General features: G+C 43.3%; 3 protein-coding genes across 11 annotated transcripts; all 3 read right to left on the bottom strand.

Annotated features, from left to right (window-relative positions):
• Positions 1-251: 251 nt before the first annotated feature.
• On the bottom strand, positions 252-1,944 carry LOC109868509 (14 kDa phosphohistidine phosphatase). The gene is made up of 3 exons (XM_020458118.2): positions 1,619-1,944; positions 1,144-1,271; positions 252-941 (listed from the first exon to the last, which is right to left on the bottom strand). The coding sequence occupies exons 1-3, from the start codon at positions 1,782-1,784 to the stop codon at positions 849-851; spliced, it is 387 nt and encodes a 128-aa protein (XP_020313707.1). The 5' UTR covers positions 1,785-1,944; the 3' UTR covers positions 252-848.
• A 2-nt stretch (positions 1,945-1,946) lies between these two features.
• On the bottom strand, positions 1,947-22,417 carry LOC109868510 (ectonucleoside triphosphate diphosphohydrolase 2). The gene is made up of 9 exons (XM_031802277.1): positions 22,169-22,417; positions 16,004-16,121; positions 14,971-15,121; positions 8,819-8,978; positions 6,008-6,235; positions 5,342-5,614; positions 3,978-4,097; positions 3,511-3,645; positions 1,947-2,650 (listed from the first exon to the last, which is right to left on the bottom strand). The coding sequence occupies exons 1-9, from the start codon at positions 22,283-22,285 to the stop codon at positions 2,435-2,437; spliced, it is 1,518 nt and encodes a 505-aa protein (XP_031658137.1). The 5' UTR covers positions 22,286-22,417; the 3' UTR covers positions 1,947-2,434.
• Positions 22,418-31,146: 8,729 nt separating this feature from the next.
• On the bottom strand, positions 31,147-66,902 carry LOC109868635 (glutamate receptor ionotropic, NMDA 1). 9 transcript variants are annotated; one of them, XM_031802268.1, is made up of 23 exons: positions 64,953-66,902; positions 62,013-62,147; positions 61,465-61,641; positions 58,439-58,501; positions 57,626-57,723; positions 57,202-57,323; positions 53,983-54,157; positions 53,703-53,847; positions 53,378-53,464; positions 51,785-51,923; positions 51,195-51,322; positions 50,403-50,567; positions 50,139-50,257; positions 49,713-49,825; positions 45,435-45,583; positions 45,012-45,169; positions 44,344-44,505; positions 43,963-44,072; positions 42,920-43,065; positions 42,560-42,616; positions 38,424-38,450; positions 37,480-37,593; positions 31,147-34,028 (listed from the first exon to the last, which is right to left on the bottom strand). In XM_031802268.1, exons 1-23 carry the CDS (start codon positions 65,199-65,201, stop codon positions 33,960-33,962), a joined length of 2,907 nt encoding a protein of 968 aa, XP_031658128.1. In that variant the 5' UTR covers positions 65,202-66,902; the 3' UTR covers positions 31,147-33,959. The 9 variants fall into 9 exon arrangements, with proteins under 9 accessions (XP_031658128.1, XP_031658132.1, XP_031658129.1 ...); XM_031802272.1 differs by lacking the exon at positions 37,480-37,593; XM_031802269.1 differs by lacking the exon at positions 42,560-42,616.
• Positions 66,903-72,089: the final 5,187 nt, after the last annotated feature.

Genomic DNA, 72,089 nt, shown 5'->3' with positions numbered 1-72,089 from the left:
CAAATTGGCCGATTAATCAGCATTGGCCTTTTTTGGTCCTCCAATAATCGGTATTGGCGTGAAAATAATAATCGGTCGACCTCTTATGTGGTAGTGTGACAGCTCTTACATGCCTAACATTGTTTGGCACAGCTGCATGGTAGCTGTATGGCAACATCGGAGGTTAATGCATTTCAGATCACAGAGTTCACCTGACCTTATTTGATACCCACATTACCCACGTAGCGGTTGATCAGTAGTTTAAAGTTAACTGGCTGACAAAACAACATGAACTTTATTTAGACAGACGCACAGTGCGATAAAGTAGACAAAAGTAATGACAGAGGAGTTTTTCTGTTCTGAAACCAGAGGAAATTATTTTTGAAAGATGGAGTGCGTTACTTCCCCTGTCTTTTGAAATCAACATTGCTCAACATGATTATAGTTTTATGATTCCATGACCGGGGATGGAATTTCATACTTGATCTTTTTCAGGTACCGGTATTGTATGATGTAAATGTCCTTAGCTACATGACTTCATGTTAATAAAGCATACATTACCATTTATTAAATCAACGCAAGCATTTATTCATTTTATGTTTAAACATAAAATGACTTCTGTTAAGTAATATGTTTTCCATCTATTGTTTCACTGAAACAAAATAGAAAATCAAGCACTGTTGTTCTGGCTATATTAGTCAGCAACTAGGTACTGTGTCAGTCTTAGTCCCAGTTTCAGCTTTGTACTGACAGGTTTGTCTTCAGATCTCACATAATGTGATGCCACTGAGGTTCTGCTGTGTACTATTGGCCCACACTTATTGACACAGAAAGGAGATAGGCCTGAACCAAGACGGGTCCAGTGTAGGTCAATATCCCTCATCAGCCCAGGTGATCTCGTATTTAGGGTAGCGCACCTTCAGTTTCTCTGTGGAAACAGCGTGATTTGCTTTTCCGAAGCCCTGCAAAGAACAAGAAGGGAATTGAGATGATAACATGACTGCTAGTAAATAACAAAACTTAAGAGATGCAATATCAGTCTTACAATATTAGAAAATGTATCAAAATGTTGGATGAATTGTTATGGTCACAAATGTACTAGAAGACCCAATCAATGGGTGTACATGAGTTCCACTGAAATAACATTATTTTGCATTCTCTTACCATGGAGTAGCCATAGACGTGGATCTTCTTTGACTGGCAGTCATGCTTAATCCTTCCTCCTCCAATACATTCACAGTCCAGGTGCCCTCCTTTCTCAAGCTCCTCTGCTACCTTGTCATAGATATCAGCTGCAGTGACAAAAACACAAGATCGGTACTGTACTCAAAGTTTAAGAACAATGGTCTTGAAAATACTCTCAAAATACAACATATTTCAAAAGCACTGTGACGTGCATAGAAAACTAGTCACATGGTGTAAATATTTTTGCTGTACAGTGGAGGCCAAACCAATACTGACCGACTGCTCTGGCATTTTTCAGTGACAAAGGCCCCACCTACTGGCTCGTAGGTATCAGTACAGTATGAGTAGCTACTAGGCTATGTAGAATTGGACAGTAACATGGACATGAATCATACAGCAGTTAGCTAGCTAGCCAACTCTGAAATACAAAAACATGACGATATTGGACTCTTACCATGATATTCGGCCCAGGCATATCCACGTACAATATCTACGCTCGAGTCGTCGCCGTCTTCTTTACTGTGTACTCGAATGAGAACGTATTTGAACACACCAGTCGGGTCGATTTCTGCCTCTGGAATGTTCGCAATGAGAGCAGCAGCCTTCGTTTGAGTACACATTTTTTCACGAAAATACTTTCACGAAATTGAACGTAGAGTTCTATCTCGCACAGCTGATAATTCTTCAATTTGAAATAGTAGATAATTCTTTCTGCGATGATCAATGTGGACAGTTATGGTAAATGGTCTGTAACACACTTCCGGAAATAAAAAGGGGGGTGGTATGATGGTACTTATAGTTTTAGTCAGTTGTAGTCAATATGACGTATGATTCACATGAATACTAACATATCTTCTGAAAAGGCCACTCCATGTACAAAACATAGTTGATTTTTTGTTATCAGAATACAAAATACAGAATGAATATAAAGCACAAACAAATTATACTTAAATGTTGGGTAACATGTTGTGAGAGTGATGTTGAACATTAATTATAGCCTACAATGCATACTTGTACATAAACAAACCTGTTTGTTAAAGTATACATAAAAAAAGGATATCTTAAATGTGTTAACAGCCGGGGAGAACTCACTTGTTATATCTCAGTGTAAAGATGATCAACACTTTATACAACATTATATCTTCTTCATGATACAGTTATCTACGCACTCTTGGGTCCAGGATTGTACCACCAGCACCCTTACAAAGAGTTTGCCATCTTTCCTCCAAACAAAGTGAAAGCAGGTGTCAATGGAAGTCCCTTATGATGATTAGCTGGCAGTGTCACTGCTTCCTTTCTTCTTCCTGCGGCAGGCTTGGAGGGAAACATACATCAGGGCGGTGGCGGGGAGAAGGACTAAGAGGAAGAGCAGGGCAGCCCAGGCTCCAGGTTTCAGGGCCTTCCTCAGGCCCACACTCTCCCCCGGCAGCAGACTGCTCAGACTGAGCATGTAGCCCAGGGCCCAGCCCACAGAGGCATCCCCTGCCTGGTGACACCACAAACACACATCTCAGTCAGCTTGGGTACACTCAGAGCATTCTGATACGCACCTGGTGCACTAGTTAAGGACATTCAGAGGTTAAAGCTTCAATGGAGAGGCTGCAGCCTCAAAAACGATGCAACATTGTGAGATTTCTGGGAACTCTTGCGAAACAGACCAAGTGGACCAGGTCGAGGGTCTGGTGTTTGAGAACTCAATTAGAGATGTGAAAATGTCTTAAATTGACATTTTCTCAAAATCTAAAGGCACTACCTAGATTCAAGCCAATGTCTTTTTTATTTCACCTTTTTTTAACTAGGCAAGTCAGTTAAGAACAAATTCTTATTTACAATGACAGCCTAGGAACAGTCGGTTAACTGCCTTGTTCCGGGGTAGAACGACAGATATTTACCTTGTCAGCTCAGGGATTCGATCTAGCAACCTTTCGGTTACTGTCCCAAAGCTCTAACAACAAGGCTACCTGCTGTCCCTAAGTGGCTACCTGCCGCCCCGTCTTAAGTGGTTTAATATTTTATTACTCCAACCTTGTGAAAGTGACAAACTGACACATTTTCATTTTCGTAAAAAACAACTTTATATTGAAGGAGTGCCTTTGATTTGACGGCCTGCACATGCGCAGTTTGGTGGGAGACAACCGTTAGACCTGTTCCTGTGCATGAGCTTAGCTAGCCAATATCGCCTACAAGTGTGATCGGGCATTTCTATTGGAGAAGCAGTTTCTGCCTATCTTCATACAGTAATGTCTTTACTGATAGGACTTTGTGTAATGTAAAGGATTATGCTGATATCTGGAGTAAAAGAAGGAGATAGAGAAGAAAAAAAACATTCCCAACAAGCAAGCTCACCTTTTTCTGGAAGGAAATGTGGGGAAATGAGATCTCATCAAAGCCATAGCCTCTCGTGAAGAGCACCTTGGTGAACACAGAGGCAGCACAGAAGTCCTGCAGACGAGGCTCCTGATCTGGGGCCAGCACCAACATCTGAAACAGGATATAAAAATGGGGATGACATAGCCATGAAATACATGACACGCATACAAAACCATCATCCATTGAGACACATGCAAACAGAGACACTTTCTCTCACATGCATGGATGCTCACAGACAGACAGACAGACAGACAGACAGACAGACAGACAGACAGACAGACAGACAGACAGACAGACAGACAGACAGACAGACAGACAGACAGACAGACAGACAGACAGACAGACAGACAGACAGACAGACAGACAGACAGACAGACAGACAGACAGACAGACAGACAGACAGACAGACAGACAGACAAACAAACAGACAGAAGGCTGCTAACCTCATTGATGCTCATGTTACAGATAGAATGGGCTGCCTCTTCCAGTTGCGCAGGGGTGGTGACAGGGATTCCTGTAGTAGTCTGTAGGAACTGGTGAATGTAGAAGAAGGCAGAGAACGCCTGATGGACAAATGGACAGAGAGAGAAAAAAAAAGATGAGTTATGATTAGGGTCGGAGCTGGAGTTAGGGTTGGGGTTAAGGTTGGAGCTGGAGCTAGGGTTGGGGTTAAAGTTGGTGCTGGAGATAGGGTTGGGGTTAAGATTGGAGCTGGAGCTAGGGTTAAAGTTGGTTCTGGAGCTAGGGTTGGGGTTAAGGTTGGAGCTGGAGTTAGGGTTAGGGTTAAAGTTGGTGCTGGAGCTAGGGTTGGGGTTAAGGTTGGAGCTGGAGCTAGGGTTGGGGATAAAGTTGGTGCTGGAGATAGGGTTGGGGTTAAGATTGGAGCTAGGGTTGGGGTTAAGGTTGGAGCTGGAGCTAGGGTTAGGGTTAAAGTTGGTGCTGGAGCTAGGGTTGGGGTTAAGATTGGAGCTGGAGCTAGGGTTAGGGTTAAAGCTAGCGTTGGAGTTAAGGTTGGAGCTGGAGCTAGGGTTGGGGTTAAGATTGGAGCTGGAGATAGGGTTGGGGTTAAGGTTGGAGCTGGAGATAGGGTTGGGGTTAAGGTTGGAGCTGAAGATAGGGTGGGGTTAAGGTTGGAGCTGGAGCTGGAGCTAGGGTTGGGGTTAAGGTTGGAGCTGGAGATAGGGTTGGGGTTAAGGTTGGTGCTGGAGCTAGGTTTGGGGTTAAGGTTGGAGCTGGAGATAGGGTTGGGGTTAAGGTTGAAGCTGGAGATAGGGTTGTGGTTAAGGTTGGTGCTGGAGCTAGGTTTGGGGTTAAAGTTGGAGCTGGAGATAGGGTTGGGGTTAAGGTTGATGCTGGAGCTAGGTTTGGGGTTAAGGTTGGAGCTGGAGCTAGGGTTAAGGTTGGAGCTGGAGCTAGGGTTGGGGTTAAGGTTGGAGCTGGAGATAGGGTTGGGGTTAAGGTTGGAGCTGGAGCTAGGGTTGGGGTTAAGGTTGGAGCTGGAGATAGGGTTGGGGTTAAGGTTGGAGCTGGAGCTGGAGCTAGGGTTGGGGTTAAGGTTGGAGCTGGAGATAGGGTTGGGTTAAGGTTGGAGCTGGAGCTGGAGGTAGGGTTGGGGCCGGAGCTAGTATTAGAGCTAGGGTTAGGTTTGTGGTTGAGGCTAGGATTAGGGTTAAACCGGGATGTGGGCATGAAGCTATGGTTGGGGTAAAGGTTAGGTTTGTGGTTGAAGGTAGGATTAAGGTTGAACCCAGATGTGGACATGAAGCTAGGGTTAGGGTTGATTTAACCACTGTAAACTGTCTCTCACCATGAAGCTGCCACTGACATTGGGCTGGAACACCTTATCAAAGGAGCACTGGGAGAAGGGGCAGCTGTGGAAGGAAAATATCTCAGTAATGTTGCCCAGGCAGTGATCATATTTGCCAGTGCCCTTCACAGACAGGGCTGCCTGGGGATTGTAACTGTAGCTGGGTGTCTGGGCCACCGTGCAGGGAGAGTCAAACAATGTCCCCAGCTTCATGGTGATGATGTAGCCTGCAGGGAAGCACGGATGGGCCACTGTCCCTGTGTGACCCTGAGTCTGAGAGAGAGAGAGGGATTGAGTGAGTGTGTGAAATTGTTACAGTAACTTGACACATCAAGTAGAGAGCAAGCTACAGGCATGGAGTACTATGGTACTGAGTGCCAACATCTATTGTTGCAATTGTGCTGGGATGACTTTCAAATACACACAGTGAATTAAATATGTGGTAGAAAACAATTCTATAAAACCAGTCATGGGTGGGTGGGTTTCCAATCATTAATAACAAAGTTTCTTTATTTCAATGGTCCTGGTTTACACTATGATAGTATCTTGTAACATGAACCAAGAGCTTTTCCTGAACATGTGACATGACTGGGAAAGACTTTGGGCCCTTGCTGTACTGTATAAGGTTGTTGTTATGTTGTTGTGGACAAACAGAATGTTTCCTACCGTCACCAGGTGAGCCAGTAGGCGTTTGAGGACCTGGTCTCGTCCGTAGCACAGGAAGCTGTGTGTGTATAGGGAGTAGTCATGGCCATACAGACGTAGCTTCATCCTGTCACTCTCATCTTCCACCTCATCCTTGGTCACAAAGGTGATCTGGGTCGACGCCCCACCAAAGTCCAGCGCCCCCACCGTCTGTCTGCCCGGGCTCAGCCAACGGCCCACAAAGCCATACTACAGTGGGCACACAGGGACAAACAAAGTAACAGGAGGTGTGTGTGGGTAGTTTGTCTACACAGCAGATGCAGTCATCTATGTACAGTGCCTTCGGAAAGTATTCAGACACCTTGACTTTTTCCACATTTTGTTAGATTACAGCCTTATTATAAAATGTATTAAATAATCCCCCCCCCCTCACCAATATACACACAACTACCCCATAATGACAAAGCAAAATCAGGTTTTTAGAATATTTGCTAATTTATAAAAATAAAAAAAATAAAAATATCACATTTACTGTACATAGGTATTCAGACTCATTACTCAGTACTTTGTTGAAGCACCTTTGGCAGCGATTACAGCCTTGAGACTTCTTGGTATGACACTACAAGCTTGGCACACCTGTATTTGGGGAGTTTCTCCCATTGTTCTCTGTAGATCATCTCATGCTCTGTCAGGTTGGCTGCACAGCTATTTTTAGGTCTCTCCAGAGATGTTAGATCTGGTTCAAGTACAGGCTCTGGCTGGGCCACTCAAGGAAATTCAGAGACTTGTCCCGAAGCCACTCCCGTGTTGTCTTGGCTGCGTGCTTAGGGTATGTGGAAATGTATCAGAAATGTATCCTGTTGGAAGATTAACCTTCGCCCCAGTCGGAGGTCCTGAGCACTCTGGAGCAGGATTTCATCAAGGGTCTCTCTGTACTTTGCTCCGTTCATCTTTGCCTCGATCCTGACTAGTCTCTCAGTCCCTGCCGTTGAAAAACATCCCCACAGCATGATGCTGCCACCACCATGCTTCACCGTAGGGATGGTACCAGGTTTTCTCCAGACGTGACGCTTGGCATTCAGGCCAAAGAGTTCGATCTTTATTTCATCAGACCAGAGAATTTTGTTTCTCATTGTCTGAGAGTCTTTAGGTGCCTTTTGGCAAACTCCAAGTTGGCTGTCATGTGCCTTTTACTGAGGAGTAGCTTCTGTCTGACCACACTTCCATAAACGCCTGATTAGTGGAGTGCTTTATTACGATTTCTTCAACAAATCTGATTAGTGGAGTGCTCTATTACGATTTCTTCAACAAATCTTATCTTTATCTTATCTTAAACAAAATATATTAACATTTCTTTAACACTTTTTGGGTTACTACCTGATTTCATATGTGTTATTTTATAGTTTTGATATCTTCACTATTATTCTACAATGTACAAAAAAAAAAATATTGAATGTGTAGGTGTGTCCAATCTTTTGACTGGTACTGTACATTTTCAAAGAATGCCTACAAAAGCTTGGAATGAAACTAACACAGGATACTTACGTGTTTAAGTGCTTATGGTTGTGTATAAAGAAATGAATAAGACAGGGATCGATTACAACCACCATAGATAGCAATGCTAATGCAGAATCTTTATATTCAAACAGCCGTATACACTAGGGGTTCCCAAACTGTTTTGGCCTGCAACCTCATTTTAATTAAAAAAAGTTTGCCCCCTCCATGTAAAAAAAGGGTGATGTAATCAACGGCCAATGTTTACTTTTTAAAAATTGGGGCTATGACAATCTATTACAAATCAGTCTGACAGTACTTCAATATAAAGGAATTATCGTTAGAAGTGACTGAAATGCATCAGAAATGTATTTTGAAATTCAGAAGATCATTAGTCAATAATTTCATCTTCTGCGTAGAAAAGAACATAGTCACTAATCAGGTTTCCATCCAACCTTTCTAAGTCAGTAAAGAACATGTTGGATAAAAAATGTAATGACAGGCTTGATGGAGAAAAACAATTTGTTGGTAAACTTTCTATATGTGGACAAAACAAAATACGCTAGACAAGGTGGGATCTTTTTGTGTCGGTAAAATTAATTGTGCAAGAAATGTCGGTGGAAACTCTTTTATGGGCAAATATTGATGTAACAACCATCATATCGAAGTAAATTTGGAGTCAGGTGCTGACATGTTGCGACAACTCGTCAGGAAAGCATGCAGTTTACTAGCCTACAGATTAAATAAATGATTAACTTTACAGGGTGGTGAAAGTGCAAGGTGATGAGCTTGATGCTCCTTTCCAAAAAATATTGAGGGTCTTATTCTGGTGACATGCTCATCAATGCTAGGCTGCCGTTATCACTACGTCATCACCCACAACCTTTTATAACCAACAAGTCAATTAGATGGAAAAACATCTCTGGTGGGAAAATGCACATTTTGTTTTCATGCAGATTTTTGAATATTCACATGAAAATCTATCGCCAATTGGATGGAAACCTAGCTAATGATTGTTATTTTTCCCCCAGTCTATTTTAGTGCCTGGTCTTGTCCACTCAGTTCTAATGAGTCCTGCGTTGCTTGTGGGTATTCCTGAGATGTATCTTTCAGTGAAGGGGTGCAATTTATCTTGTTGCTTAAACCATTCAAAAGATACACATTTGTAGGAAGAAAACAGAAACCGCACAGTTTATTACAACCGCATCTAGCGGCTACCAGAGGTTACTGATGTAACCCCGGTTATATGAACTGAGAGCAATGTTTATCTCTTTATTTAAGTGTTTCTCGTGACCCCATTTTCTAATCAGGTGAAAGGTGAAAGCTGGGCCATGGTACCTTGATGAAGTTCTCCAAGAGATAGTTGACAGTGACCCAGCCGTATGCTCCCTCCTCCTGGCCACTTAAGATGGCTGCCCCCTGGTAGTTAAATGGATAGGACTGGATTTTATGACCCACTTCCTGTAAAACCTGGGCTGACTGGACAGGGCTGGAGATACTGTTGACAAAGTGAAATGTACTACTTCAGATATTGTAGATTCAGGATCAACGTGGGGAATGGAATGAAAAACATTACTCAGCATGACAACAATACCCTATCTACCAGACAAACGCTACATTTCTCAAGCTTGTTGTGGACTTATTTCCTATTAGATATCTCAGAACCACAACGACTCACATTTGACCCTGATAACACAAAGATGCAGAAATGTCCATATTTGCATGTTTTAGAAACTCTTACTGTCATTTGTGTGTATGTGTTTCTTTGACCTACATTCTGTTAACATTGCATATGTCTGAAACAGGTGTGAACAAGAGCACGAAACATGTCTATGTGTACGTCTGCATGGATATGGGGGTCTTAGTATAACTTAGTGTGAACATGTGTCTTTAAAACAGACTGTAGGAATAAGACCGTGTGTCTGAAACAGGTATGATTGTGTTTCTAGGAGCTTGGCAGCTTAAAGGTGGGGGCCTGTTTTTGCCAGTCTGCCCTGGAGCGGGAAATCCTTACCAGTGGTGGAAAAAGTACTCAATTGTGATACACAAGTACAAGTATAGATACCTTAATAGAAAGTTATTCAAGTAAAAGTTAGTAACCCAGTAAAATACTACTTGAATAAAAGTATTTGGTTCTAAATATACTTAAGTATCAAAAGTAAATGTAATTTCTAAAATATACATTAGTATCAAAGTATAAATAATTTCAAGTTCCTTATATTAAGCAAAGCAGAAGGTATAAGGGCACAAGGCGAGACCCAAATGCAGACACAGGAGGCAGATGGTTGAGCTCCGATATTTATTATGACAAAAGGGGTAGGCAAAAAGCAGGTCAGGTACAGGCGAGAGTTCATAAACCAGATCAGAGTCCAAACGGTACAAGACGATAGGCAGGCTCGAGGTCAAGCAGGCAGGCTCTGAGTCAGGACAGGCAAGGGTCAAAACCGTGAGGGTGAGAAAATACTGGGAAAGCAGGAGCTGAGAAACAAAAACGATGGTTGCCTTGACAAACAAGATGAACTGGCACAGAGAGACAGGAAACACAGGGATAAATACACCGGGGAAAATAAGCGACACCTGGAGGGGGTGGAGACAAGCGAAACAGATCAGGTGGTGACAGTACCCCCACCCTCTAGGGGTGCCACCTGGCATCCTACCTGGGCGCATATCTGGTTGACCGGGGTGTCGCCGATGGAAGTCGGTGATGAGGGCTGGATCCAGGATGTCTCTAGCGGGAACCCAGCACCTCTTCTCCGGGCTGCAACCTTCCCAGTCAACCAGGTACTGGAACCCCCCCCCCCCCCCCCTCCTGTGGTCGAACACCCAGAAGGTGTTTCACCGTGTAAGGCCATCGATGACACGGGGAGGAGGGGTGGGCCTGGAGACAGAAGACAAAGGGCTGTGACACACGGGCTTAATCCTAGACACATGGAAAGTAGGGTGAATACGGAGGGTACGGGGTAACAAGAGATGGACAGTAGTGGAACTAAGGGCTGTAGAGATGGGAAAACGACCAATGAAATGGGAGGACAGTTTGCGGGACTCCACCTGAAGAGGCAGGTCCCGTGTGGAAAGCCATAAACTCTGCCCAATGCGGTAGCGGGAAGCTGGAGTCCGGTGATCCGCTTCTTGACGATACCTGGAGTTGGTCTTGAGAAGTGTTACCCGCGCTCTTCTCCAGGTACGTCGACAGCGGCAGACGAACATCTGGGTTGAGAGTACGCGGACCTCCTGCTCAGGGAAGAGTAGAGGCTGATTCCCCTTTTGAGTGCTCCATGGGGTGAGTCCAGTGCCTGAACAGGGAACGGTGTTCCGAGCATACTCCACCCAGAACAGTTACCGGCTCCAGGTAGTGAGGTTGGTTGAGACCAGGCATCATAGGGTGGTTTCCAGGTCCTGGTTAGCTCGCTCCGACTGGCCGTTGGATTGGGTATGGAATCCGCAGGATAGGCTGGCCGACGACCCAATAAGAGTGCAGAACGCCTTCCAGAACTGAGACGAGAACCCCGGTCAGAGATGATGTCCACCAGGAGTCCATGGATCCGGAAGACGTGGCTCACCATGAACTGAGCCGTCTCCTTGCCAGAGGGTAGTTTGGGGAGAGGGATGAAATGGGTGGCCTTGGAGAACCGATCCACTCCCGTCAGAATGACGGTGTTGCGCACCAGGCGGATGGAGCCCAGTGACAAAGTCCAGAGATATGAGACCAGTGATGATGAGGAACCGGTAGTGGCTGTAGGAGGCCAGAAGGAGCTTGCCATGGGGTCTTGTTCTGAGCGGTGACGAAGGCAGAAACGTCGGGAACCATTGTAGGCCACCAGAAACATAGTCAGAGGAAGGCTAGGGTTCGATGAGAACCTGGATGACAGGTCAGCCTGGAGGAATGAGCCCATTCCAGGATCGGACTGAGTTTGGGACAAACAACCGGTCAGCAAGGTCCCCTTCAGGTTCAGGCTGGGAACGTTGTGCCTTGCGAACCAGGGTTTCAATACCCCAACCCACTGAAGCCGCAAGGCATGGTTTTGGAGACCGAGGGTCTGGCAGAGGAACTGTATAGGCGGGAGAGGATTCAGGATTCAAATTTTTTTGGACCCTGCGTGGTAGGAAATGGTGAAGTTGAATCTTGTAAATAACAAAGCCCACCACCTGCCTGGAGTTAAGGCATTTGGCTGTATGGAGATATTCCACATTTTTATGGTCAGTCAAAACCAAAAATGGCTGTTCTGCTCCTTCCAGCCTGTGCCTCCACTCTTCCAGCGCCATCTTGACTGCCAGAAGTTCTCGGTTGCCTACGTCGTAGTTCCTTTCTGCCAGATTGAGACGATTGGACAGGAAGGCACAGGGATGGAGGTTTTGGTCCTGGACAAATCGCTGGGACAGGATGGCCCCCACTCCAACATCAGAAGCATCAACCTACCACAAATTGACGAGACGGGTCTGGATGGATGAGGATGGATGCTGTGGTGAACTGATGCTTCAGGTCCACAATGGCTCTGTCAACAGCTGGAGACCATGTGAACGGTACTTTGGTAGAGGCGATGGCAGAGAGGGAGGCCGTCAGGGTGCTGTAGCCCCGAATGAAACGGCGGTAGAAGTTAGCGAACCCTAGGAAACGTTGTAAATGCACCCTGGACGTAGGTTGAGGCCAATCTACCACTGCTTTCACCTCTTCAGGATCCATTTGGACATTTCCATCAGCGATGACATATCCTAGAAAGGAGATTGTAGAGCGGTGGAACTCACACTTCTTGCCTTTCACAAACGACTTGTTCTCCAGGAGGCTCTGAAGGACTTGTCTGAAATGGAGAACGTGTTCTTGGGCAGACCGGGGAAAAAAACAAAAACAGGATGTCGTCAAGGTAGACGAACACAAAATGATTTAGCATGTCCCGGAGCACATTGTTTACCAGGGCTTGGAAGACAGCGGGGGGCGTTGGTGAGTCCAGACGGCATGACCTGGTACTCATAATGTCTGCTGGCTGTGTTAAATGCTGTCTTCCACTCATCTCCTTTGCTATTTCGAACCAGGTGGTTGGCATTCCGAAGGTCCAGCTTGGGAAAAAGATTGTGGCCCCCTGGAGAGGTTCGAAAGCTGAGGAGAGATAGGGGGCAACGAATCTTGATCGTTATATCATTAAGACTCCGGTAGTCAATGCACGGACACGGGGTATTGTCCTTCGCCGGCAGGAGATGCAGACGGACAGATGCCTCCAGTAGCCAGAGATTCCTCAATGTACTCTTCCATGGCCTTGGTCTCTGGGCCGGATAGAGAATATAGCCAACCATGAGGTGGTGTGGTGCCGGGGAGAAGATCAATGGCACAATCATAAGGACGGTGCGGGGGAAGAAAAGTAGGCCGTGCCTTACTGAATACATCCAGGAGGTCATGGTACTTATTGGAAATGGCAGAGGCATCTGAGGCTTTGCTTACGCCCCTAGGATGACGCCTCAGGGGACGGCTGTGCCACTTTAAAGCAGTGGGTATGACAAAACGGGCTCCAACACAGGATGGAGCTCGTGGTCCAGTCAATAACAGAGTTGTGTTTTTGGAGCCACGAAAATCCCAGATCAGGAACATGGGGTGAATCGATGAGGTGGAACTGTATGGTCTCACTGTGGTTTCCTGAAACCCGTATCTGAACAGGCACTGTGCTATGTGTGACTCTTCCGATTGAGTGGCCGTCCAGTGCTCTTGCATCCATGGGGACAGAGCGGTTCAGTGGGAATACCTAATTCAGAAACCATGGTAGCATCCATAACTTTCATCAGCCCCAGAGTCAATGAGCACCTGGAGACACTTAGACTGGTCTCCCCACAGCAGAATCACAAAAAAAGGTGTACAGGTGATGTGAATTAGGGAACTCCCAGCCTGGTGAGCCAGAGTACTTGTACCCACTAAAGAAAATGGTTTCTTGACAGGGCAGGTAGCTATATAATGTCCCACACCTTCACAGTACAGACAGTTTGAACTCAACCTACGTGAGCATTCCCCAACCGATAATCTAGCTCTTCCCAGTTGCATGGGCTCTGGAATATCCAACTCACCCATGGCCGATGATTCTTGTTGGGTGTTTTCAGGCTCTCTTCGGAAATACACACGTCTAGGATTTTCGGATTCCTTAGGGCGTGCACCAACATCAACAAATGAACGAGTGTTCTCGAGGCCCGACCTCATCTCAGTGCCGAACAGAACCTCAGTGTCGAACAGAACCTCCGGATTCCAGGAACTCTCGGCGGCCAATGTTTGAAAATCTACTGCGAAGTCTGCCACACTACGGGAGTTATGATGTACTTGCAGTAGTTTGAGCCGCCTCCATCCAAGGCGTTCCGTCAGGGAACGAAGCCCTTCCAAAAGGTCCCGAAGTAGTGCCTCATGCCTCCCAATGATGGCTCCCTGCAAGGAGACAACGTGACGGAGCTGACGATAGGCAGGCTCGAGGTTAGGGGCAGGCAGAGTGGTCAGGCAGGCGGGCTCAGAGTCAGGACAGGCAAGGGTCAAAACCAGGAGGGCGCTGAGAAACAAAAATGCTGGTTGACTTGACAAACAAGACGAACTAGCGCAGAACTAGCACAGGGAAAATAAGCGACACTTGGAGGGGGTAGAGACAAGCAGGTGAAACAGATCAGAGCGTGACAGACAGCACCATTTTCTTGTTTACATTTGTTACAGATATCCAGGGCCACACTCCAACACTCAGACATCATTTACAAATGATGCATTTGTGTTTAGTGAGTTTGCCAAATCAGAGGCACTAGGGATGACCACGCATTCTCTTGATAAGTGCGTGAATTAGACCATTTTCTTGTCCTGTCAGGGAAAATGTATGGAGTAAAAAGTACATTATTTTCTTTAGGAATGTAGTGAAGTAAAAGTAAAAGTTGTCAAAACAATTAATAGTAAAGTAAAGTATAGACACCTGCAAAAAATACTTAAGTAGTACTTTTAAGTATTTTTATTTAAGTACTTTACACCACTGATCCTTACCCACTGATTATTTGCATACAAAGATATTCGTACGCACACACACCCACACACAGCCTGTCACACCCTGATCTGTTTCACCTGTTCCTGCTATTGTCTCCACCCCCTCCAGGTGTCGCTTATTTTCCCCAGTGTATTTATCCCTGTGTTTCCTGTCTCTCTGTGCCAGTTCGTCTTGTATGTTTCCAAGTCATCCAGCGGTTTTCCCGTTCTCCTGCTTTTTGCATTCTCCTTTTTCTAGTCCTCCTGGTTTTGACCCTTGCCTGTTTCTGGACTTCGTACCCGCCTGCCTGACCATTCTGCCTGCCTGGACCACGAGCCTGTCTGCCACTTTGTACATCCTGGACTCTGATCTGGTTTGGACCTTTTTACCTGTCTACGACCATTCTCTTGCCTACCCTTTGGATTAATAAACATTGTAAGACTCCAACCATCTGCCTCCCGTGCCTTGTGCCTTGATATAGCCACATGCTTGTGCACTCACACTCATTAACACACTATAACTCACTTGAGGAGCCTCATGCCAGCGGTGGCTCCGAGGTAGACAGGTGTGAGGTGGTGCCTGGCTCTGGGGATATCCTGCATGGCTTGGTCCAGGCAAACTTGGAGGCTTCTCCCTGCTGCTCCCTGCTGTCCCACATAGCTAGAGATTCCTCCACCTGCATGGCGGGAACATGATACATTACGGTATGTAATATAGTCCGACCACACATTATCACAATTTTACTAATTCCATCCACTTATTTGGTTGTCTAGTCATCTGAGTTTATGGAAATAACTCCTCTCCCTAGACAGAGCTGTAGAAGTATATTTTTTAACTATATTCCATTTAACATTGATCAAATCGACTAGTAATAGAAAACGATGGTGGGGAGACATGCATGCACACATGCAGTAGCTACTGTACATAAAAAGAGAGCACTTGGAGATTGAGTCTTACTACCTGGAAAGTGTTGTTGACATGAACTTCAGGAAAGCTGGTGTATTTGCAAATACTTCACATTAATGAAAGCAGCCAACAACTGTGATCTATATGAACACGCAAGTCATGTATGCAGGACAGGACTTGAAAAGCACACAGCACACTGAGTCACTGCACAACTACTGACAAATCCACCGTTGCTAGGCATCCATGTTTTTCTGCTTCTTTATGTCTAGCCTTGTGTAACGAGTTACCCGAAAGGCGCCCACACAGCACACAAAGGGAACTGTTCTTTGCCAACTGGAGTGCCAAAAAACTTCCACACCATTTAACTAAAACAGTGTTTCTTTCCTTCTCAGAGTACCCAACAAAAGTAGAATTGAGATTTTAGGGTGTAAGGCTTTGAGTAACACACTATTTTACTATAATTTTGTATCTGCCTGAAATTTACATTTAAAATAAAATGTAAATCTGTACTTTCTGGTGATTTCTTCAAATAATTGGTTACTAACAAATGGTAATATTGCTTGTTTTAATAAGTTTAAAGTAATTGATATGTAAACACTAGGTAAATAGCAGACAAACACCTGGAACAATCCTTCTATTGGGACACTCTTACCCTTTGGATGGCATTCACTGTGCTGAGTGACCACACCTGTGCCGTTCTGCTTGTCTGCTGGCCACTTGTAGATGTACATAGCTGTGTGGGAGGAACCTGCGTCCAAGACTATCCCATACTGGGGAAAGGGTTGGAGAGAACAGAGGAGAGGGAGGTTAAAGACAGAGGGAAAAATATTGACAAAAATGGCTGATTAAGAATAATGTCAAAGGAAAGACAACCTAATTGGGTCTACTCTACTCCAAACAATAAAAGGCTACAAATGATCAGGTGTTTGAAATCCATCTATGCAAAGACATTTAATAGGGATAGAGGCATCTGGAAGACATTTAACTTGATTGACTATAAACCTCTTCTTTCAAATGGTGGCCTCTGTCTTTTATGACATGTGTATATATTTTGGCAGCAAGAATGTTGGTTGCATGTTTACTTCAAGATAAGATAGATGGAAAGTTGTGGAGCAAGTGAGAGAGGATGAGAACAATCCATGTTTGCAGATCATGAACGCTTTGTAGTGTGTAAACTCCAATCCTGATTGTGCTATGAATCATCAACTCTAAACATCCACTTTTGGACATCATTCAATTTGAATTGCTCTCTTTTTCTGACAAGGCTGTTGAAACTTGTTTAATTCGCTGACTGTGTTTGGCAAGTTATTGTTTCCTTTCTCATTTGAACATTTACACACAATTCACCATGTTTAGAGTTGACGATTCATAGCACAATCAGGATTGGAGCTTAGACACTCCAAACAGCTCCTTCATGATCTGCAAACATGGGTTGTTCTCAGACCAGACAAACATGGATTTCAGACCAGAAGCCTCCTGTTTTTGTGACAGCGTGCACACACACACACACACACACACACACACACACACACACACACACACACACACACACACACACACACACACACACACACACACACACACACACACACACACACACACACACACACACTACCCATATGACTAGAATAATTTAACTTAATCTACATTCTTTCCACTTCAATCAACCTTTCCCGTCTCTGTATGTTCCTCATGCTAAATGTGTGTTTACATGGTAATATACAGTCTTTACCATAATTATTGGCACCCTTGATAAAGCCGAATAAAAAAGACTGTATAAAATAAAAAATACAAAATACTGAGTTACAGTGAGGTCCAAAAGTAGTGACAGATTTTGTTTTTGTTTTGGCTCTGTACTCCGGCACTTTAATGTGAGGGTATTTTCATCCATATCGGGTGAACGGTTTAGAAATCACAGCACTTGTTGTACATAGTCCCCCCATTTTAGGGAACCAAAAGTATTTGAACATATTCACTTATATGTGTATTAAAGTAGTCAAAACTTTAGTATTTGGTCCCATATTCCAAACACCCAATGATTACATCAAGCTTGTGACTCCACAAACTTCTTGAATGATTTAGCAGTTTATTTTGGTTGTGTTTCAGATTATTTTGTACCAAATATAAATGAATGATAAATAATGTAGTGCGTCATTTTAGAGTCACTTTTATTGTAAATAAGAATATAATATTTCTAAACACTATTATTACAACATCCATCAAATGTAAATGCCTGGAGTTTGCTAAACGTCATTGACACTTGGATTGGAACTGTTGCTCTGGTCAGATTACATGAAAATAGAGCTCTTTGGCCACACACACCAGTCGTAGGTTTCGCATCAAAAGAAAGATGCATATGCAGAAAAGAACCCCATACCTACTTTAAAATATGGTGGTGGATCTTCAATGTTATAGATAGGTTAGCTGACAACGTGTTGTTGCGATTCTGGATGGCCAGATAGCTAGCAACAATGACAAGAATATGTCGTGGGAAATCGTAGGTGGCTCGTTTCAGCTAATTTTATCTTGTTCTTGATACCATGTTTTGTTTTGAGGTGTTTTAACTGATGTCATGTCTATGCTAATATGGATAAAATTCCCTACCTAGCTAACCAACAACTGTAACGATGTATTTGAGAGACAATGAGTGCTCATTGTGCAAATGTATTTATGTTTTCAATAAACATTGGAGACTAAATATAGTTTACATGTTGTCAACAATCTAAGCCAACCTGGTCTGTTATGCTCCATAGTTGCGCATGTGTCGGTTTTGTTGCTATGTGGCTATTTGGTTCTGTTAAGTATCAGGAACTTTACCCAGTATCAGGACATTTTAGTCAAAAACCTGGTTGCTTCTGCGATGCGGCTGAAACTTGGCTGCAAATGGATCCCCGAGACAATAACCTCAAGCAGACATCAGCATCCCCAAAGAAATGATTAATTGACCCCAAAATTAACATTTTGCAATGGCCATCTCAGTCTCTAGGCTGTTTTAATTAAAGAGGGAGGGTCCATAAGCACAGACGAAGGATGTCAATGATCTGGAAAGATTCTACATGGAGGATTGGTCTAGAAGAATGGTCTAAGATTACTCCCAATGTGTTCTCCAATCACACACATATATATATACACAGTGGGGCAAAAAAGTATTTAGTCAGCCACCAATTGTGCATGTTCTCCCACTTAAAAAGATGAGAGAGGCCTGTAATTTTCATCATAGGTACACTTCAACAATGACAGACAAAATGAGAAGAAAAAAAATCCAGAAAATCACATTGTAGGATTTTTAATGAATTCATTTGCAAATGATGGTGGAAAATAAGTATTTGGCCAATAACAAAAGTTTATCTCAATACTTTGTTATATACCCTTTGTTGGCAATGACAGAGGTCAAACGTTTTCTATAAGTCTTCACAAGGTAAGTCTTCACAAAGTATTGAGATAAACTTTTAACTGTTATCAAGAAATTATTTGATATCGAGTTATAAACGACTGCATTGGACCTTTAAAATGGTAAGAAAATTAAATTAAAATAGCTTCATAGCAAAGAGCAATTTCTCAAGCAAGAATTTAGCTGTCTTGGAGTGGTATGAGTGGGAAGGGGAAAATAGAACATTTGCTATTTTGTCAGAGATGTTTGGAACTCTTTTTTATTGGTCTATTAACTAATTTACAGAAGTCACCATGGAATGGCCAAAACTCCATCCACCAAAACAGGCTGAAATTTCAAGCAGTGTTTTCAAACAGCTCTTACACTAAAAGTGCATTATCATAATATTCACAATTTCACAATATTATTCCAACCTCATAGTGTCGAAATATATAGAAAACACAGGAAATCCCAGTTTTGACTGCACTGGGCCTTTTGCTGTGTTCAAAACAACTGGGAACTGAAAAATTATGACAAAGTGATCTTCAGGTCAGAGCTCTAGAAAGAGGCCCGTTTTTTTTCTGAGTTCCCAGTTGTTTCGAAAGCACAGGAGTCTGAGATTTCCGAGCTCCCAGATGTTTTGAACACTGAATTTAATACAGAATTCCAAGCATACTCGATCATCGGGTACGACTCTGCTGGGGATTGAATTCCCAACTTCCCAATATCAGGGTGGACACTCTAACCACAAGGCCACAGAGTTTGTCTACACAGCTGACATTAATAACTCAAGTGCGGTGACAATCTATCTGGCATTAAGTATAACTATCTGTATCTACTAAATGGCGAACCAGCTGATTGGCATGGCCTGTATGTTTCACCCGAGGAATACATCTTCCTGTTTTGACCTCCTAATAACCCCCGCAAAAACTCTTCTGCTGAAAACGAGCTCATCCACTGATATGATTGATGGGGCAGTGGGATGGAAACAGGATAAGACCTTCAAACTTTTTCTAAACAGACTGACGGTTAACAATTTCACCAGCTAACAGGGGTGTGTGGTTGACGGCTTTGGTATGGGAAAATAATAAGAGATAGGCGATAGGGGCTACACAAAGACGACCTGTAGTAATCTCCAGCTGTGATGATATAGGGGACTTCAGATTTGTTTATTCGGTACATGAAAACTTGAGTGAAAAAGTACATTTTGTGTGCACTACGACATCACACACTGATTTTTATCTGCAACAAGTCAGTATGGTGGAAACACACCACTGGTGGGAAAATGTGCACATTTTCTTTATGCAGTTTTTAGAATATTTGCATGAAAATCTTTCACCAATTTAATGGAAACCTGGCTAATGGGAGGTTAGAGGGAGAGTCTTCCAAAAACAGAACAACATGGAAATGCACCAAAAAGAAACATAATGGATATACACCACTGGCAAAATATGCACTAGTAGTCATTCCCACGGTTCTAGGTTGTTAACGGACAGAACATCTGCAGGCCAGTCCTCCACAAAGAGCTGCTTTCCGTTCCCCCCCCCCTTTTTTTTGTTGAAACACAATGTATGGTATTCATACAACTTGAAGGGTATTAATAAGATTTATATGAGAATCAGTAGAGGTTTGATTCATATGCTTTACCTAAACAGACTGTCAGTAACACATGTAAGAAGTACTAGTTATCATCTTTTATGGTTCAAGCTGCATTAAACTACTCTTCTCTTTGAGATTTTTTGAATTCACCCAAACATACAGGGGGGTTGAGCCATTGACAATGTCTATTCAAGCGAGTGGAGGCTTCTTTCTACTTTCTGCACAAAGACCCAGGCATGCATGAGGGTATGTGACATCACACCAGACCACGTCAGACTACACCACAACCAGCACACTTACACATCAAGTTGCTCACAATTGTGTTGTTAGTTTACATGCCATCCATGTAAAAAGCATTCTGAAGAAGTCCAGGGGGCTGCTCCATGAGCAGTGAAGAGAGTGCACGCACGCACACACACACACACACACACACACACACACGCACACACGCACACACACACAGAGAGACATTGTGAGAGACACACACACACAGATAAAGAGGTGTGGGGGAGGGGGGAGTTCCAAGGACCCTGTCTGCAATGTAATGCAGATGTCAGGAGAAGCCCCTCGCCAACAATGTCTCATGGACTTGATGCTCTCGAACACAGTCATTGTCGGCAGGTTGCTTTGGACACCACAATGTAGTGTTACAGATAGAACAATGAGTCAGACATTTTACAGGATGTACAAATGTAAAGTCTTCAGTTGGCATTTCCACTCAATACCAAATATGGTGATGAGAGGATGCCCAGTGGCCCGCAGTGGGAGAAGATGGATTTTGGCCAACATCCTGCAAATTTTCATACAGTTTTCTGTTTTCAAAACTAGACTTCAGCCGTTGCCAAAGTTTCCCAAAAATTGCGTTGTTTAGAAAAAGTGCAAGGGAAAAGTGAATTATAGCACAAGCGCACTTCACAGAGTACGCGTTCCCTAATGTAAATCTGCAAATAAATGCTAGAACGCGCGAATAGGATCTCATTAGCTAGTGCTTGGTTCTGCCCAAATCCTTGCTTGTTCTGCCCACTATGCTTAATTTGCTCCCATTGGAAACGACAGACTCTGGTCTATCTTGCATTAGTTAGACACTAAGTTGTCAGCAACTCACACCCATGTTGGAACAGTTCTCCGGGTGAATGGTGCTTTCAAGACAGCTGGGAACTAAAAGAAAACGATGTCAAATCACGGTGTCAGTGGTCTTCAAGTCGGAAAGTTGGAGCTCTAGAAAGATACCGGAGTTTCCAATTTGGAATTCCGAGTTGGATGACCTTTCAAATGTATTTTTCCTAGTCGGAGCTCGTTTTTGTGGTTCCGAGATCCCAGTTGTCCTGAATGCACTGAAATCAAAAGTCGGAGATTTCCGAGTTCCCAGTTATGAATGCGGCAGAAAATAAGGCTGTTTTGACAATGGGACAGACACATTAATGGACAAATAGGTTTTATTATTTTTCAGTGACTGTCCTCTCATAACTGGTGTATTATTTGTTAGGAGCTAAGAAATGCTGGCCATCAACCTTATTCAAGTGTATGGAAAGAGCATTTTAAGCCTATAAACCTAAGATGGTACTGTAGACTAACTGAATTGCTACACGTTTCTTGTATTATTTTACGAATCAGGTGTATAGACTTACTCAAATGTTGACTGCTTGTCAACATAATTTTCTTATCAACAGTGTTATAGTAGACCATGTCCCATAGACTACGCTATTTATATTATGAATGCGTAGCAGTGGCGCGCGAGGACCGGACACCGCACTGCACTCTCCACTGCACCGTTGGAAATGTGTTCATCTTACATTTCACGACACCGCATAAAAGCTGTGAACACAGAAATAACCCAACGAATCTTACCATACATTCCGGAGGTTCGGCCAAATCCTCGGTGGGAATAGTTAGAAGCAAAATGGCTAGTATTCCAAACAGTACAAGCGCAACCGGGGCGAAAAAATAACGGCGTTGCTTGGCCATGTGTTGAAACTGTAGTTCTTCTTGCAGATGGAATCTCCAATGCGATGCCTGGCTTGGCAGTGAAGGCAAAGGAGAAGAGATAACAGCTTGAGTGAGGTAACTTCACAATGGGTTTGGCTTCATACAGCTCACATCATTGCTACATCAATACATTAATTATATGTAGCCATATCATTTATAAATGCCTCATGAGCTTAGTTCTGTCGTACCTCATCAGAACCCAAAATATAATCTTGTTTTACTCCAATGTTTGTTAACAAAGTAAATTACTGAACAACATTTTTAAGCCCACATTTTTGTTCATAATTATTTAAAAAAAGATCTGTCAGAAGTATTTTGCTGATGGCGCACACTGACTGGATCAGGTAAAGCGTAGCCTATCTACTGAATGCCTGACTGGATCAGGTAAAGCGTAGCCTATCTACTGAATGCCTGACTGGATCAGGTAAAGTGTAGCCTATCTACTGAATGCCTGACTGGATCAGGTAAAGGTTCTTTCCAAGGTGCATGGAGCAAAGAGATGCCTAGTCGGAATGTATTTATTTTATTTAACTAGGCAAGTTAGTTAAGAACAAATTCTTATTTAGAATGATGGCCTACCCCGGGCCAAACCCTAAACTGGACAATGCTGGGCGAATTGTGCGCTGCCCTATGGGACTCCCAATCACGGCTGGTTGTATACAGCCTGGAACCGAACTGACATGCAGTGCCTTAGACGGCTGTGCCACTCGGGAGCCCAAGGCTAGATACTCTAGTGTGTGCATTATCGTCAGTGGAGGAGGAGAGTGAGTGTAGAGTGAGAAACACAGCGTTTGATTGGATTTTAGCTGCCGGTGATGGGCAGTAGGAATGTTTCTAAATTAATTTGATCAATCTATGTGATTAATAAATAAAACTAACATGTTTTGTTGTTTTTCTGTAATACTAGCCTGTTCTTGCCATATTATGGACTTGGTCTTTTACCAAGTAGGGCTATCTTCTGTATACCACCCCTACCTTGTCACAACACAACTGATTGGCTCAAAAGCATTTAAGGAAAGAAATTCAAGGCACACTTGTTAATTGAAATGCATTCCAAGTGACTACCTCATGAAGCTGGTTGAGAGAATGCCAAGAGTGTGCAACTCAGTCATCAAGTCAAAGGGTGGCCACATTGAAGAATCTCAAATATAAAATATATTTTGATTTGTTTAACACTTTTTTTGGTTAATACATGATTCCATATGTGTTATTTCTTAGTTTGATGTCTTTACTATTATTCTACAATGTAGATAATAGTAAAAATGAAGAAAAACCCTGGAATGAGTAGGTGTGTCCAAACTTTTGACTGGTACGGTATACTGTATCTTTTTTGGTGTACAGTTTTTGTCGCTGTTGTTCTGAACCCACTGCCCGCAAGTCATTGTGACGTCTTTAAGTAACTATCAGATTTACATCAATCATGAACATCAATGATCAGCTGATATCCCACCCTCTTTTACCGATGTCAATCATGTCTTTAGGAAGCATTGTAGCTAGCTTGCTTACATTATGTTGAGTGTGTAGTTGCAGAAATGAATAGGCCTATGCTCAAGAATGTATTTTTTTTTTGCTACTTACAGAGTATCTTATGACTTTTGAGATATGAATTTTTAAAGTTGTTTCACCCTTTTTTCATTTCACCTGCCCCCTGAAAGGTGCGTGCACAGCCCTACTAACCAGTCTAAATGGTGACATCTGTTATTGTCAGCTGCCTGTGAGCAAGGTTTCCATTTTATATTTGCATTTCAATGCTGTAAAAACATGACTTGCAGATTGTGCCCTTATTTGACTATACTAGCCTGTACAGAGCAACAACGCGAACATGAAACTATACCATCTATTTGGGTACGGTCCCCATTGTGGATTGAGTTATTGTATATTATGGTTGGCATTATAAACTAAGCCTACATGGCAACTTTATTCCACAAGTGCAATAATGACAATGTTTTCCTACTACACCGGCTCCGAAGCTCATCAGATGTGTCAGGGCTTGCAAACTATTACGGACTACAAAGGGAAGTCCAGCCGCGGGCTTCCCAGTGACACAAGCCCACCAGACGAGCTAAATTACTTCTGTGCGCGCTTAGAGGCAAGCAACATTGAAACATTCATGAGAGCACCAGCTGTTCCAGAAGACTGTGTGATCACGCTCGCCATAGCCGATGAGAGTAAGACCTTTAAACAGGTCAACATTCACAAGGCCGCAGGGCCAGACAGATTACCAGGACGTGTACTCTGAGCATGCGCTGACCAACTGGCAATCGTCTTCACTGACATTTTCAACCTCTCCGTGGCCGTGTCTGTAATACCTACATGTTTCAAGCAGATCTCCCTGTGCCCAAGAACACCAAGGTAACCTGCCTAAATGACTACCGACCCGTAGCACTCACGTTCTGTAGCCACGAAGTGCTATGAAAGGCTGGTCATGGCTCACATCAACACCTTGATCCCACAAACCCCAAAATACCGCCCCAAAAGATCCACAGATGAAGCAATCTCTATTGCACTCAATTCTGCCCTTTCCCACCTGGACAAAAGGAACTGTTGTTCATTGACTACAGCTCAGTGTTCAACACCATAGTGCCCTCAAAGCTCATCACTAACCTAAGGACCCTGGGACTAAACACCCCCCTCTGCAACTGGATTCTGGACTTCCTGACGGGCCATCCCCCAGGTGGCAAGGGTAAGCAACAACACATCTGCCACACTGATCCTCAACATGGGGGAACAGCGATGATATGAAGGTACACGGCTAGCACGGAAGCCCGAGAGGCAGCCCCAATAAATGTTTTGGGGAGGGCACACGAGGAGATTGCATGAGTCAGGTAGGAGAGCCAACTCCTCGTGCTTACCGTGGGGAGCGTGTTACTGGTCAGGCACCGTGTTATGCGGTGGAGCGCAAGGTGTCTCCAGTGCGCTATTCCAGCCCGGTGCGCTCTACTCCAGCTCCTCGCATTGGCCGGGCTAGAATGGGCATCCAGCCAGGAAGGAGGGTGCCAGCTCAGCGTTCCTGGTCTCCAGTGTACCTCCTTTGACCAGGATATCCTGCGCCGGCTTTGCGTACTGTGTCTCTGGTGAGTCTACACTGCCCAGTACGTCCTGTGCCAGCGCCCTGCATTTGCAGGGCAAAAATAAACATCCAGCCAGGACGGGTTGTGTCAGCTTTACACTCCAGACCTCCAGTACGCCTCCACAGTCCAGTACGTCCTGTTCCTCCTCACGGTACTCGCTCTGAGGTGTGTGTCTCCAGCCCGGTACCACCAGTTCCGGCACCACGCACCAGGCCTCCAGTGCACCTCCAGGGTCCAGTACGCCCTGTTCCTGCTCCTCACACTCGCCCTGAGGTGCATGTCCCCAGCCCGGTACCACCAGTGCCGGCACCACGCACCAGGCCTACAGTGCACCTCGGCAGTCCAGAGCGTCCGGCGACAGTACCCAGTCCAGAGCGTCAGGCGACAGTACCCAGTCCAGAGCTTCCGGCGACAGTTCACAGACCGGAACCTCCAAAGACGGGCCACAGTCCGGAGTCTCCAGTGACGGTCCCCAGTCCAGGGTTTCCAGCGGCGGTCCCCAGTCCAGAACATCCGGCGATGATCCACGCAGCGAGGGTCCCCAGCACCGGGGCCTACGGCAAGGATCCACAGTCCAGAGCCTCCGACGATGATCCACGGGTCAGTGATACAAAAGCGGACTCAGAGTAAAGAAGGGGTGCGGCGTCCAGAACCAAAGCCGCTACCAGGGTTAGATGCCCACCCAGACCCTCCCATATAGGTTTAGGTTTGCGGCCAGGAGTCCGCACCTTTGCGGGGGGGGGGGGGGGGGTACTGTCATGCCCTGACCTTAGTTATCTTTGTTTTCTTTATTATTTGGTTAGGTCAGGGTGTAACAAGGGTGGTTTGTGTAGTTTTTGTATTGTCTAGGGCTTTTTGTATGTTTATGGGTTTCCTAGTCTAGGTGTTTTTATGTCTATGGTTGCCTAGATTTGTTCTCAATCAGAGGCAGCTGTTTATCGTTGTCTCTGATTGGGGACCATATTTAGATAGCCATATTCCTTGGATAGTTTGTGGGTTGTTATTCTATGTTTAGTTGCCTGTTTCCACTAGTCATGTAGCTTCACGGTTCGTTTTGTTGTTTTGTATAGTTTTGTTCAGTGTTCATTCTTTTCATTAATAGAGTTATGTACGCTTATCACTCTGCGCCTTGGTCTTCTCATTATGACAACCGTGACACTAGTGTTGGAAAAATTTGCGTTGGCATTATAAACTAAGCCTACATGGCAACTTTATTCCACAACAATTGCGGTAATGACCATGTTTTGATTTGCCCTCACCTTGTGGATGGACAATAAGACACCATACAAGACAGTATGATAGTCAAACAATCTTAATGACCTAAACCGGGATTGTCCTGTTTTGCCCATGATTTTAACACAATGTCATCTCTCATATTGTTCTTTACCCACATGCACACAGCTGGCAGCACCCAAGTAATCATCAATTCAGAGTGCAGCTGCATGGACATGTCATGCCAAATGATGTCCCCCAGCCAAATGACCTGATCATAATGCCCAGGGACAATTTGTATAACTCTTCCCACCTGAGAACACACGCACAGAAGCGCACATCAAACCTCACCCCAAAACCAAATCATGTTTGAATTCAGTCATGCTTTTCGTAGGCCGTCATTGTAAATAATATTTTTTCTTAACTGACTTGCCTTGTTAAATTAAGGTTAAATAAAACAATTCTTAACAGATTATTTAATGTTATGCTAAACACAACGGGCTGATCACGGAAGGGCAATGTTGACCATGACGGAGAAAGTTGAGTCCCTGGGGGCTTTGAATATGGAGGATGAGGACAGGAGGTTGATAGGTGTCGAGAACAAAAATGGAAAACTGTAGTTCAGTAGCTCAGAAGAAAACTTGAGGAAGAAAGTGGAAAAGTTGAAGAAACAAAGGAAAACAATCCTGGGACAAGAGAGGAGAGAGATGTACAAAAATGGGAAATCATGCTACTGTAGTTCGGAAGGTGAAACTGACAAGATCAAGATGGCGGCAGGGTCGAGGGAACAGGGAAAAACCCTGGGGAGAGAGAAGATGTTGGTTGTCAAGTAGAAAATGGAAAACCATACTTTCTTAGCTCAGAACGTGAAACTGATGAGAGTGACATGGAGTTTGAAGGAGTTGAAGAGATAGAGGATGACGTTTTTAAAAATTGAGGAGCAGATTCGGGAGCTGCAAAGTTGACATGTCTGAAGAGTGGTAAGATAGGAAAATATGACAAAAATTACTCTAGCCCAGTGGGAGTAAGTTTTTTGGGGAGAAAATGTATCTTTCCCTTTTGGCTGATCCATATGTGGTGTCAGGTTGGGTGGAGAAGAATTTGGGTCTGTTGAGTCGGTATGTCACGTCTACTCCCTCTCCGGCGCTGGTCTACTAACCACAGGTCCTTGCAATCCATCACTATGCACACCCAGCATCTACGTTACAAAATAGCGCCTCAATATTACGGAAGCAGCGTTGATCAAGGCTTCTCCCAGGTGGTCAGCGAACAGGGAAACCTACTTCGCCAACATCACAACCAGCTGGCTCAACTGGAAGAGGTCCTCAGCGTTCTGCAGCGTCTCAACGTTACACAAGGGGCATCACCTCCCTCGGGCGGAGGATTATATACCACCAGTCGACCTAGCGAGCCAATATCCCAGCCCATCCAGCAGTCTGTCCAGGTCAGCGAGGTCCGTTTGTCCCTCCCGTACAAATACGAAGGGACTCCATAAAAATGCTGTGGCATCCTACTCCAGTGCTCCCTCATTTGCACTCATCAGATGGGAGCTAACACCACAGAGAGGTCCAAGGTTGCCACGGTTATATCCCTGCTGACTGGATGGGCGTTGTAGTGGGCTACGGCCGTCTGGGAGAGAGGAGGAGCTGCATTTGTATGAGGGGTTCATGGCTCTGTTCAGGGAGGTCTTCGCAGAAATTGAATGTAAATCACATAAAATAGATGTTGTGGTGGCAGCTGCAGAGAAGTACTTGGGTGTATGAAAGTAAAGTAAAACTTCTTACCTTACAAACTTCAGATTTCAGGTGATGAGGTTCACCTGCTAACAGGTGTGGACGGTGGAATCTGGTGGTATCACATGTATTTGCTCTAAAATTGTGCCATATGCCTAACTAGAAACACAATTCATGACCCGTCTCTTCTGGGGAAAAAAACAGGCACAAAACTTAAGCTACACCAATTTCAGAAATATTCTACCTGAGCAGGTACGTTAGCATTCTTCTGTCCTAGGCCCCAACTGCGGCCACTGAAAATGAGTTTGCCTGATTTAGCTTGCCCACACTCCGTTTGGATTGGGTTCACACTAAATTGACAGAACATAACATACTGTATCATGTCTCTACGCTCATCCGACGTGCCAAGTGAACTAACCCAAGTGCACCCTTTGAGTGTCGGCCAAAAATATAGATTGCAAAGTGTGTAGTAGGCTACGCTGCATAAACAAAAGCATCTCTGATTGCATTTGGCAATAGGTACATTTTATTTTTAAGTGCATCTATACAAACAAGATAATTTAATTGAAAATCTTTTTATATCATCTTCGTAATTAAACTTCAAAATGTATACCGTGTTTGAGTGTGTGTTTGTGTGTGCGTGACATTGTATTGCACTTGTGGTACTAGAATGTCAATCTCCTCATCCTTATCAATAACAAACCAAATTCTATTATACATTGTACTCAAAGTATGCATTTCAGAAAATAAACATAATCTGTATGGTCAATATCATTAAGCATTCAAGAACCAAAAAACAACACTGATAAAAACATTTAAGCAATGCATTGGCCAGAATGAGAAATTGACTAGAAGCAACTATTTAAATGATACAATTTCACATTCATAAACCAAATGCTGTTTTAGCTCTATATTTTTACCAGGCAAGTCAGTTAAGAACAAATTCTTATTTTCAATGATGGCCTAGGAACAGTGGGTTAACTGTCTGTTCAGGGGCAGAACAACAGCTGTACCTTGTCAGCTCAGGGGTTTGAACTTGCAACCTTCCAGTTACTAGTCCAATGCTCTAACCACCTGCCGCCCCATCGACAAATGTGTTAACTGTTTCTCCGGTGAAGTACTACAATCTATGTGTTTCATCAAAAACTTTGTCACCAAACAAATTCATACAATTATGAATGACTTTTGGTATGAGACACTCCCCACTGGGCACACCACATCATTTCAAAGTGAACATTTGGGTAATATTTGGTTGAGAGACACTCAAATTAGACAGCCAGAAATGTGTTGAATTCCCAATGTGTTATTACTATGCTTTCAGCCATCTAAAAGCCCAACCAAATTTGAATGGAAAGACAATGTCAGATAATCTGTATTTATACAACAATATAATGTGTTATCACTGTGCTTCATGTAATAGCACAACCGAATGACCTGGATTGCAGTTGAGATTACATAAAAAATGGTGGAACTGATCAATGCTGTTTGAGATTCTGCATGTTATTAAAGCGATTGTGAAGCTCTCCACAGACCTGCAACCTTTGCATGCTATCATCTTGAACATGCACACGTTCTATGATGACATAAGAAGACATTTATAGTACAGTAACCTCAACATGGGGCCATTGGTGTGTTACTCATTTTAACATTGAATAAATACTGTTATATTAGTTTGTAAGATAGCGTTAACTTTAGGCTATTTGCTGTATTGCTAAAGTGATATTGAATTGTGTTTGGTCAACACAACCAAATATCAACATTTGAAAAATATGTATATTTTGTGCCAGTAGTCTGGCTTTAATTCCAGTTTGTCTCCATATAAAACATAAATTGAATCTAAAGAAAGGGACTAAATCAAATCAAACTTTATTTAAAGTTTGATTTGATTTAGTCTTATTCATTAACTTAGATTTTTGGTTGAGAAGGTGACATGAATCCAACAAATGCTTTTTTTATTTGTAGGCAAACTGGAATTCAAGGCAAACTATGTCAGTGGCACAGATGGAAATACCAAAGCAGAAGCTACATCTCCTTCAAATGTTGATATTTGGTTGTGTTGACAACTAAACACAATTCAATATCCAGTTTGTCTAGAGTTTTCCCTGTTAGTTAACACTATCAATGTTTCCCTTTACTGTGGCAATTGTGGTCGAATCAATGCAATATTAGTCACATTTAATGCAACATACCGAAACAAAACAAACTATGCAAGACTTAGCATGTAAAACGAACTATGCAAGACTGAGCATGCAAAACGAACTATGCAAGACTTTTTGTTGTAGGCAGACCTCATCGGAGTAGGATTCTATTGCACAAGACTCAGCCCGTACACTACACAGATCCATGCGGCAAAACCAATCAGCGCTGTAGTAGGCCTATATACAAATAGACCATTGCCATATATGGATCTGTGCCGTTTACTTTGAACTGGACTGTGTTTACAGCATGAGTGGTCTTGAGTAGATGGGCTTGTTTTGAGATCAAAGCGAGAGCTGCATGTAGCCACATTTTGTTCATATCCTTTGCCAGTTAGTGAGTTATTAGCCCAGTTATAGATCATTTGTAGTCAGCAATAGGGGAGTGATTGCTTCCTGCAAGAGCACAAAACATGCACATTCCTAGACATCTTTGAAAAGCAAGTCAGGTAAAGAGCTTTTTTTGTCTTAAAGGGGCAGTTTTGTATATTGAGACAGGCTTGAATAAGCTAAGTAGCCATTAAGCAGAGGGTAGCATCATTTGTCTGATTCTCTGTAATAACCGTATGAAAATAATAATACATTTTCTTTTGTAAAGTGGTTTCTTACATCAAACAACTCACACAAAAAAATTGGTCACCTCCTTTTATGAAAGACAAGAGGATAAACAGGTTAATGTCAAGCCCTGCATGGAATGTAGGCCTACATTGAACACCAGACATTGGCTGCATGATAGAACAGCTATTTCCATGTTAAAATGTTATGGGATGCATTTTCTCCATTGTTTTTCATGGTAGGCCTACATTATAATCAAATAGCCACAGTAGCCTACTTGGCCACTGTTAAAACTGTAACTTAAAGCAGTAAACGCGCGCTGGAAGTTGCACAGAATTTTCACAACCTTCAAGCTTGCCGTCAGTAACTTTGGGGGGGGGAACATTACTTATATGACCTTAGGAATGACTTTGATAGCAACAGTGAATCTATTTATCTATTAAGAGATCTCTCAATAATCATTCTCACGATAGCACCTTGGTAGTAGTCAGTGGAAAATATCAAAGCTAAGCAGGGCTGGGCTGTGTTAAAACCCTGGACCAACGGGTAGCTGTGGATAGATCAACTCTCCAGTACCAGGTACAGCCCAGCCTGTTGTTTTTTTCTGACATGGATATAACATTGAAGATCTGATGTTGTTTCAAAGGTACAAATTCAACATATTTTATTCAAGGTTGACTATGTTGAAAATTGGTTACAATGATGACATAATTCTGTGGTTGAAATGTCACCCTCAAAACAACAGTTGATAACTTTTTCAAATCCAATGTATTTTCCACATCACAATACGTTGACAACTTACGTTGAAACAACGTTGATTTAACCATTTTGTGCTGTGGATCATACTATAACAATTCGACCATGATCTCTCTTGTGAGAGTTTTCTACTCTTATTCATATTCATTTGTATGTACTTGCATACTGAATACATAATTATATTTCAATTAGCCTTGTTGATGGAAACATCATGGGGAACATGGGGAAGCCCTCAGGTTAAAGTGCTGTGCATTGCCGTGCCAAAATGGTACTGTAGTCTTTGTTTCAACATGCCACACTTTGTCTTTGTTTCTCAACATCAGAGCCTGGGAAATGGCCCTTTTTACATTTAACCAAGATAACTGTACCTAAGCTCACAGCACCAAGACTGCATTTAACCAAGATAACTGTACCTAAGCTCACAGCACCAAGACTGAAAGTTAAGCTGAGTTATCAATTCACATGGGTTCCTTTCATGTAGAAGATCTCAAAGTGCAAATTGAAGATAGACTGACGTGCACAGGGCGGAGGTTTTTCATGAAAGACCAAGTGCTGGTTGGGTGAAAAACCTGGCCCTTTGATGCAACCCCTTGACACTGGCGATGAGAAAGACTGAGGAAAGCGAGAGGGAGAGAGAGGGGGGTTTCCAAACAAATGGTAGAAAACATTGACTTGGAGAATGTTTCTCTTCATCCTGGTCCTGGGGACCCAAAAGTCCTAGGACTACACACATGATTCCACCAACCAAAGGCTTATGATGAGTTGGTTATTTGAATCAGGTGTGTAGTGCTAGGGAAAAAGCAAAAATGTGCACCCTTTTGAGAGTATTTCCTGTAGTTTTGATTAGATTTGTGACTAAAAATCCCTTTCAAATAAGAATAGAGCATTGTCACTTTCCTAATATCAAAGGTGTAAGGACCTCATTGGACCAAATACAGGTAAATGTGAACATTACATTACAGGCAGAATGTTTTCAAGGGGCACCAAAGGATAATACTGGCTGGATATAATATATACAAGCATGCAGACAGTTTGGCAGACAGTTATAAAATGATTAAGGGGCAAAGAATACAATGTAAACAAAGTTCACCATTTTTGTATCTCAGAAAACTGTGAGTTATTATAAAATGGTTTTAAGTGTGTTGTAAAGTGCCACGGAGTATTCCAACAAACAGTAGCAGCAATATTAACACCATGGACATTAGTTACATAAATATTCAGTTGCATCTATATATTTACAATACATGCATGCTTCCTTCTTTAGAATTGCTGCTTTAAAGGATTACATTGTCACAAAAGTTAATATTCTCACTGTTAAAACGTGTCCAATTTAACAAAGACATATCTAAAATGTTTAAACATGGAGTTAAAATAAGTATTTCTTAATAAAATGCTGTAGTTGTTATCCAGCAAAGTGTACCTATTATGCTGTTCACATTTTAGTCATTTAGCAGAGGCTCTTACCCAGAGCAACTTACTGGAGCAATTAGGCTTAAGTGCCTTGCTCAAGGACATTCAACAGATTTTTCACCTAGTCAACTTGAGGATTCAAACCAGCAACCTTTCGGTTACTGGCCTAACTAACCCTTAACAGTTAAACTACCTGCCAAATCCTGTTGTTAAATACTGTGAAATAATAATGTGTGTTATGGTCCCTCCTTGTAAGTTAAATGATATGTACAGAACTTAACATGTTTGTATACTTAAGTAATCTAACTAAACAAGATTTTTAAAACAGTAAAATGTATCATGTAGATATATTAAATAGTAGTAGTATCCAGCATCACTATGTCTGCAGTAAGTAAATTAGACAAAGATTGGACTGTTTTAAGCATACATTGAGCATGAATAGAGAAAACAGATAAAAAAACACAGTATGTGTCAGTAAGCTCAGAACCCTAGAGCTGACTAATGCCAGACAGCTGTAACAGGTGCCACGATCAGAGAATATGATCAGGGGAGTCCTTTCTTAGACGTCGGCTCCATTGCTCCACTGCAAAGCCAATGGGACAAAAAGCTTCAGCAGCAGTGATGGATCCAACGATAAAGCGATCTGTGGGAAGGCTCTCTCCATTCACCCACCCTCTCTCTTTCTCGCCGAGGAGAAAATCTCTCTCTCCTTCTGTCCCTCTCACACCACTGTGCTGACAGATGGGTCGGACAAGTTGAGCTGGCCCGTGATGTCGGTGGGTGGGTACTGCTGCAGAGATGGAGAGAACATGAGAAAAACAGAGCCATAGTCAGTCCCCTACAAAATCCCTAAACAAAACTGCTACAGAAAATAACACCTCTGCTCCATTTCAGTCAAAATCATCAAAGCAGAGGTGTTTTATAACCCCCGAAAGGCAGTGTGGTTAGGAAAGGTGGAAACATTTTGGTTCCATTGTTGTGTCCTCAGATTAGTACAGTGCAGCCATGAGTCTACATGTGCTAGTTGCTTGCTCTGCCTGAGGAGGGTTATCATATGACTACAGTGGAGTGGAGGTAAGGCCCAGAGAAAAGAGCACATTTGAATCAGCCAAAGGTAATCTCAACCCTACATGACTGACTTGGCAATCATTTACCCCCCTGGATAAAATAAGACAGCTGGATTGACCCACAGTCATTTGCACACAGGGTTTTATTTTTAGCAGCTAAGCTGAGAGAAAAATATGAATTATGATTAAGCCCCAGTGCAATCTTGGCTGGTTCACATCGCTATCCAGTTGGACTCTTACTTCCAGTCCATATTTCACTGTACTCCTCCTGAGAAGCAGAGTGGTTGGTTTTAATGGGCATCTACAGTGCTGGGTAGCAACATACCCAGCTCCATGCAGGTGCTCAGTTACTATGGCAACTGTGACTTTGGGATTGTGTAACCTAATGTCATTGATTGTGTAATTCGTCATGAGCTTCAGGGCAGGTAACATACTTGAAAATGGTAAGGATGGTTCCTTTAGCAATTGACAAAGTAGCAGTATCACTAACCACTGCAATTGCTGTGGATTGTTCCTTATCCATTGCAAATATGGCCATTCATTGATCTTGCAAAATATAGAGATAGTTTTTTGTGAAGTTTGTTGCCTTCCTATAATCCCATACCATACCACTGTGCTGAATCATGCTCTCTACGAGACATGCTGTTTTCATCAACGTTGTTTCCAGCATGTCAAATCAAAATCCAACTTACTTTGCCATGGATTCTGATTTATAGTATAAAAGTTGGAGAAACCTAATTCACAACACTTTTTCAAACTGTGATAAGACAAATGGCTTAAACATGTTTTTGTACTTTAAGAGGTCTTCCTTTTCAGAACAGGGACACTTCAGTACAAGCCAATCATAATCCACCATGTACCTCCATCCATCCTCACAAAAATCCCAAATGTAATTTCTGATGCCTGTCAATTTCGCAAATCAGCAAATTCAAATGATTATTTTAGGTGTTGGTGATTGTGTCTCTCGTTTGAATCTGTGTTGATGCTTTTCTTCAAGCATTCAAGCATATTGAGCTATATAAGTTGTTATGATGCAACTACCACGCTAAGTCAAAGGTCAACATCATCATAGGGTAATACAAATAAAAAATACTGATGATTTTTTACTAATAGTTAGCAAAGGACTTATCACTTAGATCTAAGAGTTGCATCATCACAAGACTTACAGGCCCCTGTTAAGATGTCCACATGTGGACCTACTTCGGGGGCCTGCTGTTAGTGGTATCTTTTAGAGCACCCCCTACTGGCCGAAGGTGGACCAGCAAAAGCGAGACACTTCAATACATCAATATTATGGCCACTACCACAATGACTTTTGAACTACTACAATTACTACTACTAAAATAATATATCTTACTGCTACTACTACTATTTCTACTGCAACTACTACTTCTAATACTACTACTACTACTGACAACAATAACATTAATTCACATGCTTGTAGAGGGAGGGAGAGAGGAGCAGTGTGGCATGTGGGTGAGGGACACTGACACTCAAAAGTCCATTAATAACCATTAATATAAAAGAAGAACACTTATATAAAATCAAAATAATAGTCAAAGACTGAGGATGGTACATCTTTGGTTATAATCTTATTATAACCTATGTGGTCTCTCTTTTTCACCATGGATGTGCGTAAGAGCATGATAACTCCCAAACCACCATCCCAACCCTCCCACAAACAGCAACAATGGTCATTCCATCTTCTCCATTCCAATAGTTGAGACCAAGTCTATAGAAAAACTCCAAGAGAGAGTGAGTATTGATTTGGATCAAAGAAGTAACATCAATGTAAATGTCAGAGATACTAGATATAAGACCAATGGGAAAAGAGAGAGAAATCAAACAGAAACAGACCAAGAGAGACCTTTTCGACATGTTTGATTGGGCCAGTAAGTAGTCAAGGAAAAACAAAATGCTTTGATATCTACTGTGAAACTCTAAGCTAAATCTGAATTGACCATAGCTGGTTAACTCAGATTTGGTCATCAGCCAGCTATGTCTGGCTGAACAGCAGGACAGAGAATGTTGCAGGTCACTGGATTGTCAGGCCACTGTGGAGGAGCCTCCTCACCAGCAATGAGCAGGCCCTTCCAACTGGACTGTGGAGGAAATGAGAGAGCATCACACTCTTATTGTGCTGCAGCGAGGCCCCCATAGAAAGATAGGTAGATAAAGCCTGAGTTCTTTTTACAGTGGGTCTAAGCTGCTTATACAATAAAAGCGTGATGTTTCAAAGATTCTCAAGCCGAGAAAGGCGGCAAAGAGAGGAAGACAATAGATCCACCTGCATTCACCACCTAGAAATAGACCCTAAAAAGCATGCAAAATGGACACCACAAGGACATTGAAATAAATCCTTTCGTCAGACAATATGGTTACATACATGACAAAGTAAACATGACAAATCAAAAGTAGACAGACTAGATCTAATAACATGACTCCATGAGGAAAACCCTGAAATAGATGGTCTGTTGGTAAAAATCGACATGTTAGTTTGTTTCCAGAACAGTTGACTGACTTTGGCAAATGGCAGGACGTTGGCGCATGCTTTGAAATCAAAACCAACAACGACTGAAACAAAACGAGAAGAAGTGCGGGATTTAAGTGTATAAAAAATGGATTGAACAGAAGGATCAGGCAATCAAAGGAACAAGAGACAACACAATTACACACACACACACACACTACAAAATCACCAAGAGACAAATTGGTCAAAACCACGTCCATATCATTGGCAGGAAGGAAGAGCAGCCCAAACAAACAAGACAGACTGCTGCGTTGCCCCTCCTCCAGTACTACACCCACTAATCCCATGAAGCCAGCCCGGCCCTGCATTTGCTCTCCCCACAGCCAGCACACCAGCTCCAACCCCTGACCTGCTCTGCATCCTGCACTGCTACCTAGCATCCTGCATCCTGTCTGCCTACAGATGGCGTCTGGTTGGATGGTTGATCGATGGCAGACTGACAGACATGTGGCCATGGCTGCTGCTGAGCCATGTAGGATGGGTGAGAGGAATGGGGCTCTGGCAATTAAAAGATGGGAATGGTGATAGAAAAGACCAGAAAAAGAGTGAGAGATTGAGAGAGAAGAGGAGACAGAGGTAGAGAAAAAGAGAGAGAAGAGAGGGAAGAGTAAGGGAAGATGATGTTCCCTTCTTCATCTCCTTACCGTGTCTTTGGACGACCTACGTCTCTTGATGCTGGAGGCCAGGGAGGTACTGATGGACCTAAAAGAGGCTTTCTTTTTGGGGTCGGGGGGCTCTGCTCTACCACTTTTCCTATCCTAAAATAAATATATGTAGAACAGTTATTCATATTCTTGGGGTGGAGTGATACCTTGGTCTCAGTCTCACCCATCCACCCACTCACCCTCTCTCCACACCCTCCCTCCCCCTTCCCTTTCACTGTCTGAAGCGATATGAGGGTGAGTGTCCTGGCCCAAAGTAGTCTCTATTGGACATTGGAGGCAACAGGAGATTTGCTCCGCTTTCAAGGGTGGGACTGGGACTGTAGTCTGTCTAATCACGTAAGAATGCCTCTACACTGTCGGCTAGGCCATTTCACCATAGTGGGACTGGACATGATGGAAAACCCTTAGCCAAGCACTGACACATCCAAATACCCCCATGTCTCTAGAAATGCATTGGAATGGTTTGAGGAGCATGTGTTGACGATACCTGTGCTATGCTGCTTTGACCATCCACTACATCCTACTCACACACTCACTCCAACTTGCACACACCCACACATCAAATAGTCACCTCCACCCCCTTCACCCAAGACACACACCCTTTCAAAGAGAAAATATACATTAGCCAGGTCTGAGGAACAACAAAATAGCCGGTATACCATGTCTATGATATGTCATAGTCAGCAGAATCAACTGTATTCATTGGATGTGCAAACCCCTGTCCAAGGTCTAGAAAAGCTTGTTATTCCCTCCCACTTATTCCCAAACCCATTTTAACCATATCCTTACATGATATTCACACATCAGTTGTGTTACGTCCCTCCCTCATCCCATCAAAGTGCCCCACAGCTACTCTCAGTCCTCTATAGGTACATGGCAGAGAGAGTGTTTGTGTGCAAAAGCTCATATTAAGGTATTCTTACATCCTGAGTCTCTAGAGAGGAAGAGGGCTGCGTAGGGGGGAGAAAAGAAAAAATAAATAAACATCCGTCGTCTTGCTATTAGATCGTTATTACTTTAAGATCCATAAGCAAAGCCAAGGGAACCAAACGAGCGAGAAGAAAAGCTGGCAAAGGAAACAACCACATTGAAAGCCATGCAGTAAAAACAAAAGGTGCTCTACAAGGCAGGGGAGCCTCCAAAATGCATACCAACATAAGATAAACAACAGATAGGTAATATATCATTTAAGCCCCTTGAGTCATTATACCGGTGGTTGGGTATAATGGAAATTCCCCCCACACCCTAGGGAGTGAAATAAATGGTTTAAAGAGTGGGGTAGTGGTTTATGGAATAGTATACTGTATGTACTATATACAGTACATTAGTATATGGAGTTAGAGCGGGGATTGGGCCTGGAATGGAGAAGTACGAGAAATTTTGGTGAGGTAGGTAGGTTGTATGTGAGGTTTTGGCCATGCGTTTGTGAGGTCTGGATGGGGATGGTTAGCTAGGTGAATGGGTAAGAGATGTAGAGAGTAGGCCCTAGGCCTAGATGAATGGGTATGAGATGAATTAATGGTGAATTAGTCGTAGGGTATGGGGAGGACCTTAGGGCGGGGCAGTGTGAATTTCAGCTGAGAGCATGCAGAAAGGGGCATGGGAGGATGGGAAGAGCTTGGCAGGGTTGGTAAGGGAAAGAGGTAGAAGAGGAGACAAATAACATAAAGCATGACATTCAACCCAGGCCAGCACTGGACCAACACAGAACATCCCCTGTCATCAGGTTACATGACTGGGCCTCTGTTTGAGCCATCCCCAGTCTCTTAATGCCACAGCATTAAGAGGTGCTGTTCTATTGGGTGGTGTGGAAGATTGATGGAGCTGACTGGCTGAGGAGTGATGGACAGGTCACCACTCCGCTCTGAGAGAGAAAAAAGTCAAATAAAATGTATTTCCTGTTGGGAGATGACATCTAGACGTTAGTCAATGGTCAAAGTCACCTCATGTTAAAACTCCATCAATGAGGTCATGATGAGGCATAGAGACATTTAGATATAAACAAGACAATGCTCATTGCCCAGGCAACTCAAAGGATTTAGTATTTTTTATTTTTTTGTCAAAATGGTTTCTTCTTCTTGTACTTTTCAGCGTAGACTATCCAAGTCTCACATGACATCAAGCGATACTGACCGCTGGTGAAGTGCTGCGTTTGCACAGTCCCGGTCATGCAAAGCATGCTGGTCCAACGGAGAAAGAGTCCCACTGGATGCATGTGCAGCGGCTGCCTGTCTCCAATAGGAAACAACAGCCACTGGAGTGCATTAGTTCTAGTTGACATTTCGTTGATCTCACTCCTAATATCTCCTCCACTTTTAGGCAGTGCACTTCTGAATAAGACCTGCTACAACAGAAAAAGCTAACGGCTACAGTAGATACTGCAGCTGCTTTTAAACTAGGGATGAGGACAGATTCAGTTCATGGTGCTTTTTCAGTAGATACAAGCTAACAAAGGTGGTGAGGGTTTGGGTGAATTCCAATTCAATTCAATCAATTCAGGAAGTGACTTGAAATTCCAAATGGAATTTAGCCCAACCCTGGAATGGTTGGTTAGTTGTTGGAGATGAGACTAAGGCGTAATCAATTCAGAGCAGAAACAGTGTGAAGGATATGACAGACTCAAACAGGTTATTCAGAAGTGCACATACTCTGGAGGTATCGGTGTTTGGAAAGCAGGCATATACAAACACTTTGCATATGCACAGAAGAATAAAAACACACAAATATAAACATACAAACACACAAACCAACAAACACACAAGCAGTCAAAATGACATCTGGACACCTAGTTGGAGATACCTACAGAGAAAGGAAAGTACACATAAATTGTCACCCAACCCTGTTATTATGATAGTGTGTACTGAATAGTGTGAAATATGTATTTTACTGTACTTCCTCCGTTGAAGCTCAGTAAGTCATCACATTGATGGCCTCCAGAGACATGAGGACAATATGAATAATGTTCATAAAATACTGTATTAGCTTCAATGATTTGCTTGCCTCTACTACTCCAAGCATGACCTCACTACCAGTACTCTAAGCATGACCTCATTACCACTACTCCAAGCATGACCTCACCTCTACTACTCCAAGCATGACCTCACTTCTACAACTCCAAGCATGACTTTACCTCTACTACTCCAAGCATGATCTCACGTATACTACTCCAAGCATGATCTCACTTCTACTACGCATGACCCCGCTTCTACTACACCAAGAATGACCTCACTTCTACTACTCCAAGCATGACCTCACTTCTACTACTCCAAGTACGATCTCACTTCTACTGCTCCAAGCATGACTTTACCTCTACTACTCCAAGCATGACCTCACTTCTACTACTCCAAGCATGACCTCACTTCTACTACTCCAAGCATGACTTCACTTCTACTACTCCAAGCATGACCTCACTTCTACTACTCCAAGCATGACCTCATTTCCACTACTCCAAGCACGATCTCACTTCTACTACTCCAAGCATGACTTTACCTCTACTACTCCAAGCATGACCTCACTTCTACTACTCCAAGCATGACCTCACGTCTACTACTCCAAGCATGACTTCACTTCTACTACTCCAAGCATGACCTCACTTCTACTACTCCAAGCATGATCTCATTTCCACTACTCCAAGCATAAACCCCCATTTAAGGAATAAGAGCAGAAAACTGTCATTTGTGAACCCCACATTAGCTCCAGGCCCTATTGAGAATGATTATGTGTATGATTTACATGGATGGAGCCATCATTGATCACTAGTGCAAAAATTATTCAGAAACTGTGTCAATAAAACCTTGTCTAAAACACAAATGTTACGCAGACCAACAGTTTGTGTGTCCTTTTCCTTTCTCAGCGGGCGCCTGCATGCATTTGTCTGCTGTATGTGCCTATACATGTAGACAGACATGAAGACAACAGTTACATCCAGTAGTAAGGTAGATGACAGACAGTCTCAGAAGGACATTGATTTGCTGACACACACTGGAGACTGTGATCTTACCGTACCTTCTTCCAGCCCTGCTGTCAATACAACAGGTGTACCACTGACCTTTTGTGAGTGCTTAACAAAGAGTCAGCATGGGGAGGCTGGCTGCCAGAGCCACATCACAGGCTCACAGTGTCCACTGCCGCCTCGTCTGCTCCCGTCAACCCCCTCCCCCGTACCCCCACGCCGAGCTCCTCCTGCTGCTGGAAAGCCAGCGCAGTGAGGGTGAGGGCGGGCGGGGGGGGGGGGGGGGGGGCAGGATGATGCGAAGTAAGGGCGAAAGAGGAAGTTGGAAGGCCACCAATGCTTCACAGTGGAAGATATTGGAGTTAAGGGAAAATCATGTTCTTCAGCAACGAGCCGGACTGAGGAGCGAGCGCATAACTCAACTGTAGCTGGAATGGTTTTGCCTGATTAGCTTTAGACGACCACTGTTTTGAAACGAGTTACTGACCCGCAGGCTTTTCCTGAGAGGACTCTCATGTTCTGTGTCCATAAACAGTGTAGGGGAGCGGGGATTCTGGGGGATGGAGTGATGTAAATACTGGAGAAGTATAAACATCAAGCGTAGGAGAGTCGGGGTCAGAAATGATAGTGTAACAGCACACTGTTACAGCTATCAAAAAGCATGAGATTTATCTGAGTATCTCATATTTATGTGAGAATCTCTTTATTACCTTATTCCCCTGCATGTCCTCATCATCTGACCTTACAAAGCTTAAAAGTGTTATAGCAGCAGTGCATAAAGCCTAATTCACACCCTACACAGGCATGCAATGCAACAACGCAATTAGCTACGCAAAATGGCCGTTCTGCGGAGTTGCGTTGCATTATACATTTTGGGCTGCACACTTTTCCATATTTTTGCAACGCAAGTACGCAGAAAGGCCATTTTGCGTAGCTAATTGCGTTCTTGCGTTGCATACGTGCTAAGGTAAGTGTAAGGCTTAACTGGCTCATGCCATGAACGTGGAATGCATATTTTTGTTTCAGATTTTCTTATGTTAAAGCTACTTTTATTCTAAAAGCGAAGGGTGACGTGGGGTGGAGATGGCTCTTGTCTATGTTACGTACTAACGATGGAGTCATCGATGCGCCCACAGCTTGGCTCCCAGAGGCCTCCTTACTGTCCTGCAGCACAGAGAGGAGACATGGGGGCCGTTGGTCTAAGGGACTGGAAGACGGACCCACGGTGGCCCATGGTAATGCCTTAGGAACAGCTTCATCACTGAATGTGACACAGCAATCCATGAGTGACTATCACCAGTAGGCAACATGGTCAGACAGGATGCTAACAGTGACGGAAAAAAAATGATGGGTCGTACACCTGTATTGGAGGAACCTGCAGGAAGGGCTATGCTGGGCGTGTCTCAGCCCATCTCTGCCCTTCCCCCCCCGGGTGCCAGTGCTTACGGGGGGAAAGAGATGCCATACCTGCAGGTTCTTCCTCCAGACGTTGACGGCCGCAAAGGCCAGCTGCATCTGCTTCCTTCGGGCGTCTTTGTGTCGCTTGTAGGCGATCTCAATAAAGATGAGGAAGATCCCTGCTGCTATGCCTCCAGCCACCAGCATGAACACTCCTGTCAGACAGAGACAGACAGACACAGGGATGGGTGGTGAGTCGCCACTCTGACACTCAGCCGCAACCCACTGACCATGACTGTGTCTGTGTGAATCTAGTCTATACGTCAACGGGTCCTTTCCTCGACCTGCTTCCACTTCACGCTGTCCGCTGCAAACCTTGCAAGTTTATATTAGGATCACAGCTAGAACAACAAAAACTGAGTGTACAAAACATTAGGAACACCTTCCTAATATTTCGACTTGCACCCCCCCACCCCCCCCACACACAACTCTCTTGCCCTCGGAACAGCCTCAATTCGCCGGGGCATAAACTCTACAAGGTGTCGAAAGCGTTCCACAGTGATGCTGGCCCATGTTGACTCCAATGCTTCCCACAGTTGTGTCAAGTTGGCTGGATATCCTTTGGGTGGTGGACCATTCTTGATACACACGGGAAACTGTTGAGCGTGAAAAACTCAGCAGAGTTGCAGTTCTTGACACAAACTGGTGCGCCTAGCACCTACTATCATACCCTGTTCAAAGGCACTTAAATCTTTTGTCTTGCCAATTCACCCTCTGAATGGCACACATACACAAGCCATGCCTCAATTGTCTCAATTGTCTTCCTCTACACTGATTGAAGTGGATTTAACAAGTGACATAAATAAGTAATCATAGCATTTACCTGGATTCACCTGGTCAGTCTATGTCATGGAAAGAGCAGGTGTCCTTAATGTTTTGTACACTCAGTGTATAACAACAGTAAACCACAACAAACAACTTTAACACACTTCACGTAACAAAGAAAATACAGGAAAAAAAGGTATTGGACAAAAAAAGGCTACAGTACCTTACCACTGCAGTTTTTGTCCAATCACTTTTAGGTTTCTCAAAACCCAAAAGGGAAACCCTACCTGCCATGTTCTCAAAGGTGAGTGTGGCTGGGGCATTGCTCCGTGAGTCACACTCCTGGTATCTCACCCAGGTTTTATCTAGATCTTCCATGAATCCATTCTCATGGGAACTGCAGGGGTGGGGGGAGTGGGCAAAGAGGTAAGACAGTTAACAAAAAGCCAAGCCATACACTCCAGAAGAGAAATCCCAGAATGCTAGTAACACAGACGACACAAACAACGGACTGACTGATAGACTAACAGACAGACAAAGGGCAGGAATGGGGAGATACAGAGAGAGAAGAGAGCTGACACAGCGGTGTCGGATGGTCAAAAAAGGAAAATAAAAAGAGAGAAAAAAAAGAACAACATAAAAACAATGCTGCTTGGGCTGGGACAGACCTGAGAATGGCCAGGGACACATTCTGTTTCCAGGGGCTGTCCTTGCGCATGCCTATGCCAAAGCCCGAACGGAAAAACAGCTCTCCCGTGGTCACCAGGTCGCACTTCTGCGAGGCTTCAAACTCCAGCACCGCAGAGTCCCAGATGAAAGCATGCAGCTTGCTGTTGGGGGGAGGGAGGCAGGGGGGAGGAGGGGGTTACGGTGCAACAGTACAGTGATTGTCACAACACACATTTACGGCTCCCCTTTGGCCACACAAAGTGTGTGAGTCAGCATTACCATCCATGTCTACCGCCGCTTGAAAAATGAAATCCAATGCCGGACGGACGACGGCGCGTCCCCCATTGGATTCCCCACCTCAAAGATGCTCGTCTTGGATAAAGCCTGAAAAAGGGTGCTCCTCAGCTCAACATTAGCTCAACTTTTGAACGCTATTGACACAGTGCATGCGGCCCTGCTCTGAGTCTGAGCCTGGTTCTGTCTTGGCTGGATGATGGGCCTGGACCAGAGGGAACGCTGCAGTAAGACCCTCTGTGTCTCGCTGATCCAGAGGTCCAGAACCCCCAGGTCTGACTGACTGGCCCTCTCTCTTTCTCTCTGACCTGACTGACTATCTGACCAGTTCCGGCCGACACGCCCAGGCCAGGCCGGCCCGGCCAGGACTCACTTGTCGCGCACGGCCTGGATAGCCTCAGCGGCACTCTCGTAGTTGTGCTTCTCCATGTGGCGGTACATGGTGCTAAGCTCCACCTGCCGCCGGAAGTAGATGTCCACAGAGCTCTGCTTCACAGTGGCGTAGATGAACTTGTCTGATGGGTTCCTCAGCTGTTGAAGGATAGGGAGGGTTGGAAGGAACATTACATTCAACACTCACATACACTTTACCAATTCTGGAAGTCTGGAAAAATTCAACATTTGACACTTCACATCCACTTACTTTACAGTATTTTCACCCCCAATAACTTGCGCACCTCGCTAAACTTCCACACATTTTAAAGTATACTACCGAATATCCACAGGTTATGGAGGTAGAGATGTACTGAAAGAGTATCTATATGTATTTAAAGCAGGACTACTTCTTGATGCCCACCCTCGGGTCGTTGATGCCGGTGATGCGCTCCTCAGGCCGGTCCAGCACCAGGAAGGCAGCCAGGTTGGCAGTATACGATGCCACTATGATCATGGCAAAGCCGGCCCACACCATGCCCAAGATTCTCGCTGAGAAGCTGCGCGGCGCGCCTGGATAAGCAAAGCCCATGAAAAGTTAGAACACGTTCACTCTATGAGACAACATATTGAATGTAAAGTACAGGTCAAAGGTTTGGACACACCTACTCATTCAAGGTTTTTTATTTTTTTTATTACTATTTTCTACATTGTAGAATAATAGTGAAGACATCAAAACTATGAAATAACACATACGGAACTATGTAGTAACCAAAAAAGTGTTAAACAAATCAAAATACAGTTTATATTTATTTTATTTTATTTAACCTTTATTTAACCAGGTAGGCCAGTTGAGAACAAGATCTCATTTACAACTGTACACAGTGTGCGCAAATAAAGTAAGGAGGTAAGTCAATAAATAGGCCAATAGTGGTGAGGTAATTACAATTTAGGGATGAGGTAGATAGTTGGTTGGATGGGATATTTACAGATGGGCTGTGTACAGCAGCAGCGGTCAGTAAGCTACTCTGACAGCTGACGCTTAATGTTAGTGAAGGAGATATACAGTTGAAGTCAGAGGTTTACGTACACCTTAGCCAAATACATTTAAACTCAGTTTTTCACAATTCCTGACATTTAATCATAGTACAAATTCCCTGTTTTAGGTCAGTTAGGATCACAACTTTCTCTTAAGAATGTGAAATGTCAGAATAATAGTAGAGAGAATTATTTATTTCAGCTTTTATTTCTTTCATCACATTCCCTGTGGGTCAGAAGTTTATATGCACTCAATTAGTATTTGGTAGCATTGCCTTTAAATTATTTTACTTGGGTCAAACGTTTCGGGTAGCCTTCCACAAGCTTCCCACAATAAGTTGGGTGAATTTTGGCCCATTCCTCCTGACAGAGCTGGTGTAACTGAGTCAGATTTGTAGGCCTCCATGCACGCACACGCGTTTTAAGTTCTGCTAACAAATTTTCTATAGGATTGAGGTAAGGGCTTTGTGATGGCCACTCCAATACCTTGACTGTGTTGTCCTTAAGCCATTTTGCCACAACTTTGGAAGTATGCTTGGGGTCATTGTCCATTTGGAAGACCCATTTGCGACCAAGATTTAATATTTAATACTGATGTCTTGAGATGTTGCTTCAATATATCCACATAATTTTCCTACCTCATGATGCCATCTATTTTGTGAAATGCACCAGTCCCTCCTGCAGCAAAGCACCACCACAACATGATGCTGCCACCCCCGTGCTTCACGGTTGGGATGATGTTCTTCGGCTTGCAAGCCTCCCCCTTTTTCCTTCAAACATAACGATGGTCATTATAGCTAAACAGTTATTTTTTGTTACATCAGACCAGACAACATTTCTCCAAAAAGTATGATATTTGTCCCCATGTGCAGTTGCAAACCGTAGTCTGGCTTTTTTATGGCGGTTTTGGAGCAGTGGCTTCTTCCTTGCTGAGCGGTCTTTCAGGGTATGTCTATATAGGACTCGTTTTACTGTGGATATAGATACCTTTGTACCTGTTTTTTCCATAATCTTCATAAGGTCCTTTGCTGTTGTTCTGGGATTGATTTGCACTTCTCGCACCAAAGTACGTTCATCTCTAGGAGACAGATCGCATCTCCTTCCTGAGTGGCATGACGGCTGCGTGGTCCCATGGTGTTTATACTTAAGTACTATTGTTTGTACAGATGAACGTGGTACCTTCAGGCTTTTTGAAATTGCTCCCAAGGATAAACCAGACTTGTGGAGGTCTACATTTTTTCTAAGGTCTTGGCTGATTTCTTTTGATTTTCCCATGATGTCAAGCAAAGAAGCACTGAGTTTGAAGGTAGGCCTTGAAATATATCCACAGGTACACCTCCAACTGACTCAAATGTTGTCAATTAGCCTATGAGAAGTTTCTAAAGCTATGACATCATTTTCTGGAATTTCCCAAGCTGTTTAAAGGCACAGTGCATGGAAACTTCTAACCCACTGTGATTGTGATACAGTGAATTAAGTGAAATAATCTGTCTGTAAACAATTGTTGGAAAAATTACTAGATGTCCTAACCGACTTGCCAAAACTATAGTTTGTTAACAAGACATTTGTGGCGTGGTTGAAAAATGAGTTTTAACGACTCCAATCTAAGTGTATGTAAACTTCTGATTTCAACTGTAAGTCTCCAACTTAAGTGATTTTTGCAATTCGTTCCAGTCATTGGCAGCAGAGAACTGGAAGGAAAGGCGGCCAAAAGAGGTGTTGGCGTCTGGGATGACCAGTGAAATATACCTGCTGGAGCGTGTGCTACGAATGGGTGTTGCTATGGTGACCAGTGAGCTGAGAAGGCGGAGCTATACCTAGCAAAGACTTATAGATGACCTGGAGCCAGTGGGATTGGCGACGAATATGTAGCGAGGACCAGCCAACGAGAGCTAACAGGTCACAGTGGTGGGTAGTATGTGGGGCTTTGGTGACAAAACGGATGGCACTGTGATCGACTGCATCCAATTTGCTAAGTAGAGTGTTATTTTGCAATTTTGCAAGTGACATCGCAGAAATCAAGGATCAGTAGGATAGTAAGTTTTACGAGGGTAAGTTTGGCAGCATGAGTGAAGGAGGCTTTGTTGTGAAATAGGAAGCCGATTCTAGATTTAACTTTGGATTGGAGATGCTTAATGTGGAAACTTCTAACCCACTGTGATTGTGATACAGTGAATTATAGCTTTGGTGTAAGCAGAATTTACAGTCTAGCCAGACATCTAGGTATTTATAGTTGTCCACATATTCTAAGTCAGAACCGTCCAGAGTAGTGATGCTAGTCAGGCAGGCGGGTGCGGGCAGCGATCAGTTGAAGAGCATGCATTTCGTTTTACTAGCATTTAAGAACAGTTGGAGGCCACGGAAGAAGTAATGTATGGCGTTGAAGCTCTTTTGGAGGGTTGTTAACACAGTGTCTAAAGAAGGGCCAGAAGTATACAGAATGGTGTCGTCTGCATAGAGGTTGATCAAAGAATCACCCGCAGCAAGAGCGACATCATTGATATATACAGAGAAAAGAGTCGGCCCGAGAATTTAACCCTGTGGCTACCTCATAGAAACAACCAGAGGTCCAGACAACAGGACCCCTAATTGGACACACTGAACTCTGTCTAAGAACTAGTTAATGAACCAGGCGGGGTAGTCATTTGAGAAGCCAAGGCTGTTGAGTCTGCCGATAAGAATACAGTGATTGACAGAGTCGAAAGTCTTGGTCAGGTGGATGAAGACGGCTGCACAGTACAGTCTTTTATCGATGGCAGTTATGATATCGTTTAAGACCTTGAGCGTGGCTGAGGTGTACCCGTGACAAGCTCGGAAACCAGATTGCATAGCGGACCTGGCCTCCACAATCATCCAATCTCAACCCAACTGAGATGGTTTGGGATGAGTTGGACCGCAGAGTAAAGGAAAAGCAGCCAACAAGTGCTCAGCATATGTGGGAACTCCTTCAAGACTGTTGGAAAAGCATTCCAGGTGAAGCTGGTTGAGAGAATGCCAAGAGTGTGCAAAGCTGTCATCAAGGCAAAGGGTGGCTACTTTGAAGAAACTCAAATATAAAATGTATTTTGATTTGTTTAACACTTTTTTTGGTTACTGCATGATTCCATATGTGATATTTCACAGCTTTGGTGTCTTCACTATTATTCTACAAAGTAGTTAATAGTCTCTATAAAGAATAGGTAGGTGTATCCAAACTTTTGACTAGTACTGTATGGCATAGCGTCTCTCAAATATTACATTATTTATCAACGTGCAACACTAATATTTATACTGTTAATGCCCACTGGGCACAGACGTCAGTTCAACGTCTAGTTTTGATGTACATTTGGTTGAGTTGTCAACTAACGTAAATTCAATGTGCAATCAACAAAACATTTCACCATGTCATTGGATTTAGGTTAAAAGTTGGGTAACAAAAATATGAAATATCTTTATGTTGATCACTCTTTGCAAATCCAATTGAATTCCACGTTGATTCAACGTCATCACATTGATTTTTGGGGTAGAAATGATGTGGGAACAGAACAACAGTTTTTGCCCATTGAGTATCAGTATCAGTATCACAAACTGATCTGTATAGTATTTGTAGAAATAGTACACTAAGTAGCTAGATAAGTAACTATTGTATTAGTAAATCTGGCCTTTACTGATAGTATTCTCCTACCTTCCCCAATACCGGAGTTAAGCAACACTCCCCAGGAGAACCACATGGCTGACGACAAGGTGAGGGCGTCTTCTTCTTCTTCTTCACTGTTTACTTTAAACCTCCCAAACGGGCTAGAGAGAGAGCAGGATATGAAGTGAGACATACACAAGCAGACAGAGACAAAAACCCTGGCAACCCCAGACAAGGAGAGTCTGTGAGTGGCAAAGCAAGAGCAAGATAGAGCACAGAAAGAGAAGGCCAGATGAACAGAGCAGTGGAATGACTGGAGCCAGTCTTCACCTCTGTCCCCTCGACCCCAGTGGGAGAAGATCTGGAGAGGTCTGGAGCATAAGCAGAGGTAGAGTATGTCACACACACACAAACACAAATACACAAATACACACACACACACACACACACACACACACACGGATCCCCTTGTACCTGAACCGGTCTAGTAGGTAAAGCATCACCGCCACCACATGCACCGAAAGACCCACCAGCAGCCACAGTGTGCTCTGAAACGGCTGCATGAACGAGTCCAGTGTACTGCGAGGGATTTCCTGTAACACACAGCACCGACAGTCATTCACTAACCACTTGCAGTCTACTACCACCCCATCTGCAATGAGGACTATATCAGGTGTAGTCTGGATAAACTTTCAATTCACACTCTTCATACATTTTGGGGGAAATTTGGGAACATACCTTTTTAACGAGGATGGTTAGGCCTTGGTACTTAAAAGGTTTGGAGAATTCGATGTACTGGGCTCGTTCGTTGTTTATCGTCAGCGGGGCAACAATCATATCTGCCAGACCCCCCAGGAGCTCTCCCATCATTCCATTCCACTCTTTCTTGTTGCTGTTGTTCACCTGTGGTACGTGGGCGTAAAGGGTTAACAACTAACCCAACATGACAATGAATTTCAGAATGTAGTGTCCTTTATCAGAAACATAAACAACAAATGAGCCCTCTCTTAAAACCCTTTGTGCCTTTAACCCAAATGAATATTAGCAGAAATGGTCTACATGGTATTTTCTAGCTCAGAGACGTGGTAACTGAGTAGAGAAGTTCCATTCAGCTCATCTTGCTTGTTCGGTAGATCCTGACAGGTCAGCGTGGGTCTCACTCTCACCACCTACTTGTCCCTCTAACACGGAGCTAAAGTCCCCAATGTAGTCGGACCCTAGGTTTCCATGGCTCTCTCGGACTGCTTTTAGTTAGTGATTTAGGGAAAGTTAGTGATTGTGTCAAACAAAACCATTTTTGTGAGTTCAGTAACATACTGTAAGATGATTCTGTGTCATTTTCTAAACGTTACAAATGCATGAACTTAATTCAAAAAGCACATCTCTGAGATAGGAGATATGATTTGCTTCATAACTTAACATAATAAAATCTAATATAAATGTATGTAAATAGACAATCGTTGGTCAATACATTATGGGCCAGTGAGGTTTTCTATCTAGAGTGAACTCTGAGTATCTATAGGAACTGACCCGCTCCTGTGTTCCAAATTTCCCATCAGCCACCAGGTGCACCTCATAGGTAAAGTTCATGGTTCCGGCCAACTTGATAAGTAGATCGATACAGAATCCATAACAACATTGAGGTACAATTGGACGTCCTGTAACCAACCAGCAGAGGGTTGCAAGTTACAATCAATCTGGAGGAAATCCCTCTTTCTTTTTAAATATTTTTGAATAACACCAGACATGCCCAAACAGTACACACACACACTGTTCAACCAAAATCACACATACAATAATATAGCTTCACACATGTTCACTGCAAACAGACTTCACACACTAAACACAGGCTGGCACATGCCCACACTGTTTGCAAACATTAAGGCAAACACTCAAGCATATTCACGGGACATACTCACAAACGCGAGCGCGAGCGCGCGCACACACATACACATAAACACACACACACACACCAATATGCCAACAATCACACAAAGGCACACTCAGCTACATGCATACATATATAGATACCTACTGTATATATATGTATGCATCTCCAGTTGGTACTTAGCGGGCGTAGTAAAAGCACAGTGATATCTTAAACGTCCCTGCTGTGTTACCTGGGATGGTCTCATTTGGTCCAGTGCAGATCACCTTTTTAATATCTGCCACTCCATTTAAGGTTTTTTCCTCCTTGCAGGTTCCATCCTGCTCAGTGGGTTTCACATACACAAAGGGCTCCTGGTGTATGGTCACTATCTATAACAGACGGGAGAGAACGCTGTTTATCACAAAGTGGGCTTTAGCTCACACTAACCCTGAGGGAGCTCTACATCACCAACCCTCCGGACAACAACCCCTCCTCAAGGAACACATAAAACACACACACACATGCCCATGGTAGAAATGATGGCGAGAGAGAAAACGAGATAGAAGGATAGAGAAAGAATCCTGTGCAGACCCATTACATTGAAGATTCTGTAAGATATAAAGCGTTGCTTTACTTTATATATACAGTGCATTCGGAAAGTATTCAGACCCCTTGACTTTTTCCACATATTGTTACGTTACAGCCTTATTCTAAAATATATACATATTTTTTTATCCTCATCAATCTACACACAATACCCTATAATGACAAAACAAAAACAGGTTTTCAGGATTTTTTGCAAATGTATTAAAAACAAAAAACTGAAATACCTTATTTGCATTAAGTATTCAGACCCTTTTTTTTTTATGAGACTCAAAATTGAGCTCAGGTGAATCCTCTTCCCATTGATCATCCTTGAGATGTTTCAATAACTTGATTGCAGTCCACCTGTGGTAAATTAAATTGATTGGGCATGATTTGGAAAGGCACACACTTGTCTATATAAGGTCCCACAGTTTACAGTGCATGTCTGAGCAAAATACATGAGGTCGGAGGAATTGTCCGTAGAGCTCCGAGACAGGATTGCACAGATCTGGGGAAAGGTATGCCGCATTGAAGGTCCCCAAGAACACAGTGGCCTCCATCATTCTTAAATATAAGAAGTTTGGAACCACCAAGACTCTTCCTAGAGCTGGCTGCCTGGCCAAACTGAGCAATCGGGGGAGAAGGGCGTTGGTCAGAGAGGTGACCAAGAACCCGATGCTCACTCTGACAGAGCTCGAGAGTTCCTCTGTGAAGATGGGAGAACCTTCCAGAAGGAAAACCATCTCTGCAGCACTCCACCAATCAGGACCTCAGACTGGGGCAAAGGTTCACCTTCCAACAGGACAACGACCCTAAGCACACAGCCAAGACAACGCAGGAGTGGCTTCGGGACAAGCCTCTGAATGTCCTTGAGTGGCCCAGCCAGAGCCCGGACTTGAACCTGATCTAGCATGGGAGAAACTCCCCAAATACAGGTGTGTCAAGCTTGTAGTGTCATACCCAAGAGGACTCAAAGCTGTAACCGCTGCCAAAGGTGCTTCAACAAAGTACTGAGTACAGGGTCTGAATACTTATGTAAATGTGATACTTTAGACATTTTCAAACATTTCTAAAAATCAGTTTTTTCTTTGTCATTTGTCATTGTGTATAGATTGATTAGGGGGTGGGAAACAATTTAATCAATTTTTGAATAAGGCTGTAACGTAACAAAATGTGGAAAAAGTCAAGGGGTCTGAATAGTTTCTGAATGCACTGTATATGGTGAACATCATTGTTTGAGGAGGGTGAAATGCGGTACCTTTAGTCTCGTGGACATCTGAAAGCCCCGCGGTTTCTCTGTCTCTCCTCCCGGCCAGATGATCTTCCTCTGATTATTCATCACCACCTACAGGGTCATGACACCACGATTAGAGGAGTGTTGACATAATGTGTGGAGCTGATGAGGGCCAAACACAAGGGAGTCCAATACGAAAGAGTCAGCTGCTTTAGCTACAGCTTAGCATTTAGCTAATAAAACCACTGCTTTCTAATTACCATGCGTACTGCTTAATAGAGAGCTGTAATAGCAAAAGATAGGAAGATCACAGTAGAAATAGCGAGAATGACTTTTGCAATAAAATTACCTGTGTTCCATTGTAAATCCCGACTTGAATGAGTCGACTCTTCTGGTAGTTGAGAATGCTGTAGTGAGCGTACTTCCTGTCGCCATCGTCATTGAACTCCACACGTCCAGTGAGGCCCTCTGGGTACTTTGATGACATCAGAACCCTGAGACAGAGAAATTAAAGTAAATGTGAGTGTGATAGTGTAGGGAAATAGACAGAGTGAGAAAGTGTATGTGTGTGTATGTGTGTACGTGTGTGTCTTCCTGAATTACAATATATCATGACTTTATAAATATACCTTTTGAAGAGGGGCCCGGTCTTCCAGATGTTGGTGTTTCCCACACAGCCTCTGGGCGGCTCCGTGATGTTCTCCTTCTCAAACAGCTCCTGGATGGACTGAGCCACCACTGCCACTGCGTCGTTGATGTGGGCCGACTCGTTCTTGCCGTTGATGAGCTGGAGGCCGATGAGACCTGCTCACATCACGCCAACAGCAGCACAAAGCCAATCAGTGACCTGCTTAGGCTACCAACCATCAGGATCCTTTTACAATACACACAATAAAGGAACCTCATGTTCAGCCATCCTGAGAAAAGGTCCAACCGCAGGTTTTGATCCAGCACCACGCTCTCTGTTGCTCTATTTGTAAAAGCAATTTTAATCATCCAGTACTGGAACAAACAAGCACTGGATGTCTTTGAACCATGACCTTCATCGTGATCAAAATAGATTTGAGCTGATTTTCTTTTTATTCCTTTCTGAGAAGAGGCAACATCATCAGAGAGGAATGGATTCATATTTTGAGGTTGTTAGTGAACTTTTCCCAGCATGAAATAAAGAGTACCTTGAAGTTGGATCGATTCAATTCTATCACCCATTTTATAGGGGTTAGGTTGGAAAATACCACAAGCAGAAAGCTATAGTGTATGTGTGGGACCAAACAAACTTACATCAACTAGATTAGAGAATTGATATACAAATCACATCAACAATCCAACTTCAAGTCATTTCATTGCAACTGGTCCAGTAGTCTTGCAGACTCTTGAAAGAAGCCACAGAGGTGAGTTTAAGACAGCAACAGGTGCTGAGACATGGACATGACTAGGGTTGCAATGGGGGGGGGGGGGGGGGTATATTGGTATATTGGTATATTGCTAGTTCACCAGTAAACTACCAGAATTATAGTATCTTTCAAGGATTTTATGTAATCTATCAGAAGACATCTAGTGGCCCTTTTGGGTACTTCAGATTACCACAATCGTCTGTAATTATCTCTGGCTCTCTCTCTCTGGCCTTATCACATGTAAAATACACTATATGACCAAAAGTCTATGGACGCCTGCTCGTCAAACATTTAATTCCAAAATCATGGGCATTAATATGTAGTTGGTCCCCCCCTTTGCTACTGTAACAGCATCCACTCTTATTGGGTTGCTTTCCACTAGATGTTGTAACATTGCTGCGGGGACTTGCTTCCATTCAGCCACAAGAGCATTAGTGAGGTCGGGCACTGATGTTGGGCGATAAGGCCTTGCTCGCAGTCGGCGTTCCAATTCATCCCAATGGTGTTCGATGGGGTTGAGGTCAGGGCTCTGTGCAGACCAGTCAAGTTCTTTCACACCGAGCTCGACAAACCATTTTTGTATGGACCTCGCTTTGTGCACAGGGGCATTGCCATGCTGAAACAGGAAAGGGCCTTCCTCAAACTGTTGCCGCAAACCATTATTCCTCCTCCACCAAACATTACAGTTGGCACTCTGCATTGGGGCAGGTAGCATTCTCCTGGTATTCGCCACAACCAGATTAGTCCATCGAACTGCCAGATGGTGAAGCATGATTCATCACTCCAGAGAACGCATTTCTACTGCTCCAGAGTCCAATGGCAGCGAGCTTTACATCCCTCCAGCTGGCACTTGGCATTGTGCATGGTGATCTTAGGCCTGTGTGCAGCATCTCGGCCATGGAAACCAATTTTGTGAAGCTCCCAACGAACAGGTCTTGTGCTGACATTGCTCCCAGATGCAGTTTGGAACTCGGTAGTGAGTGTTGCCTCCGAGGAAAGATGATTTTCATGCGCTACTTGCTTCAGGACTCGGTGGTCCGGTTCTGTGAGCTTGTGTGGCTTAACATTTCGAGGTTGAGCCATTGTTGTGCCTAGACATTTCCACTTCACATTAACAACGTTTACAGTTGCCCGGGCAGCTCTATCAGGTCAGAAATTTGATGAACTAACTTGTTGGAAAGGTGGCATCCTATGATGACGCTCTTCAGTAAGGCCATTCTACTGCCAATGTTTCTCTATGGAGATTGCATGGATGTGTGCTCGATTTTATACACCTGTCAGCAACAGGTGTGGCTGAAATAAACAAATCCACTCATTTGAAGGGGTGACCACATACTTTGTATAGATACTGTTTATGAAATAATTAAAATAGATGATTTTAAAATAAAAAATAGAATGTAAAAACTGTAAAGCATCTTAAATATAAACCATCAACTTAGTGAATACAATTGGTGTATAATATGAAGGTTTCATCATGAAATATTCTTTATACACTTATTTGACTTTGTCAATATGTATATTTATTGTCAATGTTTTGGCGTCAAACTGGTGGCAGTCAATAGTTGGAAGAGTTGCACGGTAATTAATGCCATTGTTGATTAGATGCTTTTTTCGTTATTAAGTATATTTTCTCTTGAACCATATGGTCTATCTACTAGAAATTGATGGAGAAAATACCAAAGTTACGATAGATTGCCATAGATTTTCTGTTAATTACAAAAATTACTGAAGATTCCTGTAACTTTGGTAAATTACAGGTAGCTTTGCAACCCTAGACATTACTGGCGAAGAATTTTCTGCAGAGGTCTGAGCATTGTCTTACGTCAGATAGCGCTACGTACCATCTCTGCACCGGTTGACGAGCGTTATGTAGGAGTGACACCACCTAACGTAAGACAATAGGGGTAGGGGGTGTTGGAGTGCCTGGGGTTGACGCTTACGTTTGTGACCACAAAGTGACATATTACGTGAGACTTGTGCAGACTCCGGGACATAAGCAAGACCGTTGTAGCTTACCATTCTATTTCAGTTACACTTCAATGTGGGGGTTGCAAAACTCCCTTTATAAACTCATGAGAACCAAGCTATTACTATGTCAGGATAGTACAATAAAGGCAGCGCGGGAAGCTTTGGATAAACCAACAAACACACTGTATGTACGGGTTAACCTATCAATAGTTATGACTATAGATAAAGAAATAGGTTCAGAGATATAGGACCTAACACTGTATCTTAAGAGCTTATAGTGTAAACTACTGTGACTCATTTAAAACCTTTAAACATATCAAATGCTTAAACGTTTAACACTCAACAAATGATCACACACACATTGTTCGTAAACAATGAATCCTTCATCTATGGTTGTCTCCGTAATCATAGAGGTTAAATAATGGTGACTCCAGAAGAAATCCAGTGTTATGAAGTGTTTTCTGGGTAGCAGCGTACGGTACGTACCATCTGGTGCCTCACTCAGGGCTTTACCCGACATCTCCCGCTCTCCCACCAGCCACACGTAACCCGAGCCCGTCATGTTGAGGAAACGGGCAGCCTTGTAAACTGCAGCAGCGTCCTCTTCACTGAAAACAGAGATGTTAGGTGACACAGGCGTGGTTACTTATCTTTCATCTAAACGCAAAAATTGCAGTATATCACTACTGTGTGATATCATGCCAGCATTTAGCAGTAAAATTATGTAAAAAAAAGTATCAAATATAAGTCACTGTAAATCCAGTTGTGTTCTAATTAGGAGCCGGGAAAATGACTTATGATCATTTTAGGTTAAGGATCGTGATCAGAATGAACTAGATTCAGTAGTAGAGGCAGGTCAGCTATGATGGGAGGGGACTGATGAGACAAATGGGAGGTGCTGTAGTCTCACCTGGCGGAGAGGATGATGACACGAGCCTCCAGCTCTTTGGCCTCCAGAAGCAGAGCAGTTAAGTTAGTCTCCTGGCTGAACTGGAGGACTTTCTCTGCCTGTGATCGGGGCACAAAATAAGTCAAGCCAGCTACTTACCCCCACCTCAGAAACCACGCTGTCTCTTTACCTGTTGTGTTAGGTTTTGTTGATTTTTGTTGAAAAAGAGAGAGAGGAAAAAAGGAAAGCGATCCATGGAAATCGGCTCAACTAAAAAAAAGCTTTGAGGGGAAAAAAAAGTTTGCATTTTTCGCATGCAAACTGAGGGTTATCAAGGCTCCAAAGAAGGACGTGCATGTTAGATAGGGGGGAGAAGAAGGTCAATGCAACCAGTAACTAAAAACAGGTGAAGGGGAGTGAGGGGAACCTTTCCCCCAACCAAAAACTGTTGAAAACTAGAGGTGCTACAAAACAGGAGGGAGTAGTAATCTGGGAAAGTGTTTTGTCCCACACTACCGGATCTCCACAAAGGAATAAACTTGCAATCTTTTTTTGTTTGTTTAGAACATGCATTCCTTTAGTTGAAGGAAAAAAAGTAATATGGTAGAAGCGGAGCGCTGTTCATTTGTTTATTTTTTTTTTACGGAAAATTATAGTCTTTCCATAACAAAACCATTCTTCTGTGAAATCATAGGAATAATGCCTCAAAGTAAAAAGAAACACGTGCTTCCAAGATAGGGGCATTTCTGGGTCGGCTGGTGACTGCTTGGGCTGGTTTCTAGTTGCTACGTTTGAAAAGTTGGTGGGCGGCGTGCATTGACCATGCAAATATACCTTAGGTCCTCGCTTGTTGTCATAGGACAGTTGGTCGAGGTTTTCATAGTTCCTTTTTTTATTCTGATGAGTAATGTGCACAGAGAAAATATGCAGACACAGAAGAATATTATAAACAGTTGAAAATGGATCGCAGTAAAGCATTCCAACAAATCTCCAACTTTTCTGCTTCAAATTGGGATCCCTTGGGGCTTGCCAAAAACATCAATGACAGCCATTGACCACTAGCAATCCTATTTACTGCTATGTCATATGCCCTTATTCACCACCTTTCAAATACAAGCCAAGACCCTTAAACCATCATCCAGCATTGGTCCAGAAAACAGTCATACTCTCTGTACAACAATTAGATTGAGAGGTCTATGTTCCAGATCAAAGCAATCCCAACACGTAAAAAGTCTGATTCTGCAAACTAATGCCCCTAAGGTTCTCTCCATTTTGAATTCCACTCTGCTCCTGTATATTGTGAAAGGAGTCGCAAGGCAGTCTCTTTGCCTTAGGGAGCCATTTCGCAGTGAAACATAGCATCTTCTGCTTGATAGACCTGCCTACCCTGAACTCTCAGCTCAGACCGTTGGGAGGCAGAGCGCTCTGGGTCTACGTCCTTCGCTACCCAAATGCTACAGTGACTCTGACACATTGGTTCATTATACTGCCTGACAAGCAAATCTGAAGTAAATCCCATTTCCTCCATTGTATTCACACTTCTTTGAAAGTAATAAAGAACAGTTTTGCCTCAAATGTAATCTGAGGTTGTTGTGGTCACCGCTGCTCTGTAAAACACGGCTCCCCTTTCCAAATGTTGCATGATAATGTCTTGTGTCATGGTCAGTGCACACTCATGAATCATGACATGAACAAAACAAGCATTAATCATACTGGGACTACGGTCCTTATTTAGAATATAAATCAACTCATCTTGTAGGTAGCCTAGCGGTTAAGAGCGTTGGGCCAGTAACCAAAAGGTTGCTGGTTTGAATCCCTGAGCCGACTAGGTGAAAACTCTGCATGTGCACTTGAGCAAGGCACTTATGCCTAATTGATCAGGTAAGTGGCTCTGGATAACCGTGTCTGCTAAATGACTTAAAAGTAAAAACCCAAATGGATTATTCTCTAGACCCTCCACCACCTTGCAGCTAACTCTGTGTGGCATTATAATGCCTAGGCAACAAACAACAAAATGTCTAGATGACTGCCGTTGTTTTCACCAAGGATTTCCTCTCTGACTGCCCTATTTTTGCTTATTCCGTCTAGTATGATATGGTATGTTGTGTCACTAATGTTAGTATTCTAACTGAATCCATCTACCAACCCCATCAAGTTGTCCCTGTGGCTTGTCACAGCAGCACAGCATATAAACCTGCAAAGACCTACAGTGTGAATAGTCTGCACGATACAGAATATAAAATGTGAATAACTAGAATATTTCTCATTAAGGAGGAAATGACACATCTCCCTAAATGTGACAAACATTCTGCCAACCTGGCAAGCTGAGTTATTTCTTACAACCACTGATAAAATCACAGTCCAAGCTTCTAACTGTGGGAACACAGATACGGCCTTACATCGTCATATCGTAGTGTCTACCATATCAAGGTTTCTGTGACATTGATAGATTCCTTCAATCTGGTAACTGTAAATCTATCCAATCTCTGTTTATGGCAGTATATAAGAGAGAGAGATAGTCTAGGGCGGACAAGATGGATTCCAGGAAGGAAGGAACAAGGAGCTATCAGTTAACCAACTATTCTTTCATCTACAGTAATGTCCGTCTTTACCATAGACAATACCACTCCACAGGTAAAGTCATACATACGATTCAATTAAGTCATAATCCTTAATAACAAGATGATTTATCGACATAAACTATACTTAGTAACTCCTAATCAATCTTGATCATGTGTGAGTAACTGATTAACCACAACGTGTTTAAAATGTCCCATCTCCCTTTGGTGTGGATTATCATGAGCATGTGTCAAATGAACCATTTCATCAGCCTCTGATTAAATTACTCTTCAAATCAGGACTCATTTCACTCCGTCACACAATTACAGGAAGGAGTCCCTGAAGAGAACACGCATTAATTACAAAAAGCCTTAACTACATCTTGAGGTGAAACATACTAAATGTATGTTCAACGATGTGTCAATTGTTCCTTCTCTTTTCCTTTAGGGAACATGATCACCGGTCTGTTTTAGGCTTTAGGTGGATCAGCACATTTATTAATGAGCTAGCTACATTCCAAGTAACACAGCCCCAGAGCCAGAGGTGACTATGGGCTAAAATTATGCTCATGGTTACAACATTTATATGTGTCATTTCACTTGCATGGTCTCACAGTCCATTATCTGACAAGGACAAGGACCTTGCCGGCAGGCAAAACTAATGGATGCTGGTTTGAATCCCTGAGCCGACTAGGTGAAAAATATGTTGATGTGCCCTTGACCAGTTAACCCTAGGTGCTCCTGTATGGTGCTCCTGTAAGTGTCTGCTAAAGGATGTACATGTAGTAAAACTAAAGATATGTCTTTCAGACAGTGTCTCAGGAAAATCTGATATACTGCATGTCAACCATCCAACACTTTACACGCCTCCAAGTGAGCATAACACTGGGTAGATTATCTCCTTTCCTTACACACATAAGATCACAACACAAATATACATGAAGGATCTCTGGACCATCATTATGTTTGAGAGTCATTGATGTTTTGCAACGCCCCAGGTTAAAATGTGCTATTTGGCTCCCGTTGTGGATTGGCACAGGAGAATTTGACCATGGTGAAAAGCAACATGAGATGAGTAAAAGATGTACTCAGATCAGACCACATTAGACGCTGTAGATGTCTCTAGCATTATGATGTTAGCCAATGTTTACACAATGGTCAGTGAGAAATGTGTTCACACAAAATAAAGGAAACCAGTTACATATAGTACATAGAAGGCCTTTGAGAGTTAAACAAAGACTACACACACACACACACACACAGTCACACGCACTAGGGGTCCTGCGAGCCCGAGCATCTCACCTTTGTTTCCCTCTCCTCCAGTAGGGTCTCCAGTCTCTTCTGCGCGGCCCGCCCCTCGTGGTCATCGCTGACAATCAGGATGATGTGGTTCCATCGAAACTCTCGCATCATGTCGAACCACACGTGAGCCTGGTGGGAGTACGGGGGGACAGTCCGCAGAAAGGACAAGTGGATACTCTGAGGAGAAAGAAAATGAAGAACAATGAGTGAGAGGAAGTTACTTGCTAGTCATCCACGGTTTTGGTGACATTTCTAACACATTCATAAGGCCTTACATTAGCTATTTTGGCAGCTAGCCAAGTAGTGGAGTAGAATTGGTCTCTCTTATCGGTTTCCATTCCCAGGGACCTCTCCATAATTTCCCCCTCCCCCTTCTCTCTCTCTCTCTCTCTCTGTCTCCCTTTCTCTCTCTTCTCGCTCTCTCTCTTTCTCTCTTTCTCTGTCTATCCCATCTTTCTTCTTCCCCTCTCTCTCTCTTACTCTCTCTCTTCTCACTCCCTACCTCCCTCCCTCCCTCCCTCCCTCTCTCTCTCTTTTTAATTTCTCACCTTGTCGGAGTAGATGGACATGCGCGTGGTGAGGCCCACCACAGGGATGCGGTAGAAGCCTGCGGTGTATGACACAGGCGTGGGGGTGAGGTGGTCATTGGACTGGGGAGGATGACTCACCAGGATGGCATACACCTGCAGACACAAGTATGGGAATGAAAGATAACCACACTTCCTGTACAGACAGTTGAAAGGATAAAAAAAATGAATATTGATTCATCACTGCGACATGGAAATGTCATATCAGCTTTCTCCTCTTAAACTATCCTCATTTAGCAATATGACTGCTCAGTAGATATATATTTATTTGGCTCAAAGCTGAATGGCACTCTACAAACAGCTTTTTACTGCGCAACTGTATATCAATTCTTAGATGAATAGGATTCTTGAAAATGGAACATTGATCCAACTGAGGCAGAAAAAAACCATGCAGGCATGATGGTTTAGTGCGTGCAGCCCGTATGGTTGGGCCTCAAATGAGGTCTTCCATCCAGAGAGTGCTTCCAGGCATCTACCATCTGTCATAGACCCTCTCATTGAGTCTCTCACATGGTTAGATCTCCATCTATGCAGTTACCAGACACTGTTTCCTGCATTTGACATGTAGAATACTGACACGTTTCTCATCCCTGAAGCCCTCTGTGATGATGAATGGAACTCAGATGTCGTGGAACGAAGGGAGATGTGTTTGTAACGTAACCATTTCTGTCAATTACAATCATTACAATGAAGAGGACCAGGGACACGGTCTGTGTGTGTGTGTCTGTGTGTGTTTCCGTGTGTGTGTCTGTGTGTGTTTGCGTGTGTGTGTCTGTGTGTGTTTGCATGTGTGCGTCTGTATGTGAAAGAGAGTGTGAGAATTTGAAAGAGAGATGGGGAGACGGTGTTCCACACCTCAGCTCTCTTCACTACATGATATTGCTGCTTTTCAAAGCAACGTAATGCTTAATGTGAATGTGATGGACCAGGATTTTAGTAATGTGTTTCAGTGTTGGAACAACTCTCAAAGGGATAACATCACAATACATAACTTATGAATGTTGTTTTCATTGTTAGGATTCAATTGCAAAAGTTGTATTCACATGTCCTGAGCAATAGCTATAATGACCTAAAGAAGAATCGCACTTCAGGTGAAAAAGCCAGTTATTCTTTCCAGTCTAGAGGCAAAAACAATTGCATACCATACACTCGTGTGCCGAACCAATACAACATCAGTATACATTAATCTCTAGCAATGAACATGAACCAAACAGTTAAAACTATCAATTTCAAATCAAATCATAATTTGACATAATACAAACTAAACACCCTTCTCCCCTAATAACGTCAGACCAGCCAGACATGCACCACAACTGCTACCCTCCAAATGCTTTGATGCAGTGGGCCGTTACGCATGCGGCAATGTCAGCGGTTGAAAATAAAAACAGTACAAAAATTGTCATTGTTAAAGGGATACTTGCAAGATTCTGGCATTTAATCTCTTGTTGTCAGGTGAACTTGTGGATACATTTCAAAGAAAAATGAGCTATAGTTTTACAAACCAATGCTAACACATTGAGCTAACGCTAGTTAGCATTGGCTTGTGAAAGTACTGTTAATTTCCTTCATACTGCACACAGAGAAATAAAACTGGTATCCCACGAGTCCATCTAACTGCTATCATAAAATAAGAACTTTTGGATGTGATTTAGGCCTGGATTCAATCACATCAAGCCTTAATTGGCAATAGCAGACACCCCCATAGCTGTCAAAATGGTGAGCAGCAATCATTGTCGTGAGGCCACACCCGCCCCACTCATGTTAGAAGTTCAGAATGAGAAAGTGTAGGCAATATAGAAATAATTACGCTCAAATTTAAAAATAATTTAACTAAATTAGGAGAATTTCTATCATCCTAATCAGTGTAATCCAGTGTTTGAACATGTAAACAAGACTGCATGGGATTTCTGTTAATGTGACTCCTTGCAGCCAATGGCTATGTCTGCTTTAGATGTAATGCCAGGAGCTGCTTGTGGATTTGACAATGCAGTTCCACCTCTTAACACCGCCAAAACAACTGCTATGCGGATGTCGTTAAAGCGTATCTGATTGAATAGGTTATATTAACCCTTAAATACATAGCTTTGTCTGACTAATAAGATACAGATATGAGGATAGAGATTTGGCCACGTCCAACAGACCATTTTCAGGCCATTTACTTTTCATGTTAGGCCACAAGTTCAGGTTTGGTAGTTACTCATTACATAGTATACTGTTTATGTAACAACGTCATATGCATATCTGACATATAATTTCATTTCAGCTTCCATTTTCTTTCGGAAGCTCGATGGTAATACCAGAGGTGACGGATCTCTGAAAAGGACGCAGTTTCATAGTATTGTTATCATAGCCTAAAGGGCTAGGCTCCAAGAGATATTGTGAGAGCAACGACATTGCTGTATTGGTTATTAAAATTGTGTAACAAATTACACGTTTCGTTTAGGAAAAAATATCAAATGCAGTCAGCTCAATCTGCTTGAAATATACAATAGAAGCAGGTGGCACTGGCACAGTGTTTCACAGGCAGGCATTGAGGTTATAATCTAGACAGATGGCATTGTCTGTTTATTGCAAATGAAGTGGTCACTGATCACAATATATCGACCTCATCTGCCCTATTATTCACGTCAGCCAGTTCACCTGAAACAGACACAGGATGATGCTGCATCACACTAAATAGGACGATTAATTTCCCTCCCAATAGTGTGCATAGGCCTCATACTAATTTGCACAGTTTAAATATAGTAGGCTTCATAATAATTTTAGCCTTATAAATGGTTCTGATTGATATGATGGACATTTTGCATAGAATAGATGGCTAAATGGCTCATCTAATTAGGCAATTAATTATTTAACACCCATGCAGGGACATGCAGGGACAACGGATCCCTCCTGAGATACCTGGTTAGAGATGAGGTCCTCGCAGACGGAGAGAGCCATCTGGATAGCGTTGGGTTTGTGCGTTACGGAGATGGCGGTCAACTTGAATTTATCTCTCCCGTAGATCTGATTCGCCTGGGTCACCGCATCCTTAAAGACTTGCTCGTACCTCTTCTGACTCAGGACTGCTCCGATGTTAACTATCTTCGGTTCGCAGCCTCCCCGCGCACAGGAGCACGAGAGGAACACCGCCAGCAGAAACAGACGCATCGTGTGAACGATCAAACCGCACAGAGGACCCCGGTTGCGTCTCTCCCTCGTGTTGGCGGATCGGTTTGCCCGGCTTCTGGACTGCACGGTTCACCCGGTTAAAAAGACTGGAACCACCGTCCTCCTAGACAGTGTGGAAAATCTGGACAGCTGGGAAATGCGGAGGAATGTTCATGGTCAGGACCTCAACCGCTGTTGGATTATCTTCGTAATTGTCAGCAGCCTTTCTTGAAACATTTTGATTTTCTTTGTCAATTTCCACCATTTTATTTTTTCCAATGTCGATAGAAACGAGTCAGAGCATATTTTGCGGTGTATGCGTTTTCCTTTATGCGCTGTGTATCGCTCTCCCGGTCCTCCGTGGGCTCTGTGCGGGGCTTTGCTGTGAAGTGATTATCAGACTGATGCGACGCTTGGGGCTGCGGCTGTCCTTGGTGCTGACAGCTGTGCCCGCGCAGTGGTGCGCGCTTCCGCCGTCTACCTTTAGATTTTTCGTTGACCTTATGCTGCTAGAATGAAAAGTAAATAAAACAAATGAAGCTAATCACAGAACATAAATGTATCTTGTTTTCAACATCTCATCAATGATGTTATTCATTATAGGACACGCATCTTAGATTATGAATAGAGGATCAATGACAATCAAGAAAACATTTGTGTGTCAGAACAAAAATAATCCAGTGACCCAGATGATTCCAATGTGTGATTTTTTTTTCTCCAACCGCATTGCTACAGCGCACCGAGTAGATGGACCCGAGCCTGCATGCTCATTGCGCTGAAATGGGTCGCCGGTCTCAGTTGAACTGGCTCGCACTGTAAATCAACATAATTCCACATAACCAGGTGGACCAGGACCACCCATTTTAGGTTACACCTCCCCCTCTTTACATCCAAACATCCAATCAATTATGTAACCATGTTATCCATATTTCAACCTTGCAAATCTTGCAAACCTCCAACGCTCCAACATAACCACAGTACTTTTATGACGCTTGTCTACTGCAAGTCTCTGACATGGGGATATATAGAGATAAAAATGCCTGAATAATTTCTTGAGTTGTATCTAAAATTAGTGTCGAATAAACTATTTTATCTTGACTAATTCCAAAAGTGTGACATGAATGTGTCGTTTTATCTAATGTGTATTGACAGATGTCTATACTTGCTAGATGTTTTGTCCGATTGTGGGGTCGGGTAATGTCATTTGAAATGTCTGAATGGAGAGAGGGAACCAAGTGTCCAAGTAACCATGTGAGGCACAAGAATATCCGTCTTGCTAAGCAAATTTTCAACCATCCTGGTAACCTAGGAAACAAGCCTCTCTCTCTCTCCACAGTGTTACATGTCAGAAAATTCATATTACCTAACAAATTCATTGAACATAAAAGACCTTATGGCACAGCTATTACTTTTATGCATCACACTGGAAAACTGATCGTAGCCTAGCCTAGGTTAATTTAGACAAAATGCCATTGCAATTGGAATGTATGCCTGCCAATAGCCTATCCTATTTCTGCCCACATTAAACCCCACATGTTTCCCAGACAAATTTGATGTTTCTGGGTTAACTAGCCTACAGTGAGGGGAAAAAATATTTTCCCTCATTAAAATGCAAATCAATTTATAACATTTTTGACATGTGTTTTTCTGGATTTTTTGTTGTTTTTATTCTGTCTCTCATTGTTCAAATAAACCTACCATTAAAATTATAGACTGATCATTTCTTTGTCAGTGGGAAAACGTACAAAATCAGCAGGGGATCAAATACTTTTTTCCCTCACTGTATAAGGTCAACCAGGGTTGTAAAAGGGATGGGCTGTTTATAAACAAGATGATTAGTGGTTAAATCTAATCTGTTTTATCTCCTTTAATCAATAGTCAATGAATTTTTCATTTAGCAGGAAATAATCTGTGAGCCCTGTTGTGTGTTTAGCAAATGTAAATGTCATGTGCACATATATTTTCAAATGAAAGAGACATTTTGGAAATGAGGTCACAATTGATCAAACTGTCTACTAAATTATAAATTACGAACGCAGAGATGGCCCTCTATGAGAGGCACACAAATAGGCTAGAGATGATATACAGTGCCTTCGGAAAGTATTCAAACTCCTTGAGTTTTTCCACATTTTGTTAGGTCACAGCCTTATTCTATTACATTGTTTTATCCCTCATCAATCTACATACAATACCCCATAATGACAAAGCAAAAACCATTTTTTAGACATTTCTGCTAATTTATATATATAAAAAAAACGTAAATATCACTAACATAAGTATTCAGACTCTTTACTCAGTACTTTGTTGAAGCACTTTTGGCAGCAATTACTGCCTCAAGTCTTCTTGGGTATGATGCTACAAGCATGACACATCTGTATTTGGGGAGTTTCTCTCATTCTTCTCTGCAGATCCTCTCAAGCTCTGTCAGGATGGATGGAGAGCTTTGCTGCACAGCTATTTTCAGGTCTATCCAGAGATGTTCGATGGGGTTCAAGTCCGGGCTCTGGCTGGGACACTGAAGGACATTCAGAGACAAAGCCACTCCTGCGTTGTCTTGGCTGTGTGCTTAGGTTCGTTGTCCTGTTGGAAGGATCATATTTGCCCCAGTCTGAGGTCCTGAGGGCTAGGGAGCAGATTTTCATCAAAGATCTCTCTGTACCTTGCTCCGTTCATCTTTCCCTCGATCCTGACTAGTCTCCCGGTAACTGTCGCTGAAAGAAATTCCCACAGCATGGTGCTGCCACCACCATGCTTCACCGTAGGGATGGTGCTAGGTTTCCTCCAGAAATGACGCTTGGCATTCAGGCCAAAGAGTTCAATCTTGGTTTCATCAGACCAGAGAATCTTGTTTCTCATTGTCTGAGAGTCTTTAGGTGCCTTTTAGCAAACTCCAAGTGGGTTGTCATGTACCTTTTACTGAGGAGTGGCTTCCATCTGGCCACTCTACCATAAAGGCCTGATTGGTGGAGTGCTGCAGAGATGGTTGTCCTTCTGGAAGGTTCTCCCATCTCCACAGAGGAACTCTGGAGCTCTGTCAGGGTGATCATCGGTTTCTTGGTCACCTCCCTGATCAAGGCCCTTCTCCCCTGATTACTCAGTTTGGCTGGGTGGAAGAGTATTGGTGATTCCAAACTTCTTCCATTTCAGAATGATGGCGGCCACTGTGTTCTTGGGGACCTTCAATGCTGCAGAAATGTTTTGGTACCCTTCCCCAGATCTGTGCCTCAAAAAAATCCAGTTTCGGAGCTCTACGGACAATTCCTTCGACCTCGTGGCTTTGTTTTTGCTCTGACATGCACTATCAACTGTGTTACCTTATATAGACAGGTGTGTGCCTTTCCAGATCATGTCCAATCAATTGACTTTACCACAGGTGGACTCCAATCAAGTTGAAGAAACATCTCAAGGATGATCAACGGAAACAAGTTTCACCTGAGCTCAACTTCGAGTATCATAGCAAAGCGTCTAAATACCTATGTAAATAAGGTATTATAATTTTTTTTTTTTACTGTTTTCACTTTACCGTTATGGGGTATTTTGTGTAGATTCATGAGGAACATTTTTCATTTAATACATTTTAGAATAAGGATGTAAAGTAACAAAATGTGGAAAAAGTCAGTGGGTCTGAATACTTTCCGAATGCACTGTATCATAATTAGGCATAGTAAACACATTGCCCTTTTATGAAGTGTGTGGTTTCCTCAGGAATGGAAACAAAACTATTAGTACATATGGTTCTTCGTCTGTAGGATTCATTTATTCAATAGATTTCTTAAGTATGAAATTGTATTCAGATCAATGACAACATCTTAAAGGGGGAGGGACATTACCCCTGCCTCAGGCTTCTCGATTGGTTTAAATAACTACATTACTGTATACGTCATATAAAGTAACCTTTCATAACACGGGTGTCAAGAATAGAACAATTTAACAGCACGACTGGTTTTCAGATAGCTCAGAGCCATATAGATATACAGTATGACTATCCATGGGATAGCTGTTAGACTGTGGCGCTGTGGGTGTGTGTTAAACGCTGCCTAATGAGAGCCACTCAGAGTGAAGGCCAACAGCAACAAGGACTCTTGTTTGCTGGATTCCTGTAGTAACCCTTAGTGTCATCCCTCCCTCCCTCCCTCCCTCCCTCCCTCCCTCCCTCCCTCCCTCCCTCCCTCCCTCCCTCCCTCCCTCCCTCCCTCCCTCCCTCCCTCCCTCCCTCCCTCCCTCCCTCCCTACCTACCTACCTCCCTCCCTCCCTACCTACCTACCTACCTCCCTCCCTACCTACCTCCCTCCCACCCACCCACCCACCCACCCACCCACCCACCCACCCACCCACCCACCTTCCCACCACTCACACATCAATACAGCAGGGCCAGCCTGCAATGCAGCCGTTATATAATGATGTGCACTGGCGGAGAACAGACGTATACAAGCAAACAGACTCAAGAGTCTCATTCCACTCCAATGAGACACACACACACTCTCTAGAGTTCTCACATGCACATACACGATCATCCACCCACACGGAGACAAGTACATACATACACTTACCACCTACACAGTGGAAGGACTCTCTCTCTCACACACACACACACACACACACACACACACACACACACACACACACACACACACACACACACACACACACACACACACACACACACACACACACACACACACACACACACACACACACACACACACACACACACACACACACGTCCCTCCTACACACTAACACATACCCAGGCAGCAATCTATTTGTATGCCAGCCATAACCTTTAGTTACATGTTGCAATGTGAATCAGTAGTGGCAGAACACAGGTACTCCTTTCAGGTGGGGAACCAATAAGGAACAGTCCACCTTTAAAATAACATTCTGAAAAGTATTGCACCAGTGTCCCTTTGCATTGCTAAGTTCATCTACATGAGTGTGTGTTCATCAAGTTCTGTGACCGTTTAGCCACATTAGTTGATTGAGAGGTGGGAGTAAAGCATTCTTCTGCTGTCAATATGTTAGCATAAATAGAGTACTGTAATTCATAGAGGCGGGTTGCCTAAGCGTGCCTTCTGAAGATGCATGTCTGATGTGTTTCCTGCATAAATTACTGATGAGCAGTTCTCCCTTTTTTTCTGTGGCCCTGACCCAGCGGCAGTATTCCTGTTCTGTTTGTCAGAAAACATGAATTTAGTAGATGTATATGTAACAGTATATGTAACAGTATAACTTTAGACCGTCCCCTCGCCCATACCCGGGCGCGAACCAGGGACCCTCTGCACACATCAACAACAGTCACCCACGAAGCATCGTTACCCATCGCTCCACAAAAGCCGCGGGGAAGGGGAACTACTACTTCCAAGGGGAACTACTACTTCAAGGTCTCAGAGCAAGTGACGTCACCGCTTGAAACGCTATTTAGCGCTGCACCACCGTTAACTAAACTAGCCGTTTCACATCCGTTACATATACTTTAATGGACTAGAGGTTGCTTACCTACTGATTGTTTGATTCGGGGTTGAACTAAACAAATACATAATTCAAAAGGTGACATGTAGTGTAATTGACACAATTTAAATGTCAGAACAATCAAGCATCTAAAACCTGGATTTCTTACCAACTCAGTCTTATTGAAAACGTCCAAGTACATATCATGAAAATACAACAAGCTGGACTACAGTGGCTAGGAATAAACAGGAGGAACACACAGTAGAAGATTTCCAAACTGCTAAAGTAGGACAGAGGGAAAACAGAAGGCACAGACACTGCAAGAGAGGCACTGAAATATTTTAGGCTATTTTTAAGCCACTCTGACCTTGTTCATCCTTAGATGGATGCAGTTTCACCATGTTTCCAAGAAGTGTGTTCCACTGTTCATTTGTATCCTTTAGGTAAAATCACTCAATCCCAGTCTAATATTATGCCAAGGTCCATGGAGGATTCCTCCTTTATTGAGAAATTTGAGAGAAACACATGGTTCATTGATGATTGTAAAACTAAAGGCCCATTGGTAAAACAGACAAAACTGTTATAAATAATGAAATACAATGGATGTTAGAGGAGATTAATGTGTATAGATTAACCAACTATCTACTTCACTAGAGTGAATAACAACACTAGCACAATAACAGGAAGGAAGACAACCAGCAGACAGCTCATCTCCATCAGGAAGAGAAGCACCAGGAATATCAGGTAGCAGCATCGACAGTGTTGTTGCATCTGCCTCATCATCTGCATCAGACGAGGAGGGTACAGGCAGCATCCACACAGCAATATTGACTCCGTGCGAGTCTGCAGCCTCTGTTCCATGGCGAAGCAGAGTCGTGGGGCTGGAATGGTCTCAGGCAGAGTGTCTGTGATGATGAGTCCACGTTCAGAGCTACTGACCTGGTGGTACATCATATCCTCCTGCATCCTCTGGATCTCCCAGTGAAGGAGAGGAGTTTTCTGTCGACATAAGGGGCACTGCACCCGGCTAGGATCTGCTGCACGCTTAAGGATGGTGGCCAGACAGAAATGGCACAACGTGTGGTCACAGTTCAACAATGCCATCCGATGGTCTCCCTGAGAGTCGTACAGTTCACTGCAGATGGGGCACTCATTGTCCCCTAGGTTGTCGCTATTTCTTTGACTCCCGACACTTGTCCCTTTGCTTTGAGGCTGCTCTGTGTTGTCAAAATGGAGCTCTTGTTGAACAGATGTATATTGGTCAGCCCCGTCCGCTGGCCCTGTTTGGCTGACTGGTCTGCAAATTTGCTTGACCTCTCCCAGGACATGCTGTTGTAGAAGCAGGGGCTTTTTCACTGAGCCATCCTCTCCCTGGTCCCTCTCCTTCTCTACCTCCTTGGTTTCCTCAACCATACTTAACACTGCAGGACACCTTGCTC

Source organism: Oncorhynchus kisutch, linkage group LG23 (assembly GCF_002021735.2).
Source record: "Oncorhynchus kisutch isolate 150728-3 linkage group LG23, Okis_V2, whole genome shotgun sequence".
Classification (NCBI taxonomy): Eukaryota; Metazoa; Chordata; class Actinopteri; order Salmoniformes; family Salmonidae; genus Oncorhynchus; species Oncorhynchus kisutch.
This window is presented reverse-complemented; position numbering and strand designations above follow the sequence as displayed.

Coding starts and splice junctions, on each gene's coding strand:
- LOC109868509 (XM_020458118.2), bottom strand. CDS start 1,784: ATGTGTACTCAAACGAAGGCTGCTGCTCTCATTGCGAACATTCCAGAG. Junction 1,272..1,618: donor TGCCTGGGCCGAATATCATG/GTAAGAGTCCAA, acceptor TTGTCACTGCAG/CTGATATCTATGACAAGGTA. Junction 942..1,143: donor ACGTCTATGGCTACTCCATG/GTAAGAGAATGC, acceptor TGTTCTTTGCAG/GGCTTCGGAAAAGCAAATCA.
- LOC109868510 (XM_031802277.1), bottom strand. CDS start 22,285: ATGGCCAAGCAACGCCGTTATTTTTTCGCCCCGGTTGCGCTTGTACTG. Junction 8,979..14,970: donor GCTGGCATGAGGCTCCTCAA/GTGAGTTATAGT, acceptor CTTTGTCAACAG/TATCTCCAGCCCTGTCCAGT. Junction 2,651..3,510: donor ACATTTCCTTCCAGAAAAAG/GTGAGCTTGCTT, acceptor TGGTGTCACCAG/GCAGGGGATGCCTCTGTGGG.
- LOC109868635 (XM_031802268.1), bottom strand. CDS start 65,201: ATGCGTCTGTTTCTGCTGGCGGTGTTCCTCTCGTGCTCCTGTGCGCGG. Junction 42,617..42,919: donor TCTGGAGGAAGAACCTGCAG/GTATGGCATCTC, acceptor TCTGTGCTGCAG/GACAGTAAGGAGGCCTCTGG. Junction 38,451..42,559: donor CATCGATGACTCCATCGTTA/GTACGTAACATA, acceptor CCCCCTACGCAG/CCCTCTTCCTCTCTAGAGAC.